Genomic DNA, 69,579 nt, shown 5'->3' with positions numbered 1-69,579 from the left:
AAGAGAAAAGAAGAGGTACTACAAGAAGAAGGGCGGCGATGCCCATGTTTGCGGGGAGTGGGACTCCGACGAGAGCTCCACCGACTCCTCCTCCGACGAGGACGCCGCAAACATTGCCTTCACCAAGGGTCTTCTCTTCCCCAACGTCGGCCATAAGTGTCTCATGGCAAAGGACGACAAGAAGAAGAAGGTAAAATCAAGATCCTCCACTAAGTATGCAACCTCTAGTGATGAGGATAATTCTAGTGATGATGAGGATAACTTGCTCACCCTTTTTGCCAACTTAAACATGCAACAAAAGAAAAAATTAAATGAATTAATTAGTGCCATTCATGAGAAGGATGATCTCTTGGATAGCCAAGAGGACTTCCTTATTAAAGAAAATAAGAAGCATGTTAAAGTTTAAAATGCTTATGCTCTAGAGATAGAAAAATGTGAAACATTAACTAGTGAGCTAAGCACTTGCCATGACACTATTTCTAGCCTTAGAAATGAAAATGCCAAATTAATTGCTAAGGTTGAGAAATTAAATGGTTGTGATGATTCAATTGTTAATCTTAGGAATGATAATGCTAGTTTAATTGCTAAGATTGACAAATTGAATGTATCCCTTTCTAACCTTAAGATTGAAAATGAAAAATTAATTGCTAAGGCTAAAGATTTAAATGTTTGCAATGATGTTATTTCCAATCTTAGAGATGAAAATGCCATTTTACATGCTAAGATTGTTGAACTAAAAGATTGCAAACCCTCTACATCTACCGTTGAGCATGTTTCTATTTGCACTAGATGTAGAGATGTTAATGTAGATGCTATTCATGATCATCTTGCTTTAATCAAACAACAAAATGATCATATAGCTACATTAACTACTAAAATCAATGAGCATGACTTAGAAAATGAAAAATTTAAATTTGCTAGAAGCATGCTCTATAGTGGGAGACGCCCTGGCATTAAGGATGGCATTGGATTTCAACAGGGAAACAATGTCAAGCTTAATGCCCCTCCTAAAAGATTGTCAAACTTTGTTAAGGGCAAAGCTCCCATGCCTCAGGATAACGAGGGTTACATTTTATACCCTGCCGGTTATCCCGAGCACAAAATTAGGAGAATTCATTCTAGGAAGTCTCACTCTGGCTCTCATCATGCTTTTATTTATAAGAGTGAGGCATCTAGTTCTAGGCAATCAACCCGTGCTAAATTGCCTAAGAAGAAAACTCCTATTGCATCAAATGAACATAACATTTTATTTAAGACTTTTGATGCATCCTATGTGCTTACTAACAAATCAGGCAAAGTAGTTGCCAAATATGTTGGGGGCAAACACAAGGGGTCAAAGACTTGTGTTTGGGTACCCAAGGTGCTTGTTTCTAATGTCAAAGGACCCAAGACCATTTGGGTACCTAAGAACAAGGCCTAAATTTGTTTTGTAGGTTTATGCATCCGGGGGCTCAAGTTGGATCATCGATAGCGGGTGCACAAACCACATGACAGGGGAGAAAATGATGTTCTCCTCCTATGAGAAAAACCATGATCCCCAACGAACCATCACATTCGGGGATGGAAATCAAGGTTTGGTCAAAGGATTGGGTAAAATTGTTATATCACCTGACCATTCTATTTCCAATGTTTTTCTTGTAGATTCTTTAGATTACAATTTGCTTTCTATTTCTCAATTATGCAAAATGGGCTACAACTGCCTTTTTACGGATGTAGGTGTTACTGTCTTTAGAAGAAGTGATGATTCAATAGCTTTTAAGGGAGTGTTAGAGGGTCAGATATACTTAGTTGATTTCAATAGAGATGAACTCGACACTTGCTTAATTGCTAAGACTAACATGGGTTGGCTCTGGCATCGCCGACTAGCCCACGTTGGAATGAAGAATCTTCACAAGCTTCTAAAGGAAGAGCACATTTTGGCACTAACCAATGTTCATTTTGAGAAAGACAGGATTTGTAGCGCATGTCAAGTAGGAAAGCAAGTTGGTGTTCATCATCCACACAAGAACATCATGACTACTGACAGGCCGCTTGAGCTACTCCAAATGGACCTATTCGGCCCGATAGCTTACATAAGCATCGACGGGAGTAAGTACTGTCTAGTTATTGTGGATGATTATTCTCGCTTCACTTGGGTGTTCTTTTTACAGGAAAAATCTCAAACCAAGAGACTTTAAAGGGATTCTTGAGACGGGCTCAAAATGAGTTTGGCTTGAGGATCAAGAAAATAAGAAGCGACAACGGGACAAAGTTCAAGAACTCTCAAATTGAAGGCTTTCTTGAGGAAGAGGGCATCAAGCATGAGTTCTCTTCTCCCTACAGGCCACAACAAAATGGTGTAGTGGAGAGGAAGAATATAACTCTATTGGACATGGCAAGAACCATGCTTGATGAGTACAAGACTTCGGATCGGTTTTGGGCCGAGGCGGTCAACACCGCTTGCTACGCCATCAACCGGTTATATCTTCACTGAATCCTCAAGAAGACATCATATGAACTCCTAACCGGTAAAAAGCTAAATGTTTCATATTTTAGAGTCTTTGGTAGCAATTGCTTTATTCTTGTTAAAAGAGGTAGAAAATCTAAATTTGCTCCTAAGGTTGTAGAAGGTTTTTTACTAGGATATGATTCAAACACAAGGGCATATAGAGTCTTTAACAAGTCCACTAGACTAGTTGAAGTTTCTTGTGACATTGTGTTTGATGAGACTAACGACTCTCAAGTAGAGCAAGTTGATCTTGATGAGCTAGATAATGGAGAGGCTCCGTGCGTCGCGCTAAGGAACATGTCCATTGGGGATGTGTGTCCTAAGGAATCCGAAGAGTCTCCACAAGCACAAGATCAACCATATTCCTCCATGCAAGCATCTCCACCAACTCAAGATGAGGATGAGGCTCAAGATGATGAAGGAGATGATCAAGAAGATGAGCCACCTCAAGAGGAGAACATTGATCAAGGGGGAGATGCCAATGATCAAAATAAGGAAGATGATGAGAGTCCAAGACCGCCACACCCAAGAGTCCATCAAGCGATACAAAGAGATCACCCTGTGAACTCCATCCTCGGCGATATTCATAAGGGGGTAACAACTCGATCTCGTGTCGCTCATTTTTGTGAACATTACTCTTTTGTGTCTTCTATTGAGCCATACAGGGTGGAAGATGCATTAAGAGATTCGGATTGGGTGTTGGCAATGCAAGAGGAACTCAACAACTTCACGAGGAATGAGGTATGACATTTAGTTCCACGTCTTAACCAAAATGTTATAGGAACCAAGTGGGTCTTTCGCAACAAACAAGATGAGCATGGTGTGGTGACAAGGAACAAAGCCCGACTTGTGGCCAAGGGATATTCACAAGTCGAAGGTTTGGATTTCGGTGAAACCTATGCACCCGTAGCTAGGCTTGAGTTAATTCGCATTTTACTTGCCTATGGTACTTACCATGGCTTCAAGCTTTATCAAATGGACGTGAAGAGTGCCTTCCTCAATGGACCAATCAAGGAGGAGGTCTATGTTGAGCAACCTCCCGTCATTGAAGATAGTGAGTACCCTAACCATGTCTATAAACTCTCTAAGGCGCTTTATGGGCACAAGCAAGCCCCAAGAGCATGGTATGAATGCCTAAGAGATTTTCTTATCGCTAATGGCTTCAAAGTCGGAAAAGTCGATCCTACTCTCTTTACTAAAACTATTGCAAATGATTTGTTTGTATGCCAAATTTATGTTGATGATATCATATTTGGGTCTACTAACCAATCTACTTGTGAAGAGTTTAGTAGGATCATGATTCAAAAATTCGAGATGTCTATGATGGGGGAGTTGAAATATTTCTTAGGATTTCAAGTCAAGCAACTCCAAGAGGGCACCTTCATTAGCCAAACGAAGTATATTCAAGACATTCTTACCAAGTTTGGGATGAAGGATGCCAAGCTCATCAAGACGCCCATGGGAACCAATGGGCATCTCGACCTCGACACGGGAGGTAAATCCGTAGATCAAAAGGTATACCGGTCGATGATAGGTTCTTTACTCTATTTATGTGCTTCACGACTGGATATAATGCTTTCGGTATGCATGTGTGCAAGATTCCAAGCCGATCCTAAGTAAGTTCACCTTAGGGTCGTAAAACGAATCTTGAGATATTTAGTTTATACTCCTAAGTTTGGCCTTTGGTACACCAGGGAATCCACTTTTGATTTAATTGGATATTCCGATGCTGATTGGGCAGGGTGTAAAATTGATAGAAAGAGCACATCAGGGACTTGCCAGTTCTTCGGAAGATCTCTGGTGTCTTGGGCTTCTAAGAAACAAAATTCTGTAGCTCTTTCTACCATCGAAAAGCCGAGTACATTGCTGCAGGCCATTGTTGTGCGCAATTGCTTTGGATGAGGCAAACCCTTAGGGACTATGGTTACAAATTGACCAAAGTTCCTCTTCTATGTGATAATGAGAGTGCAATCCGCATGGCGGATAATTCCGTTGAGCACAGCCGCACTAAACACATAGCCATTCGGTATCACTTTTTGAGGGATCATCAACAACGGGGGGTATCGAGATTGCTTATATTAACACCAAAGATCAATTGGCCGATATCTTTACCAAGCCATTAGATGAGAAAACCTTTACCAAACTTAGGCATGAGCTAAATATTCTTGATTCTAGGAATTTTGATTGATATTTTGCTCACATAGCTCATTTATATACCTTTGATCATATCTCTTTCATGTGCTATGACTAATGTGTTTTCAAGTGAATATTATGCTAAGTCATAGATTGAAAGGGAAATGGAGTCCTCGGCTAAGACAAAAGGCTTCCACTCCACTCCATTCAATTATTCATCCTTCGCCGCCGCTCCACACCGCTCTCCAATTTGGTATAATCTTCACTCATATATTATTTGCCAAAGGTGGAGAAGGTCTTATATTTCACTCACAAGTATACGTTTTTGACGATTCATGCCAAAGGAGGATAAAGTATTAGCCCAAAGCAAAAGGACCGCACCACCACCAATTTCAAAAATTTAGTCTTTCAATTTGTATTTAAAGTAGTGTTTTCAAATTGGTATCTGATTGTTGATAGATTTTTTTTAAAATTGGTATACCCTCTTCAAAATTAATATCTAAAACCCTCTTGAACACTAAGACGAGGATTTCATTAAGGGGGAGTTTTGTTTAGTCAAAAGAAAAGCATTTGAAACAGGGGGAGAGAATTTCAAATCTTGAAAATGCTTCTCAAAATCTTATTCATATACCTTTGACTATTTGGAAAAGACTTTGAAAAAGAATTTCCAAAAGAGTTTGCAAAAGCAAAACATGTGGTGCAAGCGTGGTCCAAAATGTTTAATAAGAAGAAAGCCATCCATGCATATCTAGTAGAAATATTTATTGGTTTCATTCCAAGCAACCTTTGCACTTACATTATGCAAACTAGTTCAATTCTGCACTTATATATTTGCTTTGGTTTGTGTTGGCATCAATCACCAAAAAGGGGGAGATTGAAAGGGAAATAGACTTACACCTTTTCCTAAATGATTTTGGTGGTTGAATTGCCCAACACAAATAATTGGACTAACTAGTTTGCTCTAGATTATAAGTTTTACAGGTGCCAAATGTTCACAACAAACCAATAAAAAGACCAAGAAAGGGTTCAAACAAAGAGAGCAAAAGACAACCCAAAGGCAGCCATGGTCTGGCGCACCGGACTGTCCGGTGTGCCATCGGACAGTGTCCGGTGCACCAGGGAACCCAACTCCAAACTTGCCACCTTCGGGAATTCTGGGAGCCACTCCGCTATAATTCACCGGACTGTCCGGTACACCAAGTGGAGCAACGACTCCAAGCGCCAACGGTCGTCTGCAACGGTACATGAATGTAGCATCCCAAAAATTGAAATCCTAAAATTTTCTCAAACTCACTCTAAATTCAAAATGAATTTCAAATTTCATTTCAAAATGTTTGTTTGCGAGTTGATATCAGCAAATAAAATATAGTGGTCTATATTCTCTCCAAAATCCTCCTCAAAATATCCTACAAATATTTCACCAGTGATCCCCTCAAATTGTTTCTAGAAATACTGCCCAAATATTCCACCGATATATCTCCACATATTTTCCTCTTGAGAAATACCTTCAGAATCATTTTTCAAGTCCCCACAAATATTTTCTTCATAACTTTCCTCATGCTCACACGTATATGTATGCCTCCGGTGTCATACGTTGAGCTCTACAAGCTAATTACACTCATATAAGACAAATACATGCTAATCTCCCACTAATCCTCTCATCCTCCCACTAATCCTCTCATCCCTCCCCCTAATCCCCCCACCATGGCTATAAATAGAGGGGCAAGGGCCTCCTCTCATCCCACCCCAAGCTATTTCATGGCAACTCTCTCCACTCCCCCCACACGCCCACTCCACCTCCCACACAAGCACACACTAGCACAAGGATCGTTCGGTCGTTCTTCGATCGTTCGTCCCCCTGTTCTTAGTTTGTTCGTCCGATCATTCGATCGTTCATGGTTCGTTCGTACGTTCGTCTGATCGTTCGTTCGTCCAAATAATCTTCTTCCTATCGTTATGCTGCTGAAATTCCGATCGTTCGTCTGTTCGTTCATAGTTCCTATTCTTCGTTCATAGTCCCTATTCATCGTTCTTCCAGATAATCTTTGTCCTGTCGTTATGCTGTCGAAATTCCGATCGTTCGTTCGTTCGATCATTCGATCGTTCATCGTTCGTTCATAGTTCCTATTCATCGTTTGTTCATAGTCCCTATTCATCGTTCTTCCAGATAATCTTTGTCCTCCCGTTATGCTGCCGAAATTCCGATCGTTCGTTCGTCCGATCATTCGATCGTTTGTCCGTTCGTTCATAGATCCTATTCATCGTTCATCGTTCGTTCATACGGACTATTCACCATTACTATTCGTCGTTAATATTCAGTGATACTATTCACCGTCGTTACTATTCATCGTTACTATTCATCATCGATACTATTCACCGTCGTTACTATTCATCGTTACTATTCCCCCGTCGGATAAGCAAGAGCACCCTGAGGCTATGGATAAGCAAGAGCAGTCTTGGAAGGAATTCCAGTCTTCCCTCAGGCTATGGATAAGCAAGAGCACCCTGAATCCTCCCAAGATCCCCGCCGGAGTTGTTTGAGCCCCTCACCATGAAGATTCCAGCACCGTCTCGCGAGATCAAAGAAGAAGCTGCAAGCACCCCACCAGCACCGCCGCCCTCTGAGGAGCGACAAGAGCCAGTCCCGCTTGAAGAAGAGTTCGACCCCGTCTTGCCATCTCAGTCGCCGCCAGAAGAAGTCATCAACATCAGCTCCCTCTTAACCCATCCAGGAGATGTCTTAGATTGAAGTTGTGCGCTAGCCTTGCTAGAAGAGAAGCTGCCAGATCCGAGTTAGTTATGTCCAGTCCTCTGCATGCATTGGCTAGTGAAGTTTTTCTTCACTTTGGCCAGAGCCCTGCATGTATGAGAGGTAATCGTGTAGACTCGTGTTTTGCAAAACTCTAATTGTGTGGCCCCCTATGGCATTTCAAAATGAATTTCCCTTGATGTTTTCTTCCCTTTTGAGTGCATATGTGATGCTTTAATGTAGTGCTCATAAGTTGCATTCAGCATAGTTCTCAATTCAGGAGCCAATCAATAGTAGTTATGCTTAGCCCCCGAATCTGAGTAGTCCGTGTTTTCGAAAACTCTATTCTTCCCTTATTCAAAACATTTGATTTGTTTGTGCTTATCATTGCTGAGCTTGTGTGTTTTCTTTCTTTTTAAGAAAGGTTTTCTCTAAAAACATAGATCACAAATTAGAGCTAATCCTCACCTTATGCTTCCATTCTCATCTTAACCCATCTTAAGAGAAAAGCACCTTACCCAAGAAGATACCGGGAAGCTTACCCTTGAAGCATGGAATAAGCCACAGAAGAAACCTGTCCAGCCACTCAGTCAAAAGGACCGACCGTGAGAATCAAAGCACTGCCCCTGAGTCAAAGTAAACAAAAAAGAGGATAAAAGGAGTTATTACCATACAGAGAGGCAAAGATTCTTGGAACCAGAGACCATAAACATCAGGGTCATTGACCCCACCACTCACCCGTGCCCTCGCACGCGTGCCCGCCTCCATGCGCACTACCACCACCCCACGCCCCCCTTTGCAGCGCACTACCGACGCCCACCCCCTTTGCAGCGCACCCACTACCGCCATCGTCACCGGCAACATGCCCCCTTCCCCCTTGTCGTGTCTGCTGCCGCGTGTCACCTGCTCCATCACCACCAGTCCTCACCCGAGCACCCCCACTCGCCTATAAAACCCCCCCACTAGCTCCCTCAACTCCCATCACGCTCAAAGCAAAGCACACACCCACCTGATAAAATCCCCTCTACCAAATCGCAAGCAACTCCATTTTTCCACTCCCTCGCCCCTAAGATCACAATGCTTGGTGATTCTTGGGTTGAAGACTGTTGTACATGGTTCATAGTCTTTGGTTTCCTCCTCTGTATGATGGTAATACTCTTTGATAGAATCCTCAAGTGGGAAGAGCAAAGAGAAAGAAAGGGTCAGTGAAAAGAAGATAGTGAAGAGAAGATAAGAAGAAGGTTCTCCCAGAATCAACCCTGTGTCAGTCATTTCTCCGCAGCCTGCTCAAGCAGCAACAACAGAAGAAGGCCCCGTAACACCCTTGTTATGAGGTATTTCAAGGACTTCAAATCCCCAATATTCAAGAGTTCTACCCTCATTCTTTTTAAGTGGGGTAGTATTCCAGTATGGTTCCTGCTATGGAGAAAAAGAAGAAGGCCTGTAGCAAGTTTGTGGAGGACCCAATCATCGAAGCTTATAAGTTTCCGGATGAGAAGTGGTCACCCAAGTTTTGTTGATGAAGCACCAGAGGACTAATCAAGGAAGGAATCCATGTGGGAGTTCGCAAGAGGAAGGTTTGCGTGTTGGCATCGTTGCTTATCCAATAAGCTAGCTGCCAAGCGAAAGCCAGAAGCCTGAAGATGATCTTTGAGTAGCCAGAATCAGCGTTTGCAATCAGCAACCGGATGCTCCTCAAAGGCTAGATTTTGTTGAAGTTCCATCTCCTCGAAGAGTCTGCAAAGTGAAGATATGTAGCTGAAGTAAAGCTATACCCATAACCCTTCTAAGCCGAATCTCGAGGACGAGATTCCTTTTAAGTGGGGTAGATTTGTAGCATCCAAAAAATTCAAATCCTGAAATTTTCTCAAACTCACTCTAAATTCAAAATGAATTTCAAATTTCATTTCAAAATGTTTGTTTGCGAGTTCATATCAGCAAATAAAATATAGTGGTCTATATTCTCTCCAAAATCCTCCTCAAAATATCCTACAAATATTTCCCCAGTGATCCCCTCAAATTGTTTCCAGAAATACTGCCCAAATATTCCACCGATATATCTCCAGATATTTTCCTCTTGAGAAATACCTTCAGAATCATTTTTCAAGTCCCCACAAATATTTTCATCATAACTTTCCTCATGCTCACACGTATACGTATGCCTCCGGTGTCATACGTTGAGCTCTACAAGCTAATTACACTCATATAAGACAAATACATGCTAATCTCTCACTAATCCTCTCATCCTCCCACTAATCCTCTCATCCCTCCCCCTAATCCCCCCACCATGGCTATAAATAGAGGGGCAAGGGCCTCCTCTCATCCCACCCCAAGCCATTTCACGGCAACTCTCTCCACCCCCCACACGCCCACTCCACCTCCCACACAAGCACACACTAGCACAAGGATCGTTCAGTCGTTCTTCGATCATTCGTCCCCCTGTTCTTAGTTTGTTCGTCCGATCGTTCATGGTTCGTTCGTACGTTCGTCTGATCGTTCGATCGATCGTTCGTCCGTTCGTCCAAATAATCTTTTTCCTGTCGTTATGCTGCCGAAATTCCGATCGTTTGTTCGATCATTCGATCGTTCGTCCGTTCGTTCATAGTTCCTATTCTTCGTTCATAGTCCCTATTCATCGTTCTTCCAGATAATCTTTGTCCTGTCGTTATGCTGCCGAAATTCTGATCGTTCGTTCGATCATTCGATCGTTCATCGTTCGTTCATAGTTCCTATTCATCGTTCGTTCATAGTCCCTATTCACCGTTCTTCCAGATAATCTTTGTCCTGCCGTTATGCTACCAAAATTCCGATCGTTCATTCGTCCGATCATTCGATCGTTCGTCCGTTCGTTCATAGATCCTATTCATCGTTCATCGTTCGTTCATACGGACTATTCACCATTACTATTCATCGTGACTATTCACCGTCGTTACTATTCATCATCGGTACTATTCAACATCGTTACTATTCATCGTTACTATTCATCATCGATACTGTTCATCGATGATATTTATGGTGACTTTTTTCCGTCGTTACTATTCATCGTTACTATTTATCGTTACTATTCATTGTTACTATTCATCGATCATCCGATCACCCCAAATTTCAACTATTCATCCATCATGCTGTCCAGTCCACCTAAGACCAGCCAGACCCATATTCTGCCTATAACTCTCATGTTCATATTAAGTCAGACGATTAATGCGTCACTATTCTCACCAACAGTGAACTTCACTATGCTACACCACATACACCCTGCTATAAATACACTCAGCTACCCTCTCCCTTTCCACACACACTCAACACCCTCAGCCAAGGCAAACACCACACCCACTCAGTTACTCCGCTCTACCGGCTACACGCATAATGTCGCTTCGTCTCCAGTCCACCCTCCTGGTAAGCACCTTCGCTCCACCACTAGTAGTATCTCAACACCACATGATAGATTCTACTCAAGACTCTACCCAATCATATATCGCTATCCTGACCACTATACTAAATATTTGTTGGTATACTTGATGGTTTGTATGTTTGCTTGTTCATGTTGCATAGTTATCGGAGCGTTCGTGCCGTCTCGTGGAGGCCAGATCTGCAAGTCTACGCCAGGCAGTGGAGCTAGAAGCCAGTTCCGCGAGCTCCTCTTCCCCCTTCGCCGGATAAGCACGACAAGCTCACTGGATCCCTTTGATGCATAAATTACCTATGATTTTTCAACCACAACCATCAGCCTGTTATTTTATGCATGATATGATTTTGAGACAAGTTATTATGGCCACCCAAGCCGCTTGCCGCAATCAATCCTTGATATATTTGTTACAAATGATTTGAGAAAAGGTGTGAGTTTTCAAAAGAAAATGCTTTTCAAAATGTGTATGATGAAGGGTTTTCACCCTTATCACCTTTGAGTAGGGATGATCAGGGACTCCCTGGTTTAGGGGAGGGCCTAAGGTGATGGCTCAGCTGGTTTAGGTGTGAGCAGAAGGATTGTCCTCTCACATAAGGACCGGTTTGTCATCCTTCACTATCTGTACTCATGACAAGTACAGCCACTCAAGACTGTATGGGCAGTCACTCAATCTGAACTCGAACGGTTCAAACCCTAGGGTTATGATGGCTGGGGAGCACCCGGAGGATAAGGAGGGAGAATGTTTTGTCCAGTTTGGACATGGCGGTGGCCTGACTCCTTCCGGTATAACCGTTAAGGTAAGGACGTGCGAGGAAAGAAAGAGATTCGGCATTCGGGTCTCACGACGGTGAGATCGCAGAAACCGGACTAGTGGGTAAAGTGTACCCCTCTGCGCAGAGTTCAAACCTATTCGAATAGTCTGTATCCACAGGAATGGACGAGTCTGGTATGGTATGGCAATTAATGTTTTGTTTTCAAAAAAGGGTGCGTTTGAGAAAATGGTTTTTAAAAGGTCCAGCGGTTGAGCCATGAGCTATGGTGGACGGGAAGTCCAGTAGCTGTTTTTGAAAATGAAAACCAGTGGGAAACTGTTGAGATACCTGGATGGTTTAGTCTAGGGGATTTTATTCTAATATTGAAAAACTTCCTGCTCCTTTGGGATAGGATGCGCTTTGCAAAATACAAAATGTTTTACAGAACAACCCTGCATAAAATATTGTTGTTTCTGCAAAATATTCTGAGCTCCACATATTCCATGCATTATATCTGATTTCCCCATTCCGAGGGTGAAGGTGGGTTGCTGAGTACGTTTGTACTCACCCTTGCTTATTTGTTGTTTTTCAGAAAAAGGAGATCGGGTAAGAGTTACGACTGTTCCCAACCTTGCCTGTGGCTGTTGGACCGCTGATTTGCTTCGGTGTGTATATCGGGCTGCTTCAGCCCCACTCTGATGATATGTCTCGAGTTGTGGACCAACTCTTAAAGTTGTTCGCCACCTTTATAGGTTTGTATCGTTTAAGCAGATCTGTAATCATCTGATGTATAAATGTTTTTACTAGCCTCCTGGGACTAGTAATTGTATCACATTTGAGTCCCAGAGGATTGGGGTGCTTCAAGGAACAGTGAACAATGTTCACTGCGCGCGCAGAAGTCAGAGTAGGCGTCAGAAGGCGCACCGGACAGTGAACAATGATTGTCCGGTGCACCACCGGTCTGTCCGGTGGACCAGCTGTCATAAGCTCCAATGGTCAAAACCCAACGGCCGAGTGACGTGGCTGGCGCACCGGACAGTGTCCGGTGGTGCACCGGACTGTCCGGTGCGCCATGCGACAGCAGCCTCCACCAACGGCTCCTTTGGTGGTTGGGGCTATAAATACCCCCAACCACCCACCATTCATGGTATCCAAGTTTTCAGCCTTCAAACCCCATACAAGAGCTATAGCATTCAATACAAGACACAAACAAAGAGATCAAATCCTCTCCCAAGTCCGGAATCACTCCAACCAAATTAGTGACTAGAGAGAGAGACATTTGCGTTCATTTGAGCTCTTGCGCTTGGATTGCTTTTCTTCTTCCTCTATTCTTGTGTTCAACTCACTTGTAATCAAAACAAGAGACACCAAGTTTTGGTGGTCCTTGTAGTGGACTTAGTGTCTCATTTGATTGAAGAGAAAGGCTCACTCGGTCTAGGTGACCGTTTGAGAGAGGGAAAGGGTTGAAAGAGACCCGATCTTTGTGACCACCTCAACGGGGAGTAGGTTTGCAAGAACCAAACCTCGGTAAAACAAATCACTGTGTCATCCGCTCTTATTCGCTTGTGATTTGTTTTCGCCCTCTCTTTCGGACTCATTTCTATTTCTACCGCTAACCCCGGCTTGCAGTGTGTGCTTAAGTTTGTAAATTCCAGTTTTGCCTATTCACCCCCCCTCTAGGCGACTTTCAGGAAGAAGCACAACAAGCACCTCCAACTCAATTCCGACCACAATCCAAAGGAATCATCCAGTGGATCAAATTCTGGGTGACATCAGCAAGGGAGTAACCACTCGTTCACGTTTAGCTAGTTTTTGTGAACATTACTCTTTTGTTTATTCTATTGAGCCTTTCAGGGTAGAAGAAGCCTTGCAAGATCCGGACTAGGTGTTGGCCATGCAGAAAGAGCTCAATAACTTCAAGAGAAATGAAGTATGGAGCCTGGTGCCACGTCCAAAACAAAATGTTGTGGGAACCAAGTGGGTGTTCTGCAATAAGCAAGATGAGCACGGGGTGCTAACAAGGAACAAGGCTCGACTTGTGGCAAAAGGTTGTGCCCAAGTCACATGTTTGGATTTTGAGGAGACTTTTGCTCCTGTAGCTAGGCTCGATTCAATACACATATTATTGGCCTATGCTGCTCACCACTTGTTTAAGTTGTTTCAAATGGACGTGAAGAGCGCCTTCCTCAATGGACCCATCAAGGAGGAATTGTACGTCCCCTGGCTTCGAGGATGACAGGTATCCCAACCATGTCTACAAGCTCTCTAAGGCACTTTATGGACTTAAGCAAGCTCCAAGAGCATGGTATGAATGCCTTAGGGACTTTCTTATTTCTAATGCTTTTAAGGTTGGGAAAGCTGCTCCTACTCTATTTACTAAGACTTGCAATGGTGATTTGTTTGTATGTCAAATATATGTCAATGACATAATATTTGGTTCTACTAATCAAAAGTCTTGTGAGGAGTTTAGGAGGGTAATGATGCAGAAATTCGAGATGTCTGTGATGGGTGAGTTGAACTACTTCCTTGGATTCCAAGTAAAGCAACTCAAGGAAGGAACCTTCGTCTCCCAATTGAAGTACACTCAAGACATACTCAAGAGGTTTGGGATGAAGGATGCAAAGCCTACTAAGACGCCAATGGGAACAGACGAACACTTGGACCTCGACAAAGAAGGTAAGTCCATTGATCAAAAGGCATACCAGTCTATGATAGGTTCTTTACTTTATCTTTGTGCTAGTAGACCAGATATAATGCTTAGCGTATGCATATGTGCTAGATTTCAATCCGACCCCAAGGAATGTCATCTAGTGGTCGTGAAGCGAATTCTTAGATATTTAGTTTATACTCCTTGCTTTGGGATCTGATATCCAAAGGGGTCTACCTTTGGCTTAATCCGATATTCAGATTCTGACTATGCTAGGTGCAAGGTTGATAGGAAGAGCACATCAGGGACTTGTCAGTTTCTAGGGAGATCCATAGTGTCTTGGAGCTCTAAGAAACAAACATCCTTTGCCCTATCCATCGCTGAGGCCGATTATGTGCCGCAGGACAGTGTTGCGCGCAACTACTTTGGATGAGGCAAACCCTCCGGTACTTTGGCTTCAATCTGAGCAAAGTCCCACTCCTATGTGACAATGAGAGTGCAATCCGCTTGGTGGATAATCCTGTTGAACACAGCCACACTAAGCACATAGACATCCAACATCACTTTCTGAGAGACCACCAACAAAGTGGAGATATCGATATTTATCATATTAGCATCGAGAACTAGCTAGCCGATATATTCACGAAGCCTTCAGATGAGAAAAGGTTTTGCAGGTTGCGTATTGAGCTAAATGTCTTAGATTCGTGGAACTTGGATTGATCTATAGCATACATGTGTTTTATGCATTTGATCATGTTCTTTTAAGTAATTCTGTCTTTACTTATTTTTGGTGCTCAAGTTGTCCACGTTACCCTAGACCTCACAAGTCCTTATGCAATGATGGGCATGTTTAGCAGGAGGATGTACTACAACTGATCCCTTTGAGACTAATATGTTTGCTTGAGTAATTTTGATATAGTCTCAAAGATGGATTAAAAGGGAACAGGTGGACTTGGACAAAGAATAGGCTTTCACTGCACTACAGTATCAATGTATCTTGTTCCAAGTCCCTCTCTGTGTTTTCTCATTGCCTTTGGTTTTACTCGAGAATTTTTTGTGAGGCAATTAGGTTGAAGGGCCAAAAAATTCTCCTGTTTTGGTGCTTAATGCCAAAGGGGGAGAAATTAAGGGCAAAGCAACTAGATTAGCTACCACTTGTGATTTTTTCAAAAAACTATAGTGTAAGAATACTTGGTTTTTTTATCAAAATCCTCTAATTGCAAAAACCGCTCTCTTGTGGGGGAGAAATTTGATTATGGGAAAGGGGAAGTTTTTTGTACCAAGTCTAGTCTTCAAATTGTTGATTTGCCAAAATAAGTGTTTTTACATAGAGATAGAAAAATGAATTTTTTTACGAAATCAAACTAAGTGGCAAAAGTGATCCAAATATGCCAAATCCTATGTTAGATTAATTGGTCTTCAATTTAACATCAAGTTGCACTCTTTAGCTTGCATTTGAAAATATTGTTACATTTTGAGTTGCTTTTGATGTGTTGGCATAAATCACCAAAAAGTGAGAGATTGAAAGGGAAATGTGCCCTTGGGCCATTTCTAATATGTTTTTGATTAGATGCCTGTCGGCGTTTCGAGACCGGGGGGTCCCTAAGCCGACGAGTGAGTGTGCTGCGTGCCCCAGCCCAGATGGGTCGAGCGCGTGGGCGAGCGCGAAGGGGGGAGAGGCGAGGTGGCCGGAGACGGGCGTGAGAGAGGTGGAAGTCCCGCGGCCTTCGTGTTCGTCCCGCGCCCAGGTCGGGTGCGCTTGCAGTAGGGGGGTTACAAGCGTCCACGCGGGTGAGGGAAGCGAGCGGCCCCAAGAGAGCGCCTGTCCCGTCCTCGGTCCCGCGCGGCCAACCTTCTCTAAGAAGGCCCTGGTCCTTCCTTTTATAGTCGTAAGGAGAGGATCCAGGTGTACAATGAGGGGTGTAGCAGAGTGCTACGTGTCTAGCGGAGGGAGAGCTAGCGTCCTAAGTACATGCCAATGTGGCAGCCGGAGAGATCTTGGCACCCTGCTGGCGTGATGTCGTGGCTGTCGGAGGAGCAACGGAGCTTTGGCGGAAGGACAGCTGTCGGAGCGGTCGAGTCCTTGCTGACGTCCACCTGCTTCCGTAAGAGAGCTGAGAGCCGCCGCCGTCATGGAGCTTGGGAGGCGCCATCATTGCCTATCTGGCGGAGCTGGTCAGATGGGACACCGGTCTTATTCTCTGCGGCCCGAGTCGGCTCGGGGTAGAGTGGTGATGGCGCTCCCTGTTGACGTGGCGGGCCCGCGCCCGAGGCCGGGCGACGTGGGGGCTCCTCCGAAGCTGGGGTCGAATCTGTCTTCCGTTGCCGAGGCCGAGTCCGAGCCTCCGGGTCGGGCGAGGCGGAAGTCGTTCGGCAGAGGCCAGGGCGGAGTCCGAGCCCTGGGGTCGGGCGAGGCGGAGTTCGTCGTCTTCCGGGGCCGAGCCCGAGTCTGAGCCCTGGGGTCAGGCGGAGCGGAGTTCGCCGTCTTCCGGGTCTTAGCCCGAGTCCGAGCCCTGGGGTCGGGCGGAGCGGAGTTCGCCGTCTTCCGGGTCTTAGCCCGAGTCCGAGCCCTGGGGTCGGGCGGAGCGGAGTTCGCCGTCTTCCGGGTCTTAGCCCGAGTCCGAGCCCTGGGGTCGGGCGGAGCGGAGTTCGCCGTCTTCCGGGTCTTAGCCCGAGTCCGAGCCCTGGGGTCGGGCGGAGCGGAGTTCGCCGTCTTCCGGGTCTTAGCCCGAGTCCGAGCCCTGGGGTCGGGCGGAGCGGAGTTCGCCGTCTTCCGGGTCTTAGCCCGAGTCCGAGCCCTAGGGTCGGGCGGAGCGGAGTTCACCGTCTTCCGGGTCTTAGCCCGAGTCCGAGCCCTGGGGTCGGGCGGAGCGGAGTTCCCTATGGCGCCCCTGGCGAGGCCTGACTGCCTGTCAGACTCACTCTATCGAGCGGCACTGCAGTCGGAGTGGCGCAGGCGGCGCTGTCCTTCTGTCAGACCGGTCAGTGGAGCAGCGGAGTGACGGCGGTCACTTCGGCTCTGCCGGGGGGCGCGCGTCAGGGTAGAGGTGTCAGGCCACCTTTGCGTTAAATGTCCCTGCAACTCGGTCAGTCGGTGCGGCGATTTAGTCAGGGTTGCTTCTTAGCGAAGCCAAGGCCTCGGGCGAGCCGGAGATGTGTCCGCCGTTAAAAGGGGGGCCTCGGGTGAGACGGAAGTCCCTCGAGGTCGGCTGCCCGAGTCCGAGGCTAGGCTCGGGTGAAGCGTGATCGAGTCACTCGTATGGACTGATTCCTGACTTAATCGTACCCATCAGGCCTCTGCAGCTTTATGCTGATGAAGGTTACCAGCTGAGAATTAGGCGTCTTGAGGGTACCCCTAATTATGGTCCTCGACAGTAGCCCCCGAGCCTTGAAGGGAGTGTTAGCACTCGCTTGGAGGCTTTCGTCGCACTTTTTTGCAAGGGGACCAACCTTCCTCGGTTGCACTTTATTCCGGTGGGTGCGCGCGAGCGCACCCGCCGGGTGTAGCCCCCGAGGCCTCGGAGGAGTGGTTTCACTCCTTCGAGGTCTTAATGCCTTGCGTAACGCTTCGGCTGGTCTGGTCGTTCCCTCATGCGAACTGGCCGTAGCCCGGGTGCACGGTCGGGGTCCAAGTTCTCGGGCTGGTATGTTGACGCTGTCAACGGTTCGGCCGGAGCCGGGTTTGCGAGAGTAGCCCCCGAGCCTCCGCACAGGGCGAGAGGACGATCAGGGACAAACTCGACTTTTTACATACGCCCCTGCGTTGCCTTTCCGCAAGGAGGAGGGGGGTGCGCCATGTTACCCTCGATGGGCTCCGAACATGGTGTCTCCGGTGAGCTGCAAGCGGGTAATCCGAGTGGACGTCCGTGCCCTGTTCGTTGGGGTCGGCTAGGGGCCCAGAGGCACGCCCAAAAGTACCTGCGGGTGATCTGCCGGACCCGGTCCCCTAGCGACGGGGTCCGAGGGCTCGATGCCTCCCTCCGATGGGATTCCGTTACAAGATCGCTCCCGCTGGTCTCGGAAATGTCCTAGGGTACCTCGGGAGCGCAGCCCGAGCCTCGGTTATGTATCGAACGTACCCCTGGTCATCCCTCGCTCGGCGTCTGAGGCGACTGTGAACCCTTCGGGGGCCAGCCTTCGAACCTCTGATCAGTAATGGGCGCGGAGCCCGAGTAGCCTGAGGCGGCCATGGAGCCCTTCGGGGGGCCGGCCTTCGAACCCCTGACCAGTAGTGGGTGTCGGGCCCACGCGATCTGAGGCGACTGTTGAACCCTTCGGAGGGCCAGCCTTCGAACCTCTGATCAGTAGGGGGGCTCGGAGCCCGGTTCCTTCACAGGGAAGGATCCTTTTCGGGGTATCCCCTTTCCCGGTCCCTGTTGCAAGAGATAGAGAAAGAGGAAAAAGGGAAAAGGATATGAAATCGAACGACGTGGCGTACCTTTTTTGGCGCGGTTATTACGGCGAAGGCGAAGCGTCGTCCGCTTCTCCTGCCAGAAGCGCCGCCTGTCCCGCCGCGGAGTTAATGCGACGGGGCGAGTGGTTGGCGGGGCGGCCGTTGCGCGTGCGCGAGCCGTTCGAGGAATGGATCACGGGCGCACCGTCTTCACGCCGTGGGAGGAGGCTCTCTTGCTGTCCCTGGATGGGATGTGAGCCTGGCTGACGACGTGACTGCTGCTCCCGTCCGCCTGCCATCGTCATTACTGCCGGCCCACTTTCGGCCGCATTGACCGTCGCGCCAGGCTGGCGCCGCTGGGTCGTACGCTGGGTCACCTCGAGTCGCGGCATAGGCTCCACAACCGAAGAGGCGCGACGGTGGCACAAGTGGTGGCGCGGTTGCTTGCATGCAGCAACTGGCGCGCTGGTTGCGTGACGCGTGAGCCTGGGCCTCCAAGCTGGCGTGTCAGAAGTCGGAGAAGCGCGTCCACCTGGCGCGGTTGCATGCCGCCTGCATGGCTACCTGCCCCTCCCGCCCGTTGGTCTGGGCAAAAGTGGGGGGTCGCTTGTAACCGCTGGGCGGTTGTGCGCACCACGCGCGGCGGTTCGGCTTCTTCTGCTCGGAGCCGGTCTGCATGACATGCGGGACCCAGCCCTCGAGTCGCAGGGGTGGGCCTTGGAGCGTGTTGGAGAAGACTCAGCCCGTGGCGTTTGGGGGCGCACGTAGGGAGAGTTGCCTTTAAAAGGAGGGCGACCCCTTTCGGAAGGCAACCACATCTTCTTCCTCCCTCATGCGTCGTGTCTTTCCATCTTCCAAGCCCCCGGATGGGGGGTACCCACCGTCTTTCCGCCTTCTCGTTGGAGGAACGCAACTCCATGGGAGTTGGTACCTTTCAGCCATCGTTCGGCTTCAAGGATTTTCATCACATAGCCTGGTTGCTCCCCTCCGCCGGTGGTCACCCAAGACGGTGACCTCCAGCTCCTGGATGGGGAGAGGCAAACCAGGTTGTGATCCCGTCCCCAGCATCGGGCGTGTTCGTCATCCTCGCTGGGGCGGGGAGCAAGGCGAGCCGGGGCTCTACCTCCTGCGTGGGTTGGCGAACCACCTCCTCTTCCAGCTTCTGGTGGTGGCAATCGTCCTCCCGCGCTGCGACGGAGGCGTCCTCCAGTCATGCCGGGGAAGGCGAACTGTTGCTGTCCAGCTAGGATGCAACATTCCGCCTTTTCCCTCGCGTTCGTGGCGAGTACGGCAGCGAGGATCTGCCGGAGCGCTTAGGAGCGGCCCGCTCTTTGGCTTTGATGGCTTGTTCGCGTCCCTTGAGCGGGATCGCGAACAAGAGCCCTCCGGTGGCCGCGTCCACCCGGGACCATGGCTGCTGTTGCAGAGGTTGCTGGCGAGCCTCCCGATGTTCGTCCCCCCACAGGCCCGAGGTCGCTCGTACCCGCGGGGACGGAACCGGAGTTCCGTTTGTGATGGCACCTTGAATGCCAGTGTTTTATGTTCATTGTGGCTGTCGAGGCCTGAACATGTATGTAATTTCGGCACGGAGCCGTGTTTTTTCCTCATTTTCGAGCACTAAGTCTCGCCTGTTGATTATCTGTACCGCTTCACCAAGCATGAGTCGCCCCGTGTCAAGGTGACGAGTGAGGTATCCGTATCCCGGAGGCGTAGGAATCACTCGGTTCGATCGGCCTTGTTGTCTGAGGCTCCTCTAGCTTAGTTAAAGAGACCCCTCGGCCGCTCTTCGACGAGCCGAGGCCAGGGGTAGCAATATCAGTACGAACAGAGGCGGAGTTGGCTCGAAAATGGAAACCTGGTTGGCCGGAGCCTAGCCGGGTTGTCCGTCAGCGGATCTGACGCCGGAGTCGATCAGCCGAGGCCTCGGGTCGGGCTAGCGCCCTTGGAAGATGGTTGGCCGAGGCCCCGGGGGTAGCCGGCCGAGCCGCCTGCTCGGGCCGGATTCCCGGAGAAGTCCCTGGACCGCGCCGCCGTCCGAGGCTGGGTCGGACCTTGCTGAAGACGTCGTCGACGCCGAGGGTGCTACGGCCCCCTTCAGCGTGAAGGCCCGAGCCTGCAGGATCAGATCGTCTTGTAGCGTGTGCCTTCTGCGGCCGCTGAGGCCAGAAAACACACCCTCGCTGCGCTTGCAAAGCTGCGTCTCCTTTCCCCTTATTCCGAGCATCTAGACTTTCCGTCGGTAACAGGGATGTTTGTGCGGGCGAGAGTTGCTTCTCGCGGAAGGTGATGAGTGAGGTATCCGTATCCCGGAGGCGTAGGTGTCCCTCGGCTCGGTCGGCCTTGCCGCTTACGCGTACCTTCGCCCGTCCATGAGGCCCTGTCTCCGACTTAGTCGAGAAAGCTTGAAGGACCACTTTGGCAGAAGAGCTTCCGAACGTGAAGACTTGTTCGGTCCACGGAGTCGCTTTATCCGAACGCGAGTTACTTACCGCAGAAGGTGATGAGTGAGGTATCCGTATCCCGGAGGCATAGGAGTCCCTCGGCTCGGTCAGCCTTGGCTGCTTACGTGTACTCCGTCGTTTCCAGGATCCGCTTTTCGAAGTAGTCAAAAAAGCACGAAAGAAATTCTGCTAAAAAGAGATCTTTTTTCGAGGGAAAAATTCGACGCAGAGGGGGTCTCCCCCCTTTTAGCCCCCGAGGGAGGGTCGGTCTTTGCCGAGGCGAGGCCGACCCTTCCTTGATGACTAAACTTTTGCGTGGGTGCGAGGTATATGAACAACTTGAAAACATCTTAAGGGTAGAAGCGACGTAGCTGTTTGATGTTCCAGGCGTTGCCGTAGATCTCGCCTTGATTATTGGCCAGCTTGTATGTTCCGGGCTTCAGGACTTTGGCGATGACGAATGGCCCCTCCCAGGGGGGCGTGAGCTTGTGCCTCCCTCGGGCGTCTTGCCGCAGCTGAAGCACCAGATCGCCCACCTGGAGGTCTCGGGACCGGACCCCTCGGGCGTGGTAGCGTCGCAGGGACTGCTGGTACCGCGCCGAGTGTAGTAAGGCCTTGTCCCGAGCCTCCTCCAGCTGGTCCAGCGAGTCTTCTCGGCTAGCTTGGTTGCTTTGTTCGTTGTAGGCCCTCGCCCTCGGGGAGCCGTATTCCAGGTCAGTGGGTAAGATGGCCTCGGCCCCATAGACCAGGAAGAACGGCGTGAAACCCGTGGCTCGGCTTGGCGTTGTCCTCAGGCTCCAGACCACCGAGGGGAGTTCCTTCATCCATCGCTTGCCGAACTTGTTGAGGCCGTTGTAGATCCGGGGCTTGAGCCCTTGTAGAATCATGCCGTTGGCACGCTCCACTTGCCCATTCGACATGAGATGAGCCACGGCGGCCCAGTCCACCCGGATGTGGTGATCTTCGCAAAAATCCAAGAATTTTTTGCCGGTGAACTGGGTACCGTTGTCGGTGATGATGGAGTTTGGGACCCCGAAGCGATGGATGATGTTGGTGAAGAACGCCACCGCCTGCTCGGACCTGATGCTGTTCAGGGGTCGGACCTCGATCCACTTGGAGAATTTGTCGATAGCGACCAGCAGGTGCGTGTAGCCCCCGGGCGCCTTCTGCAAGGGACCGACGAGGTCCAGACCCCATATAGCAAAGGGCCAGGTGATGGGTATCGTCTGCAGAGCCTGAGCGGGCAGGTGGGTCTGCTTCGCATAGAATTGGCACCCTTCGCAGGTGCGGACAATTCTAGTGGCGTCAGCCACCGCCGTTGGCCAGTAGAAGCCTTGCCGGAAAGCTTTCCCGACAAGGGCTCGGGGTGCTGCATGATGGCCGCAAGCCCCCGAGTGTATTTCTTGCAGGAGTTCCTGACCTTCGGCGATGGAGATGCATCGCTGGAGGACGCCCGAGGGGCTGCGGTGGTAGAGCTCCCCCTCATCGCCCAGCAAGACGAACGACTTGGCGCGTCGCGCTACCCGCCAAGCCTCGGCTTGGTCGAGGGGTAGCTCTCCTCGGCGGAGATATTGCAGGTACGGGGCCTGCCAATCTTGATCAGGCGTGGCCCCGCTCTGCCCTTCCTCGACGTGCAGCGCCTCGCCCTCGGGGGCCGAGGGTACTTCGGGCTGTGCCGAGGGTGCCTCGGGCTGTGTCGAGGGTACCTCGGGCTCGGGAGCGTCGTCGATCTCGACGGAAGGTTGATGCAGATCCCGGGAGAAGACGTCCGGGGGGACCGTCGTTCGCCCCGAGGCTATTTTAGCCAGCTCGTCTGCAGTCTCGTTGTAGCGCCGAGCGATGTGGTTGAGCTCGAGCCCGAAGAACTTGTCTTCCAGGCGCCGAACCTCATCGCAGTAGGCCTCCATCTTCGGGTCGCGGCAGTGGGAGTTCTTCATGACTTGGTCGATGACGAGCTGCGAGTCACCGCGGGCGTCGAGGCGTCTGACCCCTAGCTCGATGGCGATCCGCAACCCGTTGACCAGAGCCTCCTACTCGGCCACATTGTTGGACGTCGGGAAATGGAGGCGGAGCACGTAGCGTAGGTGCTTCCCAAGGGGCGAGATGAAGAGCAGGCCCGCGCCGGCTCCCGTCTTCATCAGCGACCCGTCGAAAAACATGGTCCAGAGCTCCGGTTGGATCGGAGCCGTCGGCAGCTGGGTGTCGACCCATTCGGCCACGAAGTCCGCCAACACCTGGGACTTGATGGCTTTCCGAGGGGCGAACGAGATTGTTTCGCCCATGATTTCCACCGCCCACTTTGCGATCCTGCCCGAGGCTTCTCGGCACTGGATGATCTCCCCCAGGGGGAAGGATGACACCACAGTTACCGGATGAGACTCGAAGTAGTGTCGTAACTTCCGCCTTGTCAGGATCACAGCATACAGCAGCTTCTGAACTTGTGGGTAGCGGATCTTGGTCTCGGACAGTACTTCGCTGACGAAGTAGACTGGCCTCTGAACGGGCAATGCATGCCCTTCTTCTTGCCTCTCGACTACAATCGCGGCGCTAACCACCTGAGTGGTAGCGGCGACGTAGACCAAGAGGGCTTCTCCATAAGCTGGGGGCACCAAGACAGGCGCCTTTGTAAGGAGCGCCTTCAGGTTCCCGAGGGCTTCCTCGGCCTCAGGGGTCCAAGCGAAACACTCGGCCTTCCTTAAGAGGCGGTACAGAGGCAGACCTCTTTCGCCGAGGCGTGAGATGAAGCGGCTCAGGGCCGCAAGACATCCCATGACCCTCTGTACGCCTTTTAAGTCCTTGATGGGTCCCATGCTGGTGATGGCTGCGATCTTCTCCGGGTTGGCTTCGATGCCTCGCTCGGAGACGATGAACCCCAGGAGCATGCCTCGGGGCACCCCGAAGACACACTTCTCAGGATTGAGCTTGACTCCTTTCGCCTTGAGACATCGGAATGTCACTTCAAGGTCGGAGAGGAGGTCGGAAGCCTTCCTTGTCTTGACTACGATGTCATCGACGTAGGCCTCGACTGTGCGACCGATGTGTTCGCCGAACACATGGTTCATGCACCGCTGGTACGTCGCACCCGCATTCCTCAAACCGAACGGCATGGTGACATAGCAGTACATGCCGAACGGCGTGATGAAAGAAGTCGCGAGCTGGTCGGACTCTTTCATCCGGATTTGGTGATACCCTGAGTAGGCATCGAGGAAGGACAGGGTTTCGCACCCAGCAGTGGAATCCACGATTTGATTGATGCGAGGCAGAGGGTAGGGAACCTTCGGACATGCTTTGTTGAGACCAATGTAGTCTACGCACATCCGCCATTTCCCCCCTTTCTTCCTCACAAGCACAGGGTTGGCAAGCCATTCGGGATGGAATACCTCTTTGATGAACCATGCTGCCATTAGCTTGTGGATCTCTTCGCCAATCACTCTGCGCTTCTCCTCGTCGAATCGGCGCAGAGGCTGTCTGACGGGTCGGGCTCCGGCCCGAATATCCAGCGAGTGCTCGGCGACATCCCTCGGTATGCCGGGCATGTCCGAGGGACTCCACGCAAAGACGTCGGCGTTTGCGCGGAGAAAGTCGACGAGCACTGCTTCCTATTTGGGGTCGAGCCCGGAACCGATCCGGATCTGCTTGGAGGTGTCGCCACGGGGGTCGAGAGGGACGGCCTTAACCGTCTCCGCTGGCTCGAAGTTGCCGGCATGACGCTTCACATCTGGCACCTCTTTGGAGAGGTTCTCCAGGTCGGCGATGAGGGCCTCGGACTCGACGAGGGCCTCGGCGTACTCCACACACTCCACGTCGCATTCGAACGCGTGTTTGTACGTGGGACCGACGGTGATGACCCCGTTGGGGCCCGGCATCTTGAGCTTCAGGTAGGTGTAGTTGGGGACGGCCATGAACTTCGCGTAGCATGGCCTTCCCAGTACCGCGTGGTAGGTTCCTCGGAACCCGACCACCTCGAACGTCAAGGTCTCCCTTCGGAAGTTGGAGGGCGTTCCGAAGCAGACGGGGAGGTCGAGTCATCCGAGGGGCTGGACGCGCTTCCCAGGGATGATCCCGTGGAAGGGCGCAGCGCCTGCTCGGATGGAGGACAGATCGACGCGCAGGAGCTTGAGGGTCTCGGCGTAGATGATGTTGAGGCAGCTGCCCCCATCCATCAGGACTTTGGTGAGCCTGACGTTGCCGATGACGGGGTCGACGACGAGCGGGTATTTCCCCAGGCTCGGCACGTGGTCGGGGTGGTCAGCCTGGTCGAAGGTGATGGGCTTGTCGGACCAGTCTAGGTAGACTGGCGCCGCCACCTTCACCGAGCAGACCTCCCGGCGCTCTTGCTTGCGATGCCGAGCCGAGGCATTCGCCGCATGCCCACCGTAGATCATGAAGCAGTCGCAGACCTCGGGGTATTCTCCTGCTTGGTGATCTTCTTTCTTGTCGTCGTCGTGGGCCCTGCCACCCTCCGCGGGTGGCCCGGCCCTGTGGAAGTGGTGCCGAAGCATGGCGCACTCCTCGAGAGTGTGCTTGACGGGCCCCTGATGATAGGGGCACGGCTCCTTGAGCATCTTGTCGAAGAGGTTTGCACCTCCGGGGGGCTTCCGAGGGTTCTTGTACTCGGCGGCGGCGACAAGGTCCGCGTCGGCGGCGTCGCGTTTCGATTGCGACTTCTTCTTGCCCTTCTTCTTGGTGCCGCGCGGAGTAGATGCCTCGGGAGCCTCTTCCGATGGGCGGCCCTGGGGCTGCTTGTCCTTTCGGAAGATAGCCTCGACCGCCTCCTGGCCAGAGGCGAACTTGGTAGCGATGTCCATCAGCTCGCTCGCCCTGGTGGGGGTTTTGCGACCCAACTTGCTCACCAGGTCACGGCAAGTAGTGCCGGCAAGGAACGCGCCGATGACATCCGAGTCGGTGATGTTGGGCAGCTCGGTGCGCTGCTTCGAGAATCGCCGGATGTAGTCCTGGAGCGACTCTCCCGGCTGTTGCCGGCAGCTTCGAAGGTCCCAGGAATTCCCGGGGCGCACGTATGTGCCCTGGAAATTGCCGGCGAAGGCTTGGACCAAGTCGTCCCAACTGGAGATCTGCCCCGGAGGCAGATGCTCCAACCAGGCGCGAGCAGTGTCGGAGAGGAACAGGGGGAGGTTTCGGATGATGAGGTTGTCGTCGTCCGTTCCACCCAGTTGGCAGGCCAGGCGGTAGTCCGCGAGCCACAGTTCCGGTCTCGTTTCCCCCGAGTACTTTGTGATGGTAGTCGGGGGTCGGAACCGGGTCGGGAACGGCGCCCGTCGGATGGCCCGACTGAAGGCCCGCGGACCGGGTGGTTCGGGCGAGGGACTCCGATCCTCCCCGCTGTCGTAGCGCCCCCCACGCCTGGGGTGGTAGCCTCGGCGCACCCTTTCGTCGAGGTGGGCCCGACGGTCACGTCGATGGTGCTCGTTGCCGAGGTGGCCCGGGGCCGCAGGCGCGGTGTTGCGCGTGCGTCCGGTGTAGACCGAGGCTTCCCGCATGAATCGGGAAGTCGCGGTATGAGGTTCCGAGGGGTATCCCTGCCTTCGGGAGGCAGTGCTCTCGGCACGTCGGGCCGCAGCGCCTTCCAGGAGATTCTTGAGCTCTCCCTGGATCCGCCGACCCTCGGTAGTTGATGGCTCCGGCATCGCGCGGAGGAGCATCGCTGCGGCTGCCAGGTTCTGACCAACCCCGCTGGATGCGGGCGGCGGCCTAACCCTGACATCGTTGGCGACGCAGTGCTGGAGACCTTGGGGCAGGTGACGTATTTCTCCGGCCGGGGGTTGGCCCGCCCATACCTGTCCGACGTCCCGACGGATCGGCTCAAGCGCTCCTGTTCCCTCGTTGAGCCTGGCCTGCGCCCCACGGACTTGCTCGAGTTGTGGGTCGTGACCCCCCACCGGAACGGGGACCACAGCTAGCTCCCACGGGATGTCGGCGCGAGGCACCGGCCTAGGAAGATCACCGTCCTCCGGCATGCCGAGATGGTTGCCTTCGGAGGGATCCCCTAGCTCGATGTGGAAACATTTGCGGCTTGGGCCGCAGCCCTCGTCGTTAAGGCTGCGGCTTCCGTCGGAACAGTCGGAGAGGCAGTAGTTACATGCGGTCATGAAGTCCCGCATGGCACCGGGGTTGCCAAGTCCAGAGAAATCCCAACAGATGCTGGAATCGTCATCTTCCTCGGACCCAGAGGGCCCGTAGGTTGAGACGTCCGTCAACCGGTCCCAAGGCGACCGCATACGAAACCCCAGTGGGGTTGCACTCGCCTCAATGAGGGCGCCCGCCAAAGCAAGGTTGCTAGGCGGGTTGAGGCCGAGTCGAAATGACGTAAGATGGGAGTTAGTCAGTACCTTTTGGTCGACGCGGAGCGACGTAGTCACATCGGGGACTGGTTGCGCCGTCATCTCAGGTACAAGGGCGACGTCCTGCAAGCTCTCCGCGAGCGCGCTGGCGTCGTCTTCTCGCTCGGGATCGGCGTTTCGCGGGGGGACGGCGCTTGCCTTCGTCTCAAACGCGAGGTCGACGCCCGGCGTGCCTTCCGTCGGGGCGTCGGGGGCGTCGATTCGCTCGACGGCCGACGAAGCGCGGCCTCCCGCTTGGCCTTGGTTGCCCCGCCTCCTCCTCCGTTGGCGGGGGAGAGGACGGAGCGAGCTCGAAGGTTGTTCTTCCACCATGCAGGGGAGATGTCGTCGATTCCGTCGCCGGCGGGCGGGTTGTCGGCCGCCATTGTCGTTGTCGCACGGCGGTGGAAGGAGTATCATGTCGTAGCTGCCGTCGAAGGACATGAACTCAAGACTCCCGAAACGGAGCACCGTCCCGGGCCGGAGAGGTTGCTGGAGACTGCCCATCTGGAGCTTGACGGGAAGCTGTTCGTCAACACGCAGCAGGCCCCTACCTGGCGTGCCAACTGTCGGCGTTTCGAGACCGGGGGGTCCCTAAGCCGACGAGTGAGTGTGCTGCGTGCCCCAGCCCAGATGGGTCGAGCGCGTGGGCGAGCGCGAAGGGGGGAGAGGCGAGGTGGCCGGAGACGGGCGTGAGAGAGGTGGAAGTCCCGCGGCCTTCGTGTTCGTCCCGCGCCCAGGTCGGGTGCACTTGCAGTAGGGGGGTTACAAGCGTCCACGCGGGTGAGGGAAGCGAGCGGCCCCAAGAGAGCGCCTATCCCGTCCTCGGTCCCGCGCGGCCAACCTTCTCTAAGAAGGCCCTGGTCCTTCCTTTTATAGTCGTAAGGAGAGGATCCAGGTGTACAATGAGGGGTGTAGCAGAGTGCTACGTGTCTAGCGGAGGGAGAGCTAGCGCCCTAAGTACATGCCAATGTGGCAGCCGGAGAGATCTTGGCACCCTGCTGGCGTGATGTCGTGGCTGTCGGAGGAGCAACGGAGCTTTGGCGGAAGGACAGCTGTCGGAGCGGTTGAGTCCTTGCTGACGTCCACCTGCTTCCGTAAGAGAGCTGAGAGCCGCCGCCGTCATGGAGCTTGGGAGGCGCCATCATTGCCTATCTGGCGGAGCTGGTCAGATGGGACACCGGTCTTGTTCTCTGCGGCCCGAGTCGGCTCGGGGTAGAGTGGTGATGGCGCTCCCTGTTGACGTGGCGGGCCCGCGCCCGAGGCCGGGCGACGTGGGGGCTCCTCCGAAGCTGGGGTCGAATCTGTCTTCCGTTGCCGAGGCCGAGTCCGAGCCTCCGGGTCGGGCGAGGCGGAAGTCGTTCGGCAGAGGCCAGGGCGGAGTCCGAGCCCTGGGGTCGGGCGAGGCGGAGTTCGTCGTCTTCCGGGGCCGAGCCCGAGTCCGAGCCCTGGGGTCAGGCGGAGCGGAGTTCGCCGTCTTCCGGGTCTTAGCCCGAGTCCGAGCCCTGGGGTCGGGCGGAGCGGAGTTCGCCGTCTTCCGGGTCTTAGCCCGAGTCCGAGCCCTGGGGTCGGGCGGAGCGGAGTTCGCCGTCTTTCGGGTCTTAGCCCGAGTCCGAGCCCTGGGGTCGGGCGGAGCGGAGTTCGCCGTCTTCCGGGTCTTAGCCCGAGTCCGAGCCCTGGGGTCGGGCGGAGCGGAGTTCGCCGTCTTCCGGGTCTTAGCCCGAGTCCGAGCCCTGGGGTCGGGCGGAGCGGAGTTCGCCGTCTTCCGGGTCTTAGCCCGAGTCCGAGCCCTGGGGTCGGGCGGAGCGGAGTTCGCCGTCTTCCGGGTCTTAGCCCGAGTCCGAGCCCTGGGGTCGGGCGGAGCGGAGTTCGCCGTCTTCCGGGTCTTAGCCCGAGTCCGAGCCCTGGGGTCGGGCGGAGCGGAGTTCCCTATGGCGCCCCTGGCGAGGCCTGACTGCCTGTCAGACTCACTCTATCGAGCGGCACTGCAGTCGGAGTGGCGCAGGCGGCGCTGTCCTTCTGTCAGACCGGTCAGTGGAGCAGCAGAGTGACGGCGGTCACTTTGGCTCTGCCGGGGGGCGCGCGTCAGGATAGAGGTGTCAGGCCACCTTTGCGTTAAATGCCCCTGCAACTCGGTTAGTCGGTGCGGCGATTTAGTCAGGGTTGCTTCTTAGCGAAGCCAAGGCCTCGGGCGAGCCGGAGATGTGTCCGCCGTTAAAAGGGGGGCCTCGGGTGAGACGGAAGTCCCTCGAGGTCGGCTGCCCGAGTCCGAGGCTAGGCTCGGGTGAAGCGTGATCGAGTCACTCGTATGGACTGATCCCTGACTTAATCGTACCCATCAGGCCTCTGCAGCTTTATGCTGATGGGGGTTACCAGCTAAGAATTAGGCGTCTTGAGGGTACCCCTAATTATGGTCCCCGACAATGCCCAACACATAGAGTTATGACTTTATTGAACTAAAGAGTTAAAGAGATGCAAATGAAAAAGCCACGTATGTTTCTAGCCTTAGTAAATTGTTTTTAGACTAACATTATTCTACTAAGTGCTAGGAACCTTCTCAAAGTGAGAGAAATCAAATTGGAGAAGTTTGGCTCAGGCATGCCAGACTTGCACCAGCCTGTGGTGCACCGTACTGTCCGGTCCCCAGGCTGGCACCCCGGCGAACAAGCTGCTCTCGGGAACATGCTGAGGGCATCGCGGCTATAATTCATTAGACTGTCCGGTGTGCACTAGTAGCGCTGGAAAATAAGCTCAAGGCTCACGAGCCTCGAGCGAGCCGAGCCAGCCTTTTGGGCTCGTTGCCGTAGCGAGCCGAGCCGGCTCGTTCCAGCTCACGAGCCGGCTCACGAGCTATACCAAATTATTTAATATGTAGAATAATGATGGATGTTGGCTAATTTTATAGATAATCAGTTTGTTCCTTAGCATTTCATGATAGATATATGCCAATTAAGAATTTAGATTACTCATAATGATGAATGTATCTATATATTTCACATTTATATACTAATAATTTACTATACAATGCAATTATATATCAGGGTGTGGCTCGCGAGCTACCTTCGAACCGAGCTGAGCCTGTCTCCCAAGCTTGTGATATGGACGAGCCGAGCTCGATCAGCCATCGAGCTGCACCGAGCCGAGCCGAGCTCGGCTCGGCTCGTTTCTAGCCCTATTCACCGGACTGTCTGGTGTGTCAGCCGCACGCCCAGCCAACGGTCGATCACGCGATCAGCGGGTGACACGTGGCTCAGCCAATGGTCAGAAGGTCGCACCGGACTGTCCGGTGTGCCACGGGGCCGATGGATGCAACGGCCGGCTTCACTAGAAAAGGAAGGAAATCACACACTATTCACTGTCCGGTGGTGTTCCTGGAGAACTACAAATATATATATATATATATATATATATATATATATATATATATATATATGTGTGTGTGTGTGTGTGTGTGTGTGTGTGTGTGTGTGTGTGTGTGTTGTGTATAGTGGTCTGGTGCAGCGGTAGAGCCTACCGACCAGAAGGTCTCAGGTTTGAGTCCTAGCCTCTCCATAGTATGCAGGTAAGACTTGGCGCTTAAAGATATCATTCCCAGACCCTGCACAGTGCGGGAAGCCTACGCCACTAGGTACACCCTTTTTTAGTAATGTGGTACATTGTAGTAGTGCTATTTTGGTTGCTGTGCAGTTGCCTATGTCAAACTCTTGTTGTCTTTGAACTGTAAGGCTTGATTTGGTTGAAGAATGGTAGTCTATCTTTCTGCGCACGGCTTTGTTTGGTTTGTGAATAGAATGAGTTAATCCACCACCATTCTATTTCTCATAAGCTAGTAATGAGGGCATAATCAATGTAAGCATTAGTAATTGAGTCCTTCCACCAAATATGTTACACTTGTCATCTCATTTAAGATTTCTCATATGTTTAGTTCGTTCCTGCTTTGTGCAGCTCGCCCACAGCAAAATTACAGCATATGCAGTTCATTTTATACGCCACCACGCTCACCAAACACTTCCTGCCGTAACGTCCGACAGTTATTGTATGAGGCCAGGCTAGGTCATATAGCCACCCGGTTACCGCAATGTTCCTGGGATGTGACGGCAGAGGATCTTCGGTCACGAAACATGCACCGTGTACAGTATACTGCACCCTGAAAACAGGCAGTGCGCTAGTCACGGTGAGGACTTGTTGCTGTTGCCATTTGGAAAGAGAGAAAAAAAACAGGTGAAAAAAGTGTAGAGAGCATCACCCACGTAAGCTGCCACGTCATACAGAAGCCCAATGGGCCTCTCTTACGTGTTACGCCCCGCAACCACTCGTTTGCCGCACGTTCACGTGGGCTCATCTCCTGCGCAAAACAACAGATCCGACCAGCTGGTCCCACCGCTCCTCCCCATGCTGCATAATTGCACGCATGTGAAGGTCCCGCGCGAGGTCACCATCGCCAACAATATCCTGCGGCAAAATATCGTCCAAGAAATCCGGGCCACGCGCTGCGATTGGCTGCGGAGGCTCCACGCTGGCGAAAGGGCCCACCCCCTTATCCTATCTTCGTGGCGCTCCTCGCTCCTCGGCCCGGGTATATAAGTACCGCCGGCGAGCTCGCCGCCTCCGTCGAACACAGAGTCACTTCGCCACGAACAAAAGCGCATCGATCTCGCTGTCGTCACTCCTCGTCACCCAGCCACGAACAGAGGCACCACCCAGCATGGCCCTGCAGGCGGCGCTCCTCCCATCCACCCTCTCATCCGTCCCCAAGAAGTGCAGCATCGCCGTCGCGGCGAAGGACACGGCATTCCTTAGCGTATCCCAGAAGGTCAGTGATCAGCTGCATCTGCATCTGCATGCTGCACTCGCAGTCACAATGCGCTTGAATTGAACGTGTCACTGACTCTGTCGTGAGCATGCCATGCGGGCAGAAGGTGCAGGCGGCGTCGCTGTCGGTGAGAACGCGGGTGGCGACGACGGCGCCTGTGGCCACGCCGGGGTCCAGCACGGCGGCCAAGGATGGGAAGAAGACCGTGCGGCAGGGCGTGGTGGTGATCACGGGCGCGTCGTCGGGGTTGGGCCTGGCGGCGGCCAAGGCGCTGGCGGAGACCGGCAAGTGGCACGTGGTGATGGCCTGCCGCGACTTCCTCAAGGCGGCCAAGGCGGCCAAGGGCGCCGGCATGGCGGACGGCAGCTACACCATCATGCACCTGGACCTGGCCTCCCTCGACAGCGTGCGGCAGTTCGTGGACAGCTTCCGGCGCGCCGGCATGCCGCTCGACTCGCTCGTCTGCAACGCCGCCATCTACCGGCCCACGGCAAGGACGCCGACGTTCACGGCGGACGGATACGAGATGAGCGTCGGCGTCAACCACCTGGGCCACTTCCTCCTGGCGCGCCTGCTCCTGGACGACATGCAGAAGTCCGACTACCCGTCCCGCCGCCTCATCATCCTCGGCTCCATCACCGGCAACACCAACACGCTGGCCGGGAACATCCCGCCCAAGGCCGGGCTGGGCGACCTCCGCGGCCTCGCGGCGGGGCTGCGCGGCCAGAACGGCTCTGCCATGATCGACGGCTCCGAGAGCTTCGACGGCGCCAAGGCGTACAAGGACAGCAAGATCTGCAACATGCTCACCATGCAGGAGCTGCACCGGCGGTACCACGAGGAGACGGGCATCACGTTCGCGTCGCTCTACCCGGGGTGCATCGCCACCACGGGGCTGTTCCGCGAGCACATCCCGCTGTTCCGCCTGCTCTTCCCGCCTTTCCAGAAGTTCGTCACCAAGGGCTTCGTGTCGGAGGCGGAGTCCGGCAAGAGGCTGGCGCAGGTGGTCAGCGACCCCAGCCTCACCAAGTCGGGGGTGTACTGGAGCTGGAACAAGGACTCGGCGTCGTTCGAGAACCAGCTGTCGCAGGAGGCCAGCGATCCGGAGAAGGCCAAGAAGCTCTGGGAGATCAGCGAGAAGCTCGTGGGGCTTGCCTGAGCTCGCCGGCACGGCGACGGCGACATGATGACTCTGTCGAGCAGAGGAGCTTTCGCTTCGTTGTATTATGTGTACCATTAGCATCCATTTTGTTTGTTTCTAGAAGTTGGTAATGACCGTCGGAGAAGAGCCTGTAATTGTTCGATCATGTATTATTGCTTACAAAATTTTTTTCAAAAACCGATGAAATAAAACAACAGGCTTAACATCTCTAAGGGGCGGGCCCATGATTTGAAGTATGAATATTCGAAATTTTAGTAGAACATAATTTTTTTGACAATCTAAAATCATACTATTGTACTGTATGGTCAGTTGCACGGTAGAGAAATGAAGAGGGATAGTGAAAACCAAAGTTTAGACAAAATAGTTGTAAATAGTGTGATTTTATGCTTTTTATAATATTTTAGCTTATATACATAACATATACATGTATATATAATTGTTTTGCTAAAAATAATGGATATTGAATTGAATATCCTTGCTTGCATGTAGGTCCCCCATTGCTCTGTGTGTTTCCATGAAACAATATCTTTAGACTGAGTTGATATCTAAGGATGTGTTTGGTTATAATAACAACATGGGATGGGATAGTACGGTCCCTTAAATAAGTTTATTTGATTCAGGGTCAGGTGTTGGGACATAACTATTTCATTGTTGTTCTCAATTGTACCTCTAAATTGGAAGTACGAGAAATGACACAAGGGAATGTACCTGTCCTGTCTGTCCTAAGTTGTCCCGCAACCAAACACATCCTAAGAGACAGATTACTTTAAAAATTAATGAAAAAAATACCGGTTGTTTAAAATTAGTGCTCTATCTTGATGTACAGAACTGCTCTATTTTGATGTTTTTAAAAATACATGATTTATGAGTTAATTGTTGGATTTCATTTTTTGTTTGCAGTGTACAAAACATTTTAAATGATGTAGCACTATTTTGAGGTACCTTATTGAAGATGTTCTTACCCGACCTCTAAAGACAGCCCATTCTGCTCAACCAAACAGTTTTAAACTAAAATTCAGTCTTCGCAAAAAAAAAAAAAGGTAAGCCGTTCGATAACCGTCGGTCGGTTTTGGAAGAAACCAACCAGTTTTGTAAGTTCAAATTAGAAAATAAATTGATTTTTTAATACCGGCGAGAAACATTGTTTCTCGACCATGAAACCGGTTTTTAAATTTTTTCGATTGGTTTGTATTTCAAATCCAAATATAACGGGTTCTCGGATTTCTCCGTTATGTTTGTACAGGTTTTCGTTGTCTTTTTACTTGGTTTCGCTGTTTTTCTATCGGTTTCATTTTTATAATTTTCCCCTTTTGAATTTTAGATGAATTAAAAAACACCGTCTGGAAAATGGTTAGCCGGACCAGTTTTCACGGTTTTTTTAATCCGTGTTCCAGACTGAATGTCCATGGCTAGCAAAATCGCCAACAGACGACTGGTCGCAAGAGCGTAACCTCCCGAGCAAACACAGAAAGATGACTGATGGTTTCGGACACGCATTCCGCTGACGACGCTCTGTTGCAAGGCGAAGAACGATGCTCTGAGTACGGCACCATCTGTCGACGACTCGAGGTCCCGTCACCGATGCTGCCGTGCCGAGACCTTACATGCATTCCCCCAATCCATACAGGCCCTTATTGCCCACGGCCCACGGCCCAATGCCGAACCAGGCCCAGCTCCATTTTCGCCGCCGCCGTTGGCCGGCAACGGCATTGCCGCGCGCCCGCCGTATCTGGCTTCGGCTGCCGTCGCCTCCCTCCCCGCCCTGCGCAACCCCTCCTCGCCGCGCCGTCAAGACGCCTGTCTTCTTCTCATCTCGTCGGCGCTCGTCCTCCCTCCCTCCCTCCCCCAGGTCCTGCTTCCTCCCCATGGCGTGGATCTGGATGGTCCTCGCGGCGGGAGCCGTGCTCCTGTGGGCGATCTCTCTGGGAAGGATCTTCTCCTCCGCCGCGCCGTCCTGTGTGCCCCTGAGCCCGCAGTTCATGCCCCCTCTCCGCGGCGACAGGAGGACCCGGAACGTGATGCTCGTCGTCGCCCACCCCGACGACGAGTCCATGTATGTTACTTCTCTCTCCTCAAGTCCCTGCGTATCGAATGTTCAATTGCCATGTCTGTGGAACGTTTGCTTAGTTCTAGTTTGACGTGTTGCTTGACTCTTATCGTTTTCTCATCTTCTGTGTTGCTACAGGTTCTTTGCTCCAACTATCCTTTTCCTCAAGTCAAAAGGTCACAACATTCACATTCTGTGCATGTCTCGAGGTTAGATGTCAAGGAACCAAAAGAACCGTATGTTTATTTCTGTGTGCCAACACGGGTGTTTAAATGCACTAGAGCTAATAGTTAGCTGTTTAAAATTAGTTGCATATATCCAAACAGTCTAGCTAATAGTTCAACGATTAGCTATTTTTTAGCAAACTAGCTAATAGTTAGCTAGATAATTTTACTAGCAACTTTTTAGCCAACTAACTTTTAGATCTAGTGCATTCAAACACCCCCTAAGTCTAATAGTATTTTCCTCTGACATATGAACAGTAGACCACCCAGAACTAACTTAATCCTTCCACAGGTAATGCTGATGGTCTCGGAGATACTCGTAAAGAAGAATTGTACCATGCCTGTGAAACCCTTAAGGTACTCAGATCTTTAACAAGTTCTTTTTACCCTCAAAGAGCAAATGTTTGTACAGTCCCTGAATCAGACCATGTCATTACAGATTCCACATGAACAAGTTGAAGTCTTGGACCACCCGAAATTGCAGGTATTTTATTTTGAGTCCATACTTCTATATACTGTTTGAGAAAAATGTGATCTTGACCATATACATTTCGTAGGATGGATTTCATGAGAAATGGGACCATGAACTAGTATCAGAACTTGTCATGGAGCATGTCCAACTATGGGTCATTGACATGGTAGTAGCTACATCTCAGAGATCTTATGAACTTCAAAATACATTGTGTTTTTAGTAATGCTACCAGCTTCTCCTCTCACTCTTATTAAGTTACCTTGAACAGTTGATCCGTTGAGTGTGTTTGTTTCTTCAATCCTCCAGATTTTAGTGTGAAGTAACATGAGTAGTTGAGTACACAAATGTGCCAGTCTGCATTTTGTGTAATATAAGACATGTTTACAAAGCAATTCCCATAAAGTCACTAGTTCTCTTTTTTCACTTCTCCTGAATAGTTTAGCAAATGACATATATCAGGGTTATGCCTGTTCAAACGTTCTCACTTCCTTCTTAAAAAAAAGACACTTGCGACTACAGTTTGTGAACTCTGCTTAAAAATCCTGAGAGCGAGCCATTGGTATTTGATACATCTTAAATTCTTAATAAATTTCTATAAATTTCAAATTCAATATGATTACCTTGGTAATAATTACTAAACACTGTACACCATGTTCAGTTGCTACCTACATAAAAAAGTTAGTTCTTTTTTCTTTTGACAGCCTCTGCTTACTGGTGCAATATTTGATGGCATTTTAGATTGTGACATTTGATTCATATGGAGTATCAGGCCACCCAAACCACAGAGATGTTCATTACGGCATATGGTTAGTTCAGTTATCTTTAACACTGCGTGATTACCTGCATGCATGAATTGATAAAATTGTTTAACATAGGGATTTCGTTATGTTGGACATCAGGACAGTTGTTCTTTGACTGTGCACAACACGTTCTCATTTCATTTACCTGTGCATTTATTTTACACATATGCCTCTCACATTTATGAGATACTCCCTCCATTCCAAACTATAGTTAGTTTTGGCTTTTCTAGATACTTGGTATACAGCTAAATATACACTGTGTCTAGCTAGATACATAACTATGCATCTAGAAAAATCCAAAGTGACCTATAATTTGGGATGGAAGGAGTACTTTTACCACTCATATGGTTTAAAAAAACTCTATTTCTATATGAACAGCAAGTTTCTCCATGCGAATAGGCAAGGAAATGTTGAAGCTTGGGAACTAGTAAGTTTCTTCCCTTAAATCCTTCGACAACCTTCTTTAGGTTTACTTCTCAGACTGATTTTCACTGTAGAGAGGAAGAGAATATGTAATACGTTCTTGACTTTGTTAGTTCTATGTTTAGTTGCTTCAGATCTCATAATTTTTCTTGGGATCAGAAATACAGAAACTATTATGCTACGGCCTATACTTGCCATCTATACTGAGTATTTTGGTTGATGACTTAGTTTTTTTAATATTATTTTTTAGAGATTGCCACCAGGATAATTAACCTCCGAGTGGATTTTGACATCTGAAAATTGCTTTCTTGATTCTTATGCCACAAGGATATTGGATAAAGACAAAGCTACTGACTTTCTATTTCATGAATGAACATCATTTTTATATTGCTAACTGTCCTGTTCACATTATCTTCAGTTTACCCTCTCCTTTTCCTTTTGATGATTGTACCATGTTTTTTTCTTCTTGCTGGAAGTAGCACATAATATTGGAGGAAAGATGATCCATGTTGGATTATTTGGAAATGCAGGCAAGCCTGAATATTCTTCGCAAGTACAGTGGTCCGGTTGACATTTGGCTTTCTTCGCTGATCTCCGTCTCAAGGTCAAAGCAGTCAATCTATACTCTAGTTAACAGTAGCCCGTCCAGAAGCTATGAGGCAATGGCTGCACACAGAAGTCAGTGGGTTTGGTAAGTATAAGAGTTCCATGTGTGCATTTTCATGGAGAAATCATTCTCTTCTGCCAACTTGAATAGAGTGTTGGAGATCAATTCACGTGGCCTCTATAAGTTCATAATAAAGTTTCTGATTGCATCATATTTATATCGTTCCTCGCAATGTATAACGAATCACTGACTTGCTGGTTGCTGCCATATATCATCAAAGATGGCATCTATCAATACCTTACCTGTATCAGGAAACGGTAGAGGGACCATGTTTAACTCGGTAGTTAGGGATTGTCTTTTTTTTCTCTCTCTGGAATACAGAGCAGCTCTTTTTTGAATTGAAGATAATCAGCATATTCCATGTGTCTTTGCAGGTTTAGAAGAGTGTTCGTCATGCTCTCAAGTTATACCTACATAAACATGCTACAGAAAATTTAGCACGTGATACGACGTCATATCAGAGCGAGCCGCCATTGTCGTCTCCAATGTCGTACTTGTGCGTTGTCAATTGTATATTTGTACTGTATGTATCAATGATTTTATAGGCAGTGCTCATAGGGTGACTGTACGGCTTCTTGTTCCCAATTCTCTACCATAGTATATTTGTAAGTTCTTGGGTGTGGTCAAACGATTTCTGGTTCGATTTGACGTCCTTGACGAACTGACCTGCTAACTAATCAATCCTTCCGTTCTACTGCTTCTGTCCCAAAAGATGCGATTCTGGCTTTGGATCGAGTCAAACTTAGAATGTATTAACATTGTTTTTACTCTAAATAGGTTACTATGAAAATATATTCTACACCTAATAATAATATTCGTTTGTTATTATAAATATTTGTGATGATTCGTATCATTTTTTTTTTGAACGAATGGATTATCTACCCCTGCGAGAGTCCGAAATATCTTGAAAATCACATACTACCACTCTGCTGTAGGTATTCACAAATCGCCAGGAATGAAGGGGCTCATAGGAAAGACCTCCCATTTGAAAACGCAGACCCCGACGCGATGAGTTGAACGGCGACCAAATCGCGCGTCGCGGAAAGTACGACGAACATATTAAAATCTTCTTCCTTCGTCTTCCTCTTCCGTCCTCAGATCCAGCTTCATTGCCTAGTCCACTACTAGCACGGTAGCACCATCCAGGCGCTAGAACCACTGCGATTTGGAAAGCGCGGGAAGGCAGAGCAGAGCATGATGCTCCCGAGCGCCGAGCTGTCGTCGTCCAACGGCGGCGGCGCCAGTGGCCTGGCAGCCCTGCCGGTCTTCTTGGGCAGGAAGAACAAGTACGTGCGCATGGACGACGTGCTCCCTTCGGAGCATGAAGGCGACGACGGCGGGGGCGGGGGCGGGGGCGGCGGCGCCGTCCATGTCCGTGGCCGCCAAAGCAGCAGGAGATACGTCTTCGCCTGCTCCGTCTTCGCCTCCCTCAACTCCGTGCTGCTCGGTTACGGTAAGCTTCTTGTTCTCGACTTGCGTAGCCAGTTCTTCGATTAAAAAGTACTATAGAAAAAAAATTCGCTCTTGTTTTTGGCTGTTCGTAAAGAGATTCTTGGTGATTGACTGTGCGTAGGATTTGGAGATGGTAAGCGCTGAATCGCGTTAACATTTTTTTCTCCTTAGACATCGCAATGGCTGCTGCTGCTTGTTAATTGTTACTTCTTCTTTTTAACTGTTACTGAGTAGTCTATAGTTGGCTAATGATGTTCCATAATTTCACATCCAAATGTCAGATGTCGGTGTGATGAGCGGTTGCATCCTGTTCATTCAGAGGGACCTTCACATCAACGAGGTGCAGCAGGAGGTCCTGGTGGGCTGCCTCAGCTTCATCTCCCTCCTCGGCAGCCTCACCGGCGGGAGGACATCGGACGCCGTGGGGCGGAAGTGGACCATCGGCCTCGCCGCCGTCGTCTTTCAGGCCGGCGCGGCCGTCATGACGCTCGCCCCGTCCTTCCAGGTCCTCATGGTGGGCCGCCTGCTGGCCGGCGTCGGCATCGGGTTCGGCGTCATGATCGCGCCGGTGTACATCGCCGAGATATCCCCCGCGGCGTCCAGGGGATCGTTCACGTCCTTCCCGGAGATCTTCATCAACCTCGGCATCCTCCTCGGGTACATCTCCAACTACGCTTTCTCGGGGCTCCCCGACCACATCAACTGGCGCGTCATGCTCGCCGTCGGCATCCTGCCGTCCGTGTCCATCGCTTTCGCGCTGCTCGTGATCCCGGAGTCGCCGCGGTGGCTGGTCATGCAGGGCAGGGCCGACGAGGCGCGCGCCGTGCTCCTCAGGGTCACCGACACCGAGGACGAGGCTAAGGAGAGGCTCGCCGAGATCGAGGCTGCTGCTGCGGCCGCCACGACGGGCGCCGCCGGCAAGCACGGGGACAGGAACAGGACGGTGTGGCAGGAGCTGTCGAGGCCGTCCCCGGTGATCGCCCGGATGCTCGTCACCGGAGTAGGCATCCAGTGCTTCCAGCAGATCACGGGCATCGACGCGCTGGTGTACTACAGCCCGACCATATTCCGGGACGCTGGGATCGCCACCGAGCGCCAGCTCCTCGCCGCCACGGTGGCCGTCGGGTTCTTCAAGACGGCGTTCATCGCGCTGGCCATCGTGCTGATCGACCGCGTCGGCCGGAAGCCGCTGTTGTACGTCAGCACGGTCGGCATGACCGGCTGCCTGGCGGCGCTGTCCGCCGCGCTCTTCCTGCAGGCGCGCGGGTCGGTGTCCCGCGGCGCCGGCGTCGGCGTCGCCATCCTGACGGTGTGCGGCGACGTGGCCTTCTTCTCCGTGGGGATAGGGCCCATATGCTGGGTGGTGAGCTCGGAGATCTTCCCGCTTCGGCTACGCTCGCAGGCCGCGGCGCTGGGGGCGGTGGCGAACAGGGTGACCAGCGGCGCGGTGGCCATGTCGTTCCTGTCCGTCTGCCGCGCCATCTCCGTCTCGGGCGCGTTCGCCGCCTTCGCGGCCATTTCGGCCCTCTCGGTGCTCTTTGTGCACAGGTTTGTGCCGGAGACCAGCGGCAAGACGCTGGAGCAGATCGAGTCTCTGTTCGGAGGCGGCGGCGATGGGGACGAACTTCGGGAGCTGGAGCTCGGCGATGTGGAGCAGTTGGTGCACAAGTGACGAGTAGCATCACGCTAACATACATACACAGCAAAATTTTGCCAAACATTCTTTGTAGTGTCACACTTGTTTGACAGGTCCTACTGGTACTCGACAGTTTAGCTGCCTGGTTGATGACATGATTGATACACTTTTCCAACGGAATGTAAATTTGCAAAAGAGCTATCAAACACAACATCAGACATTTTGCCATTACAAGATCTCCCATTTGGCAGTTTTTGTACGGTACAAAACAAAAGGGAAATCCACAAAGTTGTTGCAAACAGAAGCAGATGGTCAGACAACATCCATTAGGGCCCGTTTGTTTACCTTCATCTTGAGGAATTGGAATTTAACTAATATAGTAAGTTATTTTTTTAGAATGTGACATTCCACAACTTTTCAAAGTATATATATATAAGCCTATCTCAAATTTATGGGGTGGAGATGAAAATTAATTCTATAGATTTACATGCTACTTTTCTAATGTACAATTTATAGCACACTCTTCTACTTGTTTCTCTATAACATAAATGTAGTGTATAACTATCTATCTGATATGATTTAGGATAATATACAAATACATTACATAAATATATATATATATATATATATATTAACTCAATTAGTTTTGTCTAAATTATAATTATTAGAATAGAATTCAATTCCAACGAAACAAACGGGGCCTTATTTTGTTACAGGAATTAGCCAGCCTAAAGGCAAACACACAAGAACCTCAAGTGAAGTAGGAGGCGATCAGCGAAGTTGGGGCTGACATGTTATTAGATGCGTCACTATGCTCTGCTAAGCGGTAGTTATGGAGGCGACAAGGCCATCATGCCTCGCCCTCGCTAGCATCGCGCAGACGACACAACAAGCTCATGCATACCAACTACCAGGAGCAAGCGATGTTAATGTAGGTGAACATAGAGGCGAAAGGATGGTGATACATCATCAAGCCTGTGAAACACGTTGAGAACATCTGTCACCATGATCGCTTGCTGCTCACCGTGATCCTACGCTTCACGCGCTGACATGCTAGCCGATCTTCGGGAGAGAAGAATGGCGACAACGACGTGGGTGGTGATTAAGCAGATCCATGTTTCGGTCCAGCAAATCCGCTAGGCTAACACGCATCACGTCCACCACGAGTTTGCATCTTGTTGTGCTAACACAAAAGATTTCGAGGACCGAATCATCTGGCTTGCCGCTGATCTTTGTCTCCTTGGTGATAGCACCACTGTGAGGGTCGGCACGCAGCGGAAGCGGGCCCTAAAGCAGCAAGCTAAGCTGTCACAAGCAAATCACTGAACACCTTGTGGGCGTGAACCAAAAGAAACACCTAAGCTTCAAATCAAGCAACCACGTGATGTCCAGTGGTACAACAACACTTTATGCACAACAATCAGCTCACCACAATTTCAACCCCATCAATAGTTCACCAATGTACCAAAGAACACAAATACGCCTCTTATGTCAATATGTCCATTTACCAATAAACTTGGGGATATCTCCAACAACAAGCAATATGTTGAACAATCAGCACATACGACAAGCAAAATACCCAAGCAAGTGAAGAAATAGAGATTTACGTGGTAAACTCCATGCCGAGAGAAAACCTACGGACGAAGACGAGCAAGAACTCCATTATGAAGATGAAGAATACAAGAGGTGGGAACCGACAAGTGATGGGAGGCTCCAGATCCCCAAATCACTCTCTCAAATTTGTGGATTGGTGCCTCTCAATCTCCCCTCTCCTCTCTCTAAGCCTAGCTCTCTATTCTCTTTTTCGCCAAATGAGCTAGTGTGTATTGGACAGGCTTCCCCTAGAAAGCAGAGCAGCCTGTTGCTGGTCATAAAGGTGTTGGTTTGCCCCTTTTGCAGAAGACCCCCTGGATGACCCCAGGGTGGCTATGACCAGCCGATCCCCACGAGGATGCATACAACTGACCCCAGTGGGGAAATGGGACTGCTGACCCCAAGGGTCGACTGGATCTATCGACCACAATTCTCCACCTCAGCGACAATTGAACCATAGAGCCAATAAAAATTCAATCTTCAAACTCTTCATCTTCAAGACAACAAATCAGCATGTAACAATCTCACTGCCTCCAAAGCTCCACATGGGAGCTAGCTCGGGCAAGCACGAACACCCCCCAAGCTCAAGAAGTGCTCGAACTTAGCTCTTGGGACCACCTTGGTTAACATATCAGTTGGGTTGTCTTCGTGCCAATCTTCATCACGTACAAAGCTTTGTTTTTCACATGAAGCCAAATGAAGAAATTTCGCACATTAATATGCTTGGTTCTCTCATGAAACTTCTCATCTTTTGCAAGATAGATCGCACTTTGATTATCACAAAAGACAGCACGATCAACTTGTTGGATGCCCAAATCACCAAGAAAACCTTTGTATGATATGTCATACCATAGAGGATATGAAATACCACATAAAGGTGTTCATTCATGCTTAGCTTTGAGGGCTCTATTTTTCTTTTAATGAGACTACCTCACACATGATAAATTTGAAAAGATGTTAGTCTTAAATATTCATTGTAGATTACCCTCTCAATGCATACAAATATGAAATACTTATAGGAAGCATGCACTTAGATTTTTAAGGTCAAAATACCACTTGAAAGATGCTGACACATGAATGTGAATATCATCTGTACATGATATTAGGAGTAAGACATCTAAATTGTTGGCATATATAAGATAAATCTTTTATAAATAAGCTATGTGTCATGCGCCTAAGCAATGTAAACCATGTAGGTTTGCTCCCAGCGTAAGAGTGAAATCGAGTAATCATGTCATATGATTTACCAAGTGTATGTATAACAATAATTTAAAATGCAAATGTAAACCTAGGCTTAAAAGCAACTAGATGTTAATTGAAATTGCAAGAATTTAAATCTGGTTACCTATAACATAGGAAGGGGATCCATAATATTTGCTAGCTCATTTGGCAATGGTATGATCCAATATGATGCATCCCATTATATGTATCCCACCTTTGCTAAGTCTCTAGATTCTCTAGAGTCCATTGGACTTCTCATTTCTCCTTTGGGATGCAAACCTTCTTGGTGCTCTTTATGATTGAAATAATTTCTTTTGGCACCCAAACCTGTTTGGCCGCTCTTGTATTGACTTGCTTGTTCACGTTGATGGCCACCACCATGTGATTTTTCTTTTTTTAACAAGTATGGTATAATGGTTTTTTATCAACCTTGTTGGTGTAGGTGTTGGACAGTTTGTTTGTTTGTTTGTTGTTCTCTCCTCCATTCTTTATCTTGCATTAATAGGACTTGTGGTCTTACTTGTGGCACACGAAGTAAACCACATTTTCTCCCTCATCAAGCCTTTTCTGTCCCTTCGCGGTGTTATCTTGATAAAGTTGGGGTTGGCTTTGTCTTGCCTTTTACCTTGGTCAAGTTCTTAGTGAGGCGAGCCATTTCTTGATCGAGTAGCACATTATCTCTTGCAATATACTTTGAGCATGTTTTTACAAGCATATTCTTGACACAAACTTGTTTGCAAGAGGGTGAGTTTGTATCAATCAAATCATTGCAAGAAATATAGATATCCTTTTATCATTTTAAATTGTTTCAATTTTAGTTGTCTCGGGGTGCTACTGATAGCTTATAACTTGTTACTTTCTCTAGGCCGATTGGTCGGCTTCCACGTGAAACGTGTCCTAGGCGACTTTGGTGGTCTATTAGGCTAGTTTTTGCTCGTTTTCCGAACCGGTTCATTTCTAATTCAGTTTTTAGATTGGAAACTTGACCAACACACTTTGGAGTTGTTTCCTACTGAGGTAAGACCATTTCCTCTATATATGTGAGAGGATCACGATCGATTGAGGCATCCAACATTTAGTTGAACAAAAATCAATCTACCTTTTCAAACGATATGTTGTTTATCGCTTGATCCTCTCAAATATACAGAGAAAATGGTCTTACCTCTACGGGGTCGACGTAGAACAACCTAATGACTCATCCCTATGGGATGCCTCTCGTATAAAAGGTTCGATGATTATTTTGCTATTTTGCTCGAAAACTAGTTCTTCTTCGTCACCTAAGTATAATTGGTTATTCTTTGATGTTTGCTGGTAAACCTTTATATTATTCAGCATGTAAGGGTGAGAACTTTGATGCGTCACAGCGTCAGTCTATGACAACTCAAACGATCTGGTTGTTGCTGGTGTGTGATTCAAATTCATCTCAGTGTCAATACAACGACTTTACAACTTTATACAATCTGATAACTCCGAGACAGTAGGAAGAACTTCCATTTGAATTTAAATTTGAAATTTCGAACACTACTGCAAATTTCCCACTCCTTTGGGAGCTGAGCACGGGAGCAGGTGCACCGTCGCCCTGAGCTTATAAGCATCGAAACATATAAAATGTCCACGTCTTAAACAAATCCCGCCTTGTTTCCTCCAACTCTTTTTCCACGCTTGCCTGCTAGCTTCCTCAGATCCACTGCACGTCTGCACCTTAGCCGGGTGCCTGCCGGGCTTCTCGGACGAGGAGCGGAGGGGCTGAGCAAGGCAGAGGTGATGGGGGCCGAGGTGGCGGCCGCCGGCCGCAGCTTGCCGGGGTTCTTGGGGAGGAAGAACCGGTACGCGCGCGTGGACGACGTGCTCCCGCAGGAGCCGGAGGACGGCGGTGGCGTCCGTGTTCGCGGCGTCGGCGGCAGCTGCCGGCGATACGTCTTTGCTTGCTCCGTCTTCGCGTCTCTCAACCATGTCCTGCTCGGCTACGGTGAGCAGAGCTCCGCACCGCAGGAATGGCGTTTCGTTCTTGATGCAGATTTGGTCTTACTTATTCAGCTACAAATGGATGTAGCTTTCCCTTTCTTGGGCCGGGGTGGTTTATTTAAAACTAAACAAACGACAACTTGGCTTGCGATCAGAGGGCTGTCTTGACTTCTCATTACTGCAAAACAGGAGGTCCGTGTTACTGTGCAGCATCTAGTTATCTACAACAATCTTAGATAAAAAAAAAGAGTCATATAAAATATTTTTGGTAATCAATATGTTAGTGGCAATCTTGTGCATACTGAAACTGTTCTGAAAATAGTCGTATACCATATATAACGGTCCAGTAGAAGTAGAAATGTTTAGAAATGCTCTGCAAATTCAGTTGTTGTCGAACAGCTGACGTAAACTGCTAAATGTATAGTTTTGTGTTCTGTTCATTTGATGATGTGGTGTGGTGGTGTGTCCAGATGTGGGTGTGATGAGCGGCTGCATTATCTTCATTCAGAAGGACCTCCACATCACCGAGGTGCAGCAAGAAGTGCTGGTCGGATGCCTCGGCTTCATCTCCCTCCTCGGCAGCCTTGCGGCCGGCCGGACCTCGGACGCTATCGGCCGCAGATGGACCATCGGCCTAGCCGCTGCCGTGTTCCAGGGCGGCGCGGTGATCATGGCGCTCGCGCCGTCGTTTGGCCTGCTCATGGCGGGGCGGCTGCTGGCCGGCATCGGGATCGGGATAGGCATCATGGTGGCGCCCGTGTACATCTCGGAGATCTCCCCGGAGACGCTGCGGGGCTCCCTGGCGTCCCTCCCGGAGATCTTCATCAGCTTCGGCATCCTCATCGGGTACGTCTCCAACCTCGCCTTCGCGGGCCTGCCCGACAACATCAACTGGCGCGTCATGCTCGCCGCCGGCATCCTCCCGTCCATCTCCATTGCGTTCGTGCTGCTGGTCATCCCGGAGTCGCCGCGGTGGCTGGTCATGCAGGGCCAGGCCGGCGACGCGCGCGCGGTGCTTGTGAAGGTCTCGGACAGCGTGGAGGAGGCGGAGGAGAGGCTCGCCGAGATCGAGGAGGCCGCGCGCGCCACTGCCGCTTCCAGCAACGGCAAGGAGGCGTGGCGGGAGCTGCTGCGGCCGTCGCCTGTGATCCGACGGATGCTGGTGACCGGGCTGGGCGTCCAGTTCTTCCAGCAGGCCACCGGCATCGACGCGCTGGTGTACTACAGCCCGACCATATTCCGCGACTCCGGCATCACGACGGAGAGCCAGCTCCTGGGCGCCACCGTCGCGGTGGGCGTGGTGAAGACGGTGTTCATCGTGATCGCCATCGTCCTCGTCGACCGCGTCGGCCGGAAGCCGCTGCTGTACGTCAGCACGGCCGGAATCACGGTGTGCCTCGCCGTGCTGGCCGCGTCGCTGTCCGCACTCGCGCGCGGCGCGCTGCCGGGCGGCGTCGCCGTCGGGCTCGCCATCCTCACGGTGTGCGGCTTCGTGGCCTTCTTCTCGGTGGGGATCGGTCCCATCAACATGGTGCTGAGCTCGGAGATCTACCCGCTGCGGCTGCGCGCGCAGGCCGTGGCCGCCGGCTTCGCGCTCAACCGCATGGCCAGCGGCGCCGTGGCCATGTCGTTCCTCTCCATCTGCCGCGCCGTGACCGTCGCGGGCGCGTTCGCCGCGTTCGCGGCCGTCTCGGCGCTGTCGGTGGCGTTCGTGCACCTCTGCGTGCCCGAGACGAGCGGCAAGACGCTGGAGGAGATCGAGTCGCTGTTCGGTGGCGGCGGTGTGAGCGTGACGCACGGTGGCTCCGGCGAAGTGGAGCTCGGCGACGCCGAGCGGCTTGAGCACAAGAGGCTAGTGTCGCACGGGCACGCGTCGAGCTGAGTGCTGCAGTGTGAACACGAATTATTGGCACGCAAAGTAGAAAACAGTGTTGTATGCTCTTCTTTTGCACGAAACTTTATTCTCTCTTCTTTAGGGCTAGTTTGTTAATCTCATTTTTTTTAAGGTTTTCCATTTTTTTAAGAAATTAGCTTATTTTTCCTTAAAAAATTAAAAATTCCATAGAAAAATAAGGTTGTCAAACTAGCTCTTAAGATAAAATCTAGCAAAGAATTCTCATCAAATTAGCTTATACACATATAACATCGCTCGCGATCATCGCTGCTATATAGATTAAAATATTTAGGATAAATAGAAAGATACAAGTAAATACAAAGATACAAGTAAAGTCAACCAGTAACTGAGACACTGAGTAATAACACACTTCAAAATATTTAGGATAAATAGAGAGATACAAGTAAAACATTTAGAATAAATCCTACTAATTCATTTGACTTTTTACCTTAAGTTAGGAACGGACCTACATGCAAGCAAGGTATTTAATTGAATACTCATTATTTTTTTAAAAAATTATATATACAAGTATATGCTATGTATATACTCTAAAATATTGTAAAAACAAAAAACACACTATTTTACAACTATTCCGTCAAAACTTTTTGATTTTAACTGACCCTATTCATTTCTCTAACATGCCGCCCATTAAACAGTACAATAGACCATCAATCTTTACTCGTTAGCTTGTTGGAGCTTTATATGGACGTCCGAGAGCAGGGGTTGTGTCTAGAGGTGGATAATTGGATATCGAGCTCGCTCGGCTCGCCTCAACCGAGCTCGAGCTGGCTGATTAAGGGAACAAGTTGGCTCGGCTCGACTTGTTAAGCAACAGAGTCAGAGAACCAGCTCGTCTCGCTCGTTTGCGAGCTCGAGCTGGCTCGTTTAGCTCGCGAGTCACAACAAAAATAGTATACTTGTATATATACAACAATATAATCAATTGTTAGTTAATTTCATACTAATTCAACAATAGAAAAGACTAAATTAACCTACTCCCCGTTTAAACCCTAAATTAACATAGTTCATCACTTTTTAATTCATCCAATACGAGTATAGGCTTTGTTTTACAAATAAATGCTAGCTCATTCGAGCTAACGAGCTGGCTTGAGCTCGTGTCGAGCTGGCTCGTTAACGAACCGAGCTGAGATGTTAGCTCAACTCGTGACAAATTTGAAACGAGACGAGTCGAATCGAGCTGACCACGAGTCGAGCGAGCTCACGAGCCACGAGTATTTTGTCCAGCCCTAGCTGTGTCTTCTCATGATCGTATTCATTTCTCTACCATGCTGCCGCCACCCCAAAACCTCGCCTCCCTCCCCACATCCCCTGGAGACAGACGCTAGCGAGCACTGCCGGGGATTTCTCGCTAGATGCGGTTGCCTGAGAGATCGCGCATGCGGAGGCGGCGCGACACCCAGATCGCGGGCCAGAGAGCGAGTGGGACGGGAGGGCGAGCACGCAAAACCCTCTCCCCACGACGCAGAGGAAAGGGCGGGGTGTTGACTCCGGTGGTTGGGAGGAGGCGGCGCAACATTGACCTCACCGGCTTCGTCGGGATCTCCTCTCCTCTGCCGCCGTGTGCGCCTCTGTGCCCTCTCAGTCGGCCGCCGCACACGCCTCATCAGCGTCCTCGCGGTGCTTCCACCAGCCCTCCCCGCACGCGGCGACTGGGTCATTGCCGTCCCGGGTCCGTGCCGGCCGCGCCCAAACGGCCGTCTCCATACCGTCGTCCCCGCCGATGACTCGGGATGAGGTCACCGCATAGCAGCTGGAGCCGAGGGTCGAGGAGTGGAAGGGAGGGTACTAAATGAGACATGTTAATTTTCCTTTACATATCAGAAGCATTGAATAATGTTGCTTATTGCTTTGAATGAGACATGTTTATTTTCCTTCACATGTTAGATTACACTGAATAATGCTATTTATTTGCCTGCCAAAGAATAAAAGAAAGAAAAAATATTCAGAATTCAAGTGTAGATTTTGCTAACAATACACATGATTTCCCACCAAGCTAGGGGTTCCATGACATTGACAAGAACGTAGATTGGTCTTTACTCAATTACCAGTGCAGGTATAATAATACTCCCAGTTCAATTTTTTGTAGATGTGCGCCTCTTGACTTCTTTATTTTCTGCGTTTTTGTTATAAAGTTCACATGGTCTGAAGTACCCATACATGGTCAAGCGCCTTGCTTGCTTGCATGGTTATACAGGAACATACTTCAACCAGCTCGGTTGCACCAGGGGACGTTGATTGAGGTAGTGATTACTCTCTTTCCAGGTCACCCTGAACTCACTTGTATTATTGTTTTTATTATCACACCAGAATAATACAATAATGACATATTTATTTGGTGTAATGCTTATTGTAACAATTTTATATTATAGATGAAAGAGGAATTTGAGTTGATTGAGTACACTTTTAGAAAAGTTGGATTTCAGGAAGAAGTCACAATCCGGTATCCTTCAAATTTTGTTTCCTCTGACTGTGACTACTCTTAGTTTCTTACAACTGAATGTTGAAAAAACTGTGTTTTTCATAAAAGAATTCTTCTGAGTTCGTGGATTTGTTCTTGTCCGTCTCTTTTCTTTTTCTTCTTTGGATTACTGCTACCCATAGGCCATGACTATGGTATAAATTAAATTATAATTTTTGATATAAATAACATGTTTTTTTGCGTATTCATTTCTCCTTTTTGGTGTGTTAGTGTGAGCAAGATTGAAGGCTTAAAAATAAATTCCTGCTAAAAGTTACCAGTAACTCAGTAATATAGAGTTTGTTAATTTTATCTTTCTCGAACAAGTGTCTGCAAGTCCAGTGAAGCTGTCGCTTGAAATAGAATCGGTCAATGGCCTGACTTGATCCTAGAATCAATATGGGTTTCAGTAGTATCTGCATGTCTAGTACAGGGATGTTCCCTGACGTTCTCTCTTGTCTCTCCAATTTTAAGGGACAACTGGGGACAACACTGGGATAGTCCTGTCCTAACCCTTGTCCCTGAACCAAACAACCTTATTTGATGGATCGTTTCATCCCATCTCATCCTGTCATTGCAACCAAACACACCCTAAAGGTGTCGCTCGACATGATCATCAACAAAGTAATGCCAAAATTTGCGGTGCCGCCAGAAGAACTGTATGCAACACAATTAGCTCAGCTCCAAGAAATGGTTTTCTTTGACACACAGGAGAACATCCTAGCCTTGGCCGCTACTGCTGGAAATGTGCATGCTGCAGTGGAGCGACTTCTTGGAAATATGGGCCAATATAATATGACGATGATCATAACTGTACCCTGATCATGCGAACTGTAGTTGCCATTGTGAGATCATGTCTGGTTTATTGGTTTTAGGCATGAGATTGAGAGACGACGTCTAGATTCTATGTTTAAGGAAGAATAAAGGTGGTGTTTGGTTCGCAGCGTAAATGGATTACATGGGGTAATGGACAGAGGCGGGCCCAGAGGATTTATGGGTATTCATTGAATACCTAAATTTTTGATGATCTATAGTAATTTGTTAATAATGTATTACACAAAATAGCGTTAGAACACTAATTTTTTTAATCTTTTGATATTTTTGAATACCCAATCTCAAATGTCTGGGCCCGCTTCTGGTAATGGATGATAACGAGTCGGCTCGGCCGAGTTCGAGCTGGCTCGTTAAGTTAACGAGCCACGAATTCAGCTCGACTCGTTACATTTACGAGCTCAAACTGACTCGTTTAGCTCGCGAGTCAGAGCAGAAAAAATAATATATACATAATAATTAATTTTTAGTTAATTTCAAACTAATTTAACAATAGAAAATAGTCATTATGCTCATAGTTTCATAAAACCACGTCAATTTAACACCGAAGTAGCATAATTCACATACATGTTCATCAGTTTAATCCATAATTATATTTGCATAAACCAATTTAACACATAGACATAGTTCATTAATCATTAGTTTAACTCATAGGTCATAGACACATTACATACATATAACATATTCATTAATTATTTCGTAAATGATATGCATATAGTTTCGTTTTATTGGAATGTGGTAGCTCGTTTAGCTTGCGAGCTGACTTGTTAACGAACCAAACTAGGATGTTAGCTCAGCTCGTGAAAAAATTCAAACGAGCCGAACCAAGCTAAGCTAACTATGAACCGAACGAGTCAACGAACCACGATCATTCATCCAGCCCTAATGGATACCGATACTTTTGTTTGGTTGAGCTTTTTCTAGCAGTACTAGGTACTACTCCCTCCGTTTCTTTTTATTTGTCGCTAGATAGTGCAATTTTACACTATCCAGCGACAAATAAAAAGAAACGGGGGGAGTACTATCTAATCCAATTATAACTAGTAACCATTACCGTCGTTAAAAGATCTCGTTATCATTCCCATAACAACGTCTGAACCAAACGGCATCAATGAGTGTACCGGTGGAACCTTTTATATATACGTGTGGTCTGGTGTCATGGTTAAAATTGTTGTTGTTGGTACATTGGGTTGCTGTACATACATATTGATCTTATGCAATCTTATTTGCACTGTACACGGACTGCCTTCTATACTGGGGGTTATGTCCGAATTTTTTGCATTTTGGTCCTTCGTCGGAAAAAAATTCACGTTCGAACCCTAGAAAATTTTAATGTCATTTTTGGACCCTTTACTCGGCGCCATAGCCTGTGGCGCCGAGGTAACACAGCTCGGCGCCATAGGCTATGGCGCCGAGGTACGTGCTGCGTTGGCACAAACGGACGTCGTGGCGCCGACGTGGTACCGAGCTCGGCGCCATAAATCATGGCGCCGAGCTCCATTCTATACAGAAAACTTGTCTAGCTCAGTTGGTAAAATACAAGGCACTTAACCTTGTGGTCATGGGTTCGAGCCCTATAGTGGGCGTTTTTTAATACTTTTTGTCTTTGTCACTTATTTTTTTTGTTGTCCATATTTTCGTTTATGTCGCTGATTTGTAGCGACATAAACGAAAATATGGACAACAACAAAAAATAAGTGACAAAGACAAAAAGTATTAAAAACACCCACCGTAGGGCTCGAACCCACGACCACAAGGTTAAGAGCCTTGTATTTTACCAACTGAGCTAGACAAGTTTTCTATACAGAACTCTGTACCACGTCGGCGCCACGACAAGTTTTCTATACAGAGCTCTGTACCACGTCGGCGCCACGACGTGCGCCACGACGTCCGTTTGTGCCAACGCAGCACGTACCTCGGCGCTATAGCCTATGACGCCGAGCTGTGTTACCTCGGCGCCACAGGCTACGGCGTCGAGTAAAGGGTCCAAAAATGACATTAAAATTTTCTAGGGTCCAAACGTGAATTTTTTCCCGATGAAGGACCAAAATGCAAAAAATTCGGGGGTTATGTTGCGCAAAACATGATAACTCATAAAAAATGTAATTCGATTGCTCAAGAAAATAGGAGACGTATTCATACCCTATAGATGTATTTTGTTGCAATAGTTGGGATTCCTTCATTTAAAAATAAAATAAAATTCAGATTAATTTTATCATTTTCATATGATTTTTTAAACCGAGTTTGGATTCTAACTTTTTCGACAAAAGTACATCTATGCTTATAAAATAATGTTATTTGGTCTTGTGTCGCAACACACGGACACCTAACTAGTAAAAAAATAAAAGGTAATTCAATGTATTAGGCTTGGTTTAAACCATGACTCTGACCAGTGACGCTATTAAAACGAATACACGAATTTAAAACTCATTATTAATTATTAATAAGGGGTTGTTTAGTTTATAGAAATTAGTTTTTAGTTTCTATATTTTATTTCATTTTACTATTTAAATTACTAAATATATATTACGTAGAAATTTATGATTAAAATGGAATAAATTGAAGGGATACAAACACCCACTAAGCCTGACGGAGCAAGCAGAAGAAAGCAAAGTGCAGAGCACGAGCAGCAGCACCAGTCCACCAGGCCGGCGCCGCCCAAAATCTCCGCGTCCCCCCCCCCATGGCCTCCTTCTTTGCGGACGACGGCGCCGACGACCTCCCGCGCGCCACCTCCCACCCCTTCGACTCCGACGACTTCGGTGCTGCCGCAGCCGACGACGCTAGCGCCGGCGGGTACGCCTCCTTCGCCGACGGTGGCGTCGAGGAGGTGGACGAGGAGATCACCGTAGAGTCCTACGGCGTCCCGATCCGCCACGTCTCCGGGGGATACTCGCCATTCTCCCCCGACCTCGAGCCCAACGGCAGCGACGGCCCGACCCTGCCGCCGCCCACCGAGATGGGGCGGGAGGAGGGAATCCTTCTCCGCGAGTGGCGGAGGTGAGGACCGCCGGCGCCGGTTCCGATCTGCTTGGGGGACACGCCGTTTTGCTGCCTGTATGCTTGCTTGCGTGTGGGCTAGGTTTCGGGCTGTTCGAGTCAGATCTAACGCTTTCTGGCGCTCTTTCGACTAACTGTAGCCGCTTCTTCTGCACTACGAAGGTGAACGAAACACGGCGAGGGGCTCTGTACGGAAATTGCTGGTTTCTATTACTTCGGTTGGTTAGGAATTAGGATACACTAGAAATTGCGCTGTTGGGAATAGCCAGTCATGGACTAGTTTATAAGCTGAGAACTTAAGTATAGCTGCAGACCTTCGAGGGTGGGTTTTGTTCTCCATAAGGGCTGATTTGGTGACCGGGGATCCCGAGTGGATCCATGGGGAGAAATTCTCTTGCTATTCAAAATTGAATTGCAAGGTTATTGAATAGCAAGAGAATTTCTCCCCATGGATCCACTCGGGATCCATAATCACCAAATCAGCCTAAGTGTTTGAATCGTTGATACCATATAGGTGTAACCATAGTTGGATCTGCTAGTATCTCTGTTTTTGCCATACTATCACTGCCATGAATAGGATGGTATGGAGCTACTGTATGCAGATTACCATAAAATATGAAAAATACGAATATAAGTAGCTAGATGCAGCAGTGTGTAGTAATTTTCCTTGACCGCTTGACACCTATGGTCCCAGCACTTAAAGTTGTTTTGTGAATTTTACCCCTGAAATTAGTTTATTGAAGCAATTCAGAGGTACTCCGTCCTGAATTATAAGTCGTTTTTGCCTTTTTAGGTACCTTTTGCTATGCACCTGTATACACTGTGTCTAGATAGTACTTAGGGGGTGTTTGAATACACTAGACCTAATAGTTAGGGGGTGTTTGAATGCACTAGAGCTAATAATTAGGGGGGTGTTTGAATGCACTAGAGCTAATAGTTAGTAGCTAAAATTAGCTGGAAACATTCAAACACCATAGCTATTAGCTATTTTTAGTAAATTAGTTAATAGTTAGCTAGCTAATTCCACTAACAATTTTTTAGCCAACTAACTATTAGTTCTAGTACATTCAAACACACCCTTAGTTGGCTAAAAAATTGCTAGTGGAATTAGCTAGCTAACAAATAGCTAGCTAACTATTAACTAGTTTACTAAAAATAGCTAATAGTTGAACTATTAGCTAGGGTGTTTGGATGTCTACAACTAATTTTAGCCACTAACTATTAGATTTAGTGCATTCAAACACCCCCTTAGTAAAAACTATGAATCTAGAAAAGGCAAAACGACTTGTCATTCAGAGTATTAAACACTGACAGATTTTCATTGGAAATTTGTGTTTTATCTCTTAACTAGATTTGGTTAGAATGGAACTGCGTATTGCTCAATTTTATTTTTTGTTATACTCGAACCAAAAGGAACCTACAACCTAGTAATGTTTCTAATAAACATAGGCATATACATCTAGATTTGGTTTGCTACTCAATAGAAAGTAAAATTCAGACTAAGCTAGCATGACATAATTCAGAACTAACCCTGCCTTAGCTATTGCATTTTACCTAGATTGTATCTGTCCCAATCTTACCTATACAGCCTATTATCATATTGTATCGAAATTGTATGAACTAAGTCCCACAGAAACTAGAGGAATAAAGGTAAAAAGTATGTCAAACCAACCTTCTAAAATATGAATTTGTGCCATGCAATCATAGAGGCTTCCAAAAACGTCATATTAGTTGGAGAATGTTCTTTGTTGGATTACCTTGTACTCTAGAAAACCGATGTTTTTTTTTGCAAACTTACAGTCCTCATGTATGTTTGTTCTCTTCCTGGTGTTTGATGCATTTCTGGAAAACCTTGATTGTAGGATGTCTTAGCTATCTATGTATGTGGATATAACTAGTTAGTTATTCACCATTGTTCTTTTGCGACCACTTAATGCTTCATCTGGTGCTGCATTCTTCCAACTGTATGTTTTGCTGACATCACACCAGGTGGACACATTTTTTTTAGATTTTCATATCTGCTGGTTTTCTTGAAATCCTCAAATCAGTGAAGGTGTACCTCCCAGAGAAAATCCATACATTCTTTTGGTACTGCTCGTCTTTGTAACCTTGCAAAATGTGTGCATTAGGTTCCTAACATAATATGCTCTATGAGACTATGACGCAATTGTCTGCTGATACAACCTCGTTTATTTTATGGTTTAGTGCACGTCTATATTTACTTCGGAATTTACTTTGGTAGTTAACTAATAGAAGTTCATGAATATTGGAGTTGTGTAAGCCGTGTTTGGTATGATGTTCTTCATCAGGACATTGTCCCAGGCTTGCAGCAGTAGTAGATTTGTCTATATTTGGAGTGGCGTTGATTCTGATTTGTTTAATGCTTATCTTGTGGAAAGTCCAGTAAGGTCAATTTGTAAGGAGCCTGTAACTATTGTAAGGGTACAGACCAAGTTACTGTCCTGTCTTTTGTGTCCCTCAAATCGAATGATGTCATTTTCTTGGCTTCCTTGATTTTTTTTCCTGCCACTCTAGTTTTAATTTGTTATTGCTTCCTTTTTCAACAATGTCTTAGGAAAAATGCTATGGAACTTGAGAAAAAAGAACAGAAGGAGAAGGAGCTACGTGCCCAAATAATTGCTGAAGCAGAAGAATTCAAGAAAGCTTTTTTTGAGAAGAGGATACAGAACTGTGCGTCGAATATGGTCAACAACAGAGAAAGGGAGAAGGTATGCGCCTATCATATGTAAGCAGCTAGGGCTCTGTGTTTATTAGCTAATCTATTTCTATGTTTGGTACTAATCGCTCCTGTGGTCTGCTGCAGATTTTTGTAGCCAGCCAGGAGAAATTCCATGCCAACGCAGACAAGCAGTACTGGAAATCGATCTCGGATCTCATCCCGCATGAAATAGCCACCATTGAGAAGCGGGGAAAGAAAGACAAGGACAAGAAGCCATCCGTCACAGTTATTCAGGGCCCCAAGCCTGGCAAGCCCACCGACCTCTCCCGGATGCGCCATATCTTAGTGAAGCTGAAGCACGCTCCACCGCCACATATGTTGCAACCTCCACCAGCACCTGCTGCTAAAGAGGGCGCAAAGGATGGCTCCAAAGAAGGTGGAAAGGATGGTGGTGCCAAAGACGGCGCGGCAGCCCCAGCAAACGACGCCAAGCAGCCTGCAGAGAGCCAAGAAACCAGCACCGCCAATGGCCCCTCGGAGGCCGAGAAAGAGCAGCCTGCGGCGTCGGAGTGACCGGAAAGGAAAGCGTAGCATTACAGAAACACAAGAGGCTTGACTGTCAGTAGATGGAAACGTGTTTTTGTTTCTGATGATTTCGCAGACCCGTTTATCCCGTACTGATCTTTTGCAGAGATCTGCATCAGGATGTCTTCGTATGAGCACAGAACATTCATAATTTAGTATCACCACAGTAGTCGTATCTTTGCTGTTTTCACCCCTGTCCAGTTGTGTCGTCACTGAGATGCCTGTGATCTCATACAAGTTGAGGTCTGAAACTGTTACGATGATATGGTACTGCCCTAATAATAATCTGAAGCTGTGCAACAAACAGCAATCTTGCATTGCTCTGGGTCTGGCATGGATTCACTAATCTATATGTACAAGATCTAGCTGCCGCATTTGCAGGAGGAAAACACACTTGGCACTACATCATATAGTCGCCGCCGGTTGACAAAACGCAAGGAAGGAATTAGTCAAAATTACATGGCGGTTGCTTCACCTGGGGCTCATCTCGGTCACCGTGGGTGGCACCACCGTGCTGAACATGTTGGAGTCCTCCTGGGACGCCAGGTTCTTGAACCTGGAGTCGGTGGAAGTGGTGGCCTTGGACAAGGGGCTCCGCCTGCTGTACTCCTGGAGGTACCCCGGCGCCGTCAGCTCGCTCTCGTTGATCCGGACGGGCTTGGACAGCATGGTGACGACCTGGGGCATCGTCGGCCGGCGCGCGGCGGCCGCCTGTAGGCAGAAGAGGGCCACCATGATGTACCTGATGGCTTCTTCGTCAGGGCAGTCTACAAGGGCTGGATCCACCAGTTCCTTGAGCCTCTTCGCTTCGTACAGCTCCCATGCCTTCTCTAGGAGAATCTTGTCATCCATGAGTATGCTCCTGGAGCTACTAGTGCCGCTCACTATCTCCAGGACAAGGACACCAAAGCTGTAGATGTCCGCTTTCTTGGTGAGCTGGCCATGCCAGGCGTACTCAGGCGCAAGGTAGCCTCTGCGAGGAACATACGGTAAAAGGCAAGCGGCAGAAGTGCAAAAAAAAAAAAAAAAAAAAAAAAAAAACTAGGCCGTCGGCGTCGGTACTCACGTTGTTCCCGCGACGCGGGTGCTGATGTGGGTGACATTGTCAGGAAACAGCTTGGCCAGACCGAAATCCCCGATCTTGGGGACGTAGTTCCTGTCGAGAAGTATGTTGCTGGCCTTGATGTCTCTGTGCACGATCGGCGCCGCGATCTCCTCGTGCAGGTACGCAAGGCCCCGAGCGACTCCGAGGCATATAGCAGACCTGACGCTCCAGGTGAAGTCGGCAGGCTCACTGTTAGAAGCTGCAGAACGCCGCAACTGATGGATCAGGTAGGTAGGTATGGGTATGGGTATGGGTTTGGGTAAACAGCTAGTGGTGGCTCGTACCCAGCAGCGCACGGTCAAGGCTGCTGTTCTTGAGGTACTCATACACCAGAATCCGGTTGCTTCCCTCGACGCAGCAGCCGATGAGTTCGACGAGGTTGGGGTGCTTGACGTTGCTGATGACGTCGATCTCCGTCAGGAACTCCCTGATGCCCTGCCTGGACTCGGCGGAGAGGACCTTCACCGCGACCTCTCGCCCGCTTCGGATGGTTCCCTGTGACGCCAACAAACAAGAGATGATCCATGTGACGCGCGGGCGTCAATATAATAGATATGATCGAGTTTGGCTGGCACCTTATAAACTGTCCCGAATCCGCCTCGTCCCACTTTGTTGGTGCGGTTGAAGTTGTCGGTAGCAGATCTTAACTCGGCATAGGAGAACAGCCTTATGTTCTTCTCGGAGTAGATGCCTGAAATAATGCAATATGCATATTGTAGCATGCAATTGCAAGTACAAAACTTGTAGGCAAATTAAATAATACATTTTTTTTTTTCCTTACCGCCGATGCTGTTGGAGTAAGGGTTCTCTTCTCTCTTGTTGGCCCTAGGAACACAACACCAATTCATATCCGCGCTCGTCGCTACGGTAGGCTCGCTCAACATGCAGCGGCGCAGAGGGATCTTCTTCTTTGAGGCAACTTTTAATCCTGGCTCCTGATGCATGCAGTAATTGTGAAAAAAGTAAAGGGGGCAGGCATATCAGGAACTGATGTGTGTGAGTGTCGCGGAAATCTGCTGCTGCAGTAACTGAAGTTGTGGTTGGACATGCTTTGCAGCCGGTCCAACTTAATACCCGATTGTAGAGGGTACGAACACAAACATCCCCAGCAGGAAGGCTGGAACAGATCTTAGGGCTGGGTTGGTTTGGTGGACAGAAAGAGAGAGAAGGGAAATATGGCGAGCAAGACGGGCTAGTACCTGAGAAGTGAAGGGAGCAGCTAGCTAGCAGTTCCTCCGGCGAGATCGGCGGCGATTAGAGCTAGGAAAGCGGATTTGGCTGGGGAGGGGGGAAGGGGAAGAGGAACGAGGTGGTTGGGGCTGCAATTATATGTAGATTTCTGTGGCGGACACCTTGGTGTTGCTCGTGCTCCGGCTCCCTCCACTGCTGGAGGTGTACGACGTTGGCACTTGGCAGAGCAGCTGAGCGCAATAAAGGCGATGCAAGGAGAAATCAGCCTAGCCGCCGGGAGGAGGAAGAAGGGTCGTGCGTGCGTTGGTGGTGTCAATATTGAAGCGAGTGTGATGTGACCTACCAGCGGAGGCGGAGCCGAGCGTGTTGGTGTTGGTTTGATACATACACACGCTCGTATTTAGTTCAAAAAAAAAAATACTAATGGTCAGGTAATGCAATCGCAACTGCGAGATTTTCTTATAGAAAACAAACTCCGTCCGTCCGCACGGCTAGTCGGCCAATAAAATATCGGAGGTTGGTGCTCATAGCGACGTACGTATATACAACTCCATCAATTAAGGAGTCTGTAACTGAAAAAGCAACGGACTTTTCATGAATATGCTGTATCTACGTATACTTTTTTTTTTTGTCTTTTAAATGTATTTTGGGCATGTACAACCAACCTAGAGACTCTAGACCGGTTTTATAAAGACACTGCATGATACAATCATGAGATCCTAAATCATAAACGCAGTCATCAATACTAAAGATATATAAAGAGTCGTGTAGAGGTAGACTCTTCGTGAAGAGCGCATCTCTTGTTTTTTTTTTCAATTAGCCCCCTATAGACCTTTCTAGAGGCACATCATTTAATTGGATATTTGTGTTATATATACCCTTATAATATGATTCAAAGGTTCGTACTTGGAAAACCAATCGATCAAAGCCTCTTAACTATATGTGCCCTAACGTTCACTAGTAGAGTAATGGACATATGATAATCCCAAACAAGCCTGCCCTTAATCCATTAATAGCACAACAATCCCCGACAGCTTATGGCAAAAGAAAAAACATGCGTTCTACTGTTCTTTATAAAAAGGAGGTGTCACGGTCAACAAGTCTAGAATACCGACACCGTTTTCCTCGACCACAAAAAAAACAATGAAAGCATCCCTCCATACTTATTGTTAATATAATAATCAGAGGCCAGCCTGAGAGTTGTACGTGTGGTTTTTGAAGTTTGGTTAGTTGAGCGAGAATAGTGATTGTGATGACCACAAAAAGGGTAGTTAAATATATTTTCTTTATACAATGAATTAATAACATTTACGATATCAAATGTATACCATTAGATTCTCTATTAAGTATATTTTTCATACTATATCTATTCTATGTCATAAATCTTTATGATTCTCGCCATACTTTCGATCACACTTTAAAAACTGACTCTCCAAAAATTTTAGAATGATTTGTATTTTAGGACGGAGTGAGTACAAAGGTTAAGAAAGTATAGCTAGACTATTTCTTTTGTTGGTTAAGATACAATAGAGTGCACCATCAAGTAATCAAACAAACTATCCTTGAATAGAAAAGAAAAAAGATAGATATATACGTAGTAAAGAAAGGAGAGAATGTCGTTGCGTTGCCGGCGGCCGCTTTGATTGCCATTTTTATATTGTTCGGACTAATGATGCGAGTAGCGTATTATTATATAATAATCCCAAGTCAAAGCACACGCCAGGCAGCCGGCGGACTAATCTGGATTAGTAATAGTAAGCCATGACGCGCGTGCACAAAAGGACCCCTTCTCTTCTGTCTTCTTGCTTGCATGCAATGCAGCAAGTGACTCCTGTTGCAGCCAGCCCATCAGCAACGATTCCGTCCAAGTTTTGAAGCGATAAAAAAAAAAAACCCCGCTACTTTTGGCATTCAATGCGGTCTTGTTCTCACTTGGGATGATATGAAGAAAAGTTGTAAGGTCGATCTACCAACCAACCAGAGCGTCTTGGGGGCTGCCATGGGCCAGGAGTCGCTCATGCGTGGTGACAAGAAGTTGTAAAAATTGGTTGATAGTCAAATCAATGAAGGTTTGAATGTTGGGACCTCATATTCAAATAGAGTGTGCGAGACTATAATATGAAGGAAGATGAATGAAATAGAGGAACTGAGCAAACCAAAAGCATTTTAACTCGATGTGATTACATCGATTTTCTTAAGCATCTTGCCACATACTAGGATGATACTGCTTGAGAAAACACCCATTCAACGCTTTTGGTAAATCCTTGCCTTGTAATGTTTGCAATAAATAGGCGTTACCAGACATTACCTGTTTTACTTTATAAGGACCTTCCCAGCTTGGCGACCATTTTTCAAACTTTTGGTCTTTATTCCTTAGAGGCAGGATGGTCTTCCACACCAGGTCCCCTACTTGAAATGACCTTGCTTTGACCTTCTTGTTGTAGGCCCTAGCTACCAAGATCTTGTCCTTTTCTATTGCTCCCAAAGCTACCACCCTCTTGTCGGTCACCTCATCAATATTATCCATCATTGAATTGTAATAATCAGTGATGGTTAGATCATTTTGTCTGGCGAACCTGACAGCATTCAAACTTATTTCCACAGGCAACACTGCTTCCTGCCCATAGACAAGCTCAAAAGGAGACACTTTAGTAGCACTATGTTTAGATATGCTGTGAGCCCATAAAGCTTCGGACAAAATCTTATACCAATGCTTAGGATTATCAGATATCTTCTTTTTTATCAAGTTAATCAATGTCCTATTACTAAACTCGGCCTGTCCATTGGCCTGAGCATAATATGGAGATGAATTAAGCAACTTAATTCTATATAATTCAGCAAATTCACGTACCTCCTTTGACATAAAAGAAGTCCCTTGATCTGTAGTCAAGGTCTGAGGAATGCCGAATCTATGAATAATATTGTCGGGGACCATAATTAGGGGTACCCTCAAGACTCCTAATTCTCAGCTGGTAACCCCCATCAGCACAAAGCTGCAAAGGCCTGATGGGTGCGATTAAGTCAGGGATCGGTCCATTCGAGGGACTCGATCACGCCTCGCCCGAGCCTAGCCTCGGGCAAGGGCAGCCGACCCCGGAGGATCTCCGTCTCGCCCGAGGCCCCCCTCCAGCGACGAACATACTTCCGGCTCGCCCGAGGCCCAGTCTTCGTCAAGAAGCAACCCTAGCCAAATCGCCACGCCAACCAACCAAATCGCAGGGGCGTTTAATGCAAAGGTGGCCTGACACCTTTATCCTGACGCACGTTCTCCAGTCGACAGAGCCGAAGTGACCGCAGTCACTTCGCCGCTCCACTGACCGGCCTGACAGAAGGACAGCGCCGCCTACGCCGCTCCGACTGCTGTGCCACTCGATAGAGCGAGGCTGACAGACAGCCAGGCCCGGCCTCAGGCACCATAGGAAACTCCGCTTCGCCCGACCCAGGGCTCGGACTCGGGCTAAACCCCGGAAGACGGCGAACTCCGCTCCGCCCGACCCAGGGCTCGGACTCGGGCTCAGCCCCTGAAGACGGCAAACTCCGCTCCGCCCGACCCAGGGCTCGGACTCGGGCTAAGCCCCGGAAGACGGCGAACTCCGCTCCGCCCGACCTAGGGCTCGGACTTGGGCTCAGCCCCGGAAGACGACGAACTCCGCTTCGCCCGACCCCAGGGCTCGGACTCAGCCCTGGCCTCAGCCGACGGTCTCCGCCTCGCCCGACCCAGGGGCTCGGACTCGACCTCGGCCACGGAATAAAGACTCGACCTCGACCTCGGAGGAGCCTCCACATCGCCCAACCTAGGGCGCGGACCGGCCACGTCAACAGGAGGCGCCATCATTACCCTACCCCAAGCTGACTCAGGCTACGGGAAACAAGACCGGCGTCCCATCTGGCTCGCTCCGCCAGACAAAGTAATGATGGCGCCCCGCACGCTCTATGACGATGGCGGCTCTCAGCCCCCTTACGGAAGCAAGAGGACGTCAGCAAGGACTCGACAGCCCCGACAGCTGTCCTTCCTCTAGGCTCTAGCGCTCCTCCGACGGCCACGACACCACACGAACCGGGTGCCTAAACCTCTCCGGCTGCCACGATGGCATGTAATTAGGGCGCTAGCTCTCCTCCGCTAGACACGTTAGCACTCTGCTACACCCCCAATGTACACCTGGGTCCTCTCCTTACGCCTATAAAAGGAAGGACCAGGGCCCTCTTACGGAGGGTTGGCCGCGCGGGGAAGAGGACGGGACAAGCGCTCGCGTGAGGCCGCTCGCTCCCTCTCCCGCGTGGACGCTTGTAACCCCCTACTGCAAGCGCACCCGACCTGGGCACGGGACAAACACGAAGGCCACGGGATTTCCACCTCCCTCTCTCGCTCCGGCTGCCCTTTCTTCCCCCCTTCGTGCTTCGTCTCGCGCCGACCCATCTGGGCTGGGGCACGCGGCGACATTTCACTCGTCGGCCCAGGGACCCCCTGGTCTCGAAACGCCGACAGTTGGCGCGCCAGGTAGGGGCCTTGTCGGGGACCATAATTAGGGGTACCCTCAAGGCGCCTAATTCTCAGCTGGTAACCCCCATCAGCATAAAGCTGCAAAGGCCTGATGGGGACGATTAAGTCAGGGATCAGTCCACACGAGTGACTCGATCACGCTTCACCCGAGCCTAGCCTCGGCCAAAGGCAGCCGACCTCGAGAGACTTCCGTCTCGCCCGAGGCCCCCTTTTTATGGCGGACACATCACCGGCTCGCCCAAGGCCTTGGCTTCGCTCAGAAGCAACCTTGACTAAATCACCACACCGACTGACCAAATTGCAGGGGCATTTAACGCAAAGGTGGCCTGACACCTCTATCCTGACATGCGCCCCCGGCAGAGCCGAGGTGACCGCCGTCACTCCACCGCTCCACTGGCTAGTCTGACAGAAGGACAGCGCCGCCTGCGCCACTCCGACTGCAGTGCCACTCGACAGAGTGAGTCTGACAGGCAATCAGGCCTTGCCAAAGGCGCCACGGCGAACTCCGCTCCGCCCGACCCCAGGGCTCGGACTCGGGCTAAGACCCGGAAGACGGCGAACTCCGCTCCGCCCGACCCCAGGGCTCGGACTCGGGCTAAGACCCGGAAGACGGCGAACTCCGCTCCGCCCGACCCCAGGGCTCGGACACGGGCTAAGACCCGGAAGACGGCGAACTCCGCTCCGCCCGACCCCAGGGCTCGGACTCGGGCTAAGACCCGGAAGACGGCGAACTCCGCTCCGCCCGACCCCAGGGCTCGGACTCGGGCTAAGACCCGGAAGACGGCGAACTCCGCTCCGCCCGACCCCAGGGCTCGGACTCGGGCTAAGACCCGGAAGACGGCGAACTCCGCTCCGCCCGACCCCAGGGCTCGGACTCGGGCTAAGACCCGGAAGACGGCGAACTCCGCTCTGCCCGACCCCAGGGCTCGGACTCGGGCTAAGACCCGGAAGACGACGAAACTCCGCTCCGCCCGACCCCAGGGCTCGGACTCGGGCTAAGACCCGGAAGACGACGAAACTCCGCCTCGCCCGACCCCAGGGCTCGGACTCCGCCCTGGCCTCGGCCGAACGACTTCCGCCTCGCCCGACCCCTTGGCTCGGGCTCGGCCACGGCAACAAAAGGCAGACTCAACCTCGGCTTCGGAGGAAACCCCACGTCGCCCTGCCTAGGGCACAGACCGCCACGTCAACAGGAGGCGCCATCATCATCCCACCCCGAATCGACTCGGGTCACGGAGAACAAGACCGACGTCTCATCCGGCCAGCTCCGCCAGAGAGGCAATGATGGCGCTCCACAAGCTCTATGACGACGGCGGCCCCCAGCTCTCTTACGGAAGCAGGACGACGTCAGCAGGGACTCGACCGCTCCAACAGCTGTCCCTCCGTCAGGCTCCACCGCACCTCCGACAGCCACGACATCACGCCAGCAGGGTGCCCAGATCTCTCCGGCTGCCACATTGGCATGTACCTAGGGCGCTAGCTCTCCCTCCGCTAGACACGTAGCACTCTGCTACATCCCCATTGTACACCTGGATCCTCTCCTTACGACTATAAAAGGAAGGACCAGGGCCTTCTCAGAGAAGGTTGGCCGCGCGGGACCGAGGACGGGACATGCGCTCTCTTGGGGCCGCTCGCTTCCCTCACCCGCGTGGACGCTTGTAACCCCCCTACTGCAAGCGCACCTGACCTGGGCGCGGGACGAACACGAAGGCCGCGGGACTTCCACCTCTCTCACGCTCGGCTCCGGCCGCCTCGCCTCTCCCCCCTTCGCGCTCGCCCACGCGCTCGACCCATCTGGGCTGGGGCACGCAGCACACTCACTCGTCGGCTTAGGGACCCCCCTGTCTCGAAACGCCGACAGTTGGCGCGCCAGGTAGGGGCCTGCTGCGTGCTGACGAACAGCTCCCCGTCAAGCTCCAGATGGGCAGTCTCCAGCGACCTCTCCGGCCCGGGACGGTGCTTCGTTTCGGGACTCTTGAGTTCATGTCCTTCGACGGCAGCTACGACATGACACTTCTTCCACCGCCGCGCGACTACGACAATGGCGGCCGACAACCCGCCCGCCGGCGGCGGAATCGACGACGTCTACCCCGCGTGGTGGAAGAGCAACATTCGGGCTCGCTCCGTTCTCTCCCCCGCCAACGGAGGAGGAGGCGGGGCCGTCAAGGCCAGACGGGAGGCCACGCTTCGCCGGCCGTCGAGCGAATCGACGCCCCCGACGCCCCGACGGAAGGCACGCCGGACGTCGACCTCGCGTTCGAGACGGAGGCAAGCGCCGTCCCCCCGCGGCACGCTGACCCCGAGCAAGAAGACGACGCCGGCGCGCTCGCGGAAAGCCTGCAGGACGTCGCCCTCGAACCAGAGATGACGGCGCAACCAGTCCCCGATGTGACTACGTCGCTCCTCGTCGACCAAAAGGTAACGACTAACTCCCATCTTGCGTCATTTCGACTCGGCCTCAACCCGCCAAACGACCTCGTTTTGGCGGGCGCTCTCATTGAGGCGAGTGCAACCCCACTGAGGTTCTGTATGCGGTCGCCTTGGGACCGACTGACGGACGTCTCGACCTACGGGCCCTCTGGGTCCGAGGAAGATGACGATCCCAGCATCGGTTGGGATTTCTCCGGACTTGGCAACCCCAGTGTCGTGCGGGACTTCATGACCGCATGTGACTACTGTCTATCCGACTGTTCCGATGGAAGCCGCAGCCTTGGCGACGAGAGCTGCGGCCCAAGCCGCGAATGTTTCCACATCGAGCTAGGGGATCCCACCGAAGGCAACCATCTTGGCATGCCGGAGGATGGTGATCTCCCTAGGCCGGTGCCTCGCGCCGACATCCCACGGGAGCTAGCTGTGGTCCCCGCTCCGGCGGGGGGTTACGACCCACAACTCGAGCAAGTCCGCGAGGCGCAGGCCAGGCTCAACGAGGGAACAGGAGCGCTTGAGCCGATCCGTCAGGACGTCGGACAGGCATGGGTGGGCCAACCCCTGGCCGGAGAAATACGTCATCTGCCCCAAGGTCTCCAGCACCGCGTCGCCAACGACGTCAGGGTCAGGCCGCCGCCCGCATCCAGCGGGGTCGGTCAGAACCTGGCGACCGCAGCGATGCTCATCCGCGCGATGCCGGAGCCGTCAACCACCGAGGGGCGGCGAATCCAGGGAGAACTCAAGAATCTCCTGGAAGGCGCTGCGGCCCGGCGGGCCGAGAGCACTGCATCCCGGAGGCAAGGATATCCCTCGGAACCTCATGCCGCGACTTCCCGATTCATGCGGGAGGCCTCGGTCTACACCGGGCGCATGCGCAACACCGCGCCTGCGGCCCCGGGCCACCTCGGCAACGAGCACCATCGACGCGACCGTCGGGCTCACCTCGACGAAAGGGTGCGCCGAGGCTACCACCCCAGGCGTGGGGGGCGCTACGACAGCGGGGAGGATCGGAGTCCTTCGCCCGAACCACCCGGTCCGCAGGCCTTCAGTAGGGCCATCCGACGGGCGCCATTCCCGACCCGGTTCCGACCCCCGACTACTATCACAAAGTACTCGGGGGAAACGAGACCGGAACTGTGGCTCGCGGACTACCGCCTTGCCTGCCAACTGGGTGGAACGGACGACGACAACCTCATCATCCGCAACCTCCCCCTGTTCCTCTCCGACACTGCTCGCGCCTGGTTGGAGCACCTGCCTCCGGGGCAGGTTTCCAACTGGGACGACTTGGTCCAAGCCTTCGCTGGCAATTTCCAGGGCACATACGTGCGCCCCGGGAATTCCTGGGACCTTCGAAGCTGCCGGCAACAGCCGGGGGAGTCGCTCCGGGACTACATCCGGCGATTCTCGAAGCAGCGCACCGAGCTGCCCAACATCACCGACTCGGATGTCATCGGCGCGTTCCTCGCCGGCACCACTTGCCACGACCTGGTGAGCAAGCTGGGTCGCAAAACCCCCACCAGGGCGAGCGAGCTGATGGACATCGCCACCAAGTTCGCCTCTGGCCAGGAGGCGGTCGAGGCTATCTTCCGAAAGGACAAGCAGCCCCAGGGCCGCCCATCGGAAGAAGCCCCCGAGGCGTCTGCTCCGCGCGGTGCCAAGAAGAAAGGCAAGAAGAAGTCGCAATCGAAACGCGACGCCGCCGACGCGGACCTTGTCGCCGCCGCCGAGTATAAGAACCCTCGGAAGCCCCCCGGGGGTGCAAACCTCTTCGACAAGATGCTCAAGGAGCCGTGCCCCTACCATCAGGGGCCCGTCAAGCACACCCTCGAGGAGTGCGTTATGCTTCGGCGTCATTTCCACAGGGCCGGGCCACCCGCCGAGGGTGGCAGGGCCCACGACGACGACAAGAACGAAGAACACCCAGCAGGGGGGTTCCCCGAGGTCCGCGACTGCTTCATGATCTATGGAGGGCATGCGGCGAACACCTCGGCTCGGCACCGCAAGCAAGAGCGCCGGGAGGTCTGCTCGGTGAAGGTGGCGGCGCCAGTCTACCTAGACTGGTCCGACAAGCCCATCACTTTCGACCGGGCCGACCACCCCGACCATGTGCCGAGCCCGGGGAAATACCCGCTCGTCGTCGACCCCGTTGTCGGCGATGTCAGGCTCACCAAGGTCCTGATGGACGGGGGCAGCTGCCTCAACATCATCTACGCCGAGACCCTCAAGCTTCTGCGCGTCGATCCGTCCTCCGTCCGAGCAGGCGCTGCGCCCTTCCACGGGATCATCCCTGGGAAGCGCGTCCAGCCCCTCGGGCGACTCGACCTCCCAGTCTGCTTCGGGACACCCTCCAACTTCCGAAGGGAGACCCTGACGTTCGAAGTGGTCGGGTTCCGAGGAACCTACCACGCCGTGCTAGGGAGGCCATGCTACGCGAAGTTCATGGCCGTCCCCAACTACACCTACCTGAAGCTCAAGATGCCGGGCCCCAACGGGGTCATCACCGTCGGCCCCACGTACAAACACGCGTTCGAATGCGACGTGGAGTGCGTGGAGTACGCCGAGGCCCTCGCCGAGTCCGAGGCCCTCATCGCCGACCTGGAGAACCTCTCCAAGGAGGTCCCAGACGTGAAGCGCCATGCCGGCAACTTCGAGCCAGCGGAGACGGTCAAGGCCGTCCCCCTCGACCCCAGCGGCGACACCACCAAGCAGATCCGGATCGGTTCCGGGCTCGACCCCAAATAGGAAGCAGTGCTCGTCGACTTTCTCCGCGCAAACGCCGACGTCTTTGCGTGGAGTCCCTCGGACATGCCCGGCATACCGAGGGATGTCGCCGAGCACTCGCTGGATATTCGGGCCGGAGCCCGACCCGTCAGGCAGCCTCTGCGCCGATTCGACGAGGAGAAGCGCAGAGCGATTGGCGAAGAGATCCACAAGCTAATGGCGGCAGGGTTCATCAAAGAGGTATTCCATCCCGAATGGCTTGCCAACCCTGTGCTTGTGAGGAAGAAAGGGGGGAAATGGCGGATGTGTGTGGACTACACTGGTCTCAACAAAGCATGTC

General features: G+C 50.6%; 6 protein-coding genes across 8 annotated transcripts; 5 read left to right on the top strand and 1 right to left on the bottom strand.

Moving 5' to 3' along the window:
- Positions 1 to 31,947: 31,947 nt before the first annotated feature.
- On the top strand, positions 31,948 to 33,537 carry pcr1 (protochlorophyllide reductase 1). 2 transcript variants are annotated; one of them, XM_008669041.2, is made up of 2 exons: positions 31,948 to 32,163; positions 32,270 to 33,537. In XM_008669041.2, the coding sequence occupies exons 1-2, from the start codon at positions 32,056 to 32,058 to the stop codon at positions 33,320 to 33,322; spliced, it is 1,161 nt and encodes a 386-aa protein (XP_008667263.1). In that variant the 5' UTR covers positions 31,948 to 32,055; the 3' UTR covers positions 33,323 to 33,537. The 2 variants fall into 2 exon arrangements, with proteins under 2 accessions (XP_008667263.1, NP_001167683.2); NM_001174212.2 differs by having other exon boundaries at positions 31,968 to 32,163; positions 32,267 to 33,532.
- Positions 33,538 to 34,999: 1,462 nt separating this feature from the next.
- LOC100381427 (N-acetylglucosaminylphosphatidylinositol de-N-acetylase family protein) lies at positions 35,000 to 38,651 on the top strand. Of its 2 annotated transcripts, none has more exons than NM_001361426.1 (9): positions 35,000 to 35,378; positions 35,511 to 35,581; positions 35,889 to 35,953; positions 36,036 to 36,080; positions 36,154 to 36,234; positions 36,807 to 36,874; positions 37,247 to 37,295; positions 37,822 to 37,982; positions 38,333 to 38,651. In NM_001361426.1, exons 1-9 carry the CDS (start codon positions 35,191 to 35,193, stop codon positions 38,394 to 38,396), a joined length of 792 nt encoding a protein of 263 aa, NP_001348355.1. In that variant the 5' UTR covers positions 35,000 to 35,190; the 3' UTR covers positions 38,397 to 38,651. The 2 variants fall into 2 exon arrangements, with proteins under 2 accessions (NP_001348355.1, NP_001167739.1); NM_001174268.1 differs by having other exon boundaries at positions 36,770 to 36,874.
- Positions 38,652 to 39,283: 632 nt separating this feature from the next.
- LOC103645757 (probable polyol transporter 4) lies at positions 39,284 to 41,277 on the top strand (the record flags this gene model as incomplete). Its single annotated transcript, XM_035965121.1, has 3 exons — positions 39,284 to 39,411; positions 39,692 to 40,067; positions 40,210 to 41,277. Coding segments are annotated over 3 exons (1,377 nt in total), but the record flags the coding sequence as incomplete, so codon positions are not given.
- A 3,986-nt stretch (positions 41,278 to 45,263) lies between these two features.
- Positions 45,264 to 47,834, top strand: LOC103645756 (probable polyol transporter 4). The gene is made up of 2 exons (XM_008670458.2): positions 45,264 to 45,829; positions 46,296 to 47,834. Exons 1-2 carry the CDS (start codon positions 45,625 to 45,627, stop codon positions 47,705 to 47,707), a joined length of 1,617 nt encoding a protein of 538 aa, XP_008668680.1. The 5' UTR covers positions 45,264 to 45,624; the 3' UTR covers positions 47,708 to 47,834.
- A 5,815-nt stretch (positions 47,835 to 53,649) lies between these two features.
- Positions 53,650 to 57,598, top strand: LOC113475843 (uncharacterized). Its single transcript, NM_001366859.1, has 3 exons — positions 53,650 to 54,029; positions 56,605 to 56,758; positions 56,854 to 57,598. The coding sequence occupies exons 1-3, from the start codon at positions 53,713 to 53,715 to the stop codon at positions 57,280 to 57,282; spliced, it is 900 nt and encodes a 299-aa protein (NP_001353788.1). The 5' UTR covers positions 53,650 to 53,712; the 3' UTR covers positions 57,283 to 57,598.
- Positions 57,599 to 57,712: 114 nt separating this feature from the next.
- LOCLOC100284690 (uncharacterized LOC100284690) lies at positions 57,713 to 59,954 on the bottom strand. The gene is given in 6 exon segments (NM_001157585.2): positions 57,713 to 58,267; positions 58,361 to 58,598; positions 58,684 to 58,894; positions 58,975 to 59,090; positions 59,181 to 59,334; positions 59,599 to 59,954. Coding segments are annotated over 5 exon segments (1,170 nt in total). The 5' UTR covers positions 59,284 to 59,334; positions 59,599 to 59,954; the 3' UTR covers positions 57,713 to 57,765.
- Between the last annotated feature and the right edge of the window lie 9,625 nt (positions 59,955 to 69,579).

Source organism: Zea mays, chromosome 2, assembly GCF_902167145.1.
Source record: "Zea mays cultivar B73 chromosome 2, Zm-B73-REFERENCE-NAM-5.0, whole genome shotgun sequence".
NCBI classification, from domain to species: domain Eukaryota; kingdom Viridiplantae; phylum Streptophyta; class Magnoliopsida; order Poales; family Poaceae; genus Zea; species Zea mays.
Note: the sequence above shows the minus strand (reverse complement) of the source record. Positions and strands in the feature narration are given on the sequence as shown.

Coding starts and splice junctions, on each gene's coding strand:
- LOC100381427 (NM_001361426.1), top strand. CDS start 35,191: ATGGCGTGGATCTGGATGGTCCTCGCGGCGGGAGCCGTGCTCCTGTGG. Junction 36,081..36,153: donor TGGACCACCCGAAATTGCAG/GTATTTTATTTT, acceptor TACATTTCGTAG/GATGGATTTCATGAGAAATG. Junction 37,296..37,821: donor ATGTTGAAGCTTGGGAACTA/GTAAGTTTCTTC, acceptor TTGGAAATGCAG/GCAAGCCTGAATATTCTTCG.
- LOC103645756 (XM_008670458.2), top strand. CDS start 45,625: ATGGGGGCCGAGGTGGCGGCCGCCGGCCGCAGCTTGCCGGGGTTCTTG. Junction 45,830..46,295: donor CCATGTCCTGCTCGGCTACG/GTGAGCAGAGCT, acceptor TGGTGTGTCCAG/ATGTGGGTGTGATGAGCGGC.
- LOC113475843 (NM_001366859.1), top strand. CDS start 53,713: ATGGCCTCCTTCTTTGCGGACGACGGCGCCGACGACCTCCCGCGCGCC. Junction 54,030..56,604: donor CTTCTCCGCGAGTGGCGGAG/GTGAGGACCGCC, acceptor ACAATGTCTTAG/GAAAAATGCTATGGAACTTG. Junction 56,759..56,853: donor ACAACAGAGAAAGGGAGAAG/GTATGCGCCTAT, acceptor GGTCTGCTGCAG/ATTTTTGTAGCCAGCCAGGA.
- pcr1 (NM_001174212.2), top strand. CDS start 32,056: ATGGCCCTGCAGGCGGCGCTCCTCCCATCCACCCTCTCATCCGTCCCC. Junction 32,164..32,266: donor TCCTTAGCGTATCCCAGAAG/GTCAGTGATCAG, acceptor CCATGCGGGCAG/AAGGTGCAGGCGGCGTCGCT.